This window comes from Rhododendron vialii, chromosome 6a, assembly GCF_030253575.1.
Source record: "Rhododendron vialii isolate Sample 1 chromosome 6a, ASM3025357v1".
In the NCBI taxonomy this organism is placed as follows: Eukaryota; Viridiplantae; Streptophyta; class Magnoliopsida; order Ericales; family Ericaceae; genus Rhododendron; species Rhododendron vialii.
In genome coordinates this window covers 14,759,090-14,831,178 of record NC_080562.1, presented here as the reverse complement: position 1 = coordinate 14,831,178, position 72,089 = coordinate 14,759,090, and the positions used below count along the sequence as shown (strand labels likewise).

The window sequence follows — 72,089 nt, the reverse complement described above, 5'->3', positions numbered from 1 at the left end:
GCTGAGCTCAGTGGACCAGCCCAGGGGCAAAGGTCATCTCAAGGTCAGCCCAAACCAAAGAGCTCACGAGCATAGCCCTGAGGGCTCAAGCTAGAGTCCCAAGAACATGGAATCTAGCCTATAAGAGCTAGCCTCTATTAACCAGCCCAAGGACCGAGGCCAGCTCACGAGCGCAGCTCATAGAAGAATACTGAGCTCAGCTCACCGGGTGAACTCAGCAAATATGACAAACCTGCAGCCAGAGTTATAAAACACTCCATAGGAGAGGTTCGTATAGTTTAGGGGACTCAGAGAAGAGTCGAACTCTTATCCCCTTTCTAGAATAGCCACGGCCTTGTTTCATCCCAAGGGATGAGGCTGTGAATCCCAAGGGATAACCGTGAGAAACCCATGCACGAAGGGAACTCAAAGAGCAGCCACAAGCCTTATCTCCTTAGAAGAGATCAAGTTATGGTCCACAAAGGATAACCACAAAGATCTGTGTACCGCTAGGACTATTAACCTTGATGACAATCACAAAGTCCTAGGGTGAGGAGAACTCCTAAACCTAATAAGGACCAAAGAAGTCCTAGGTAAGGAGGACACTCCATACCAACCTATTCCCGTCAAGTACGGATGAGGCCAAGAGGTCCCAGCACCGTAAGGACTCTTAATTTTGATAACAATTGCAGAGTCCAAAGGGGAAGGGACTCCTCAAACCTGATAAGGGTCAGGCGAGTCCTAAGGTGAGGAGGACACTCCAACACCTATCTATACCCGCCACGAGCGGATGAGACTTAAGAGTCCCAATTCCCAAGGGATTCCTCCCAAGATGCCTACATAAAGATCACACCTCCACCTCACAAAGGTACGCAATACTAGACAACTCATACTCAGTCCATACTCTCTTCTAAAGCAGATCGACTGACTTAGGCATCGAAGGGGTGATGGCGACAGCCACATCGGTGCCCATAGTTTACCGTTTCTGTATTGCAAGTCGTTAATCGAGCTCGCCAGAAGCCGCTTCATTCGCTGGAGGATCAAGTGGACGGTTGAGGATCCCCTCCTCCGGAGGTGACCAAAAACCGCTTCATCAGTTGGTGCCGTCTGTGGGGAATCGAGATATCACTCTCAACCTTTCACAGTGAAAAGTTTCCATAATGGATACTCGATTAACGACTTTAAAGAGTCGCGTTCCATCGCCTCCAGAAGGACACCTCACCCACGGTGATTTGATCTAGTGGCGTTCGCTGCCTAACAAAAGCAAGATGATACTATGCAAGGAGTAATCGAAGCCTTGCAAGATCAATTGAAAGTTTTAACCCAAGGGTTAGCGGATGCGACACGAATGAATGGGGAGTTAAACGAACAACTTGCCATTCTGGATGAAAGTCCACTTGAAGAACAAAAAAGGGACGGTAACACCGATCCTGAAGAGAGGCGGTCGAGCCGCATCTAGAGAGTTCAAACAATCTCTCCCAAGAAGCCCTTTGATAAGTATGGTAGACCTAAAGGGGTCAGCACTACAAGAATCACAAACCTGGGGAATATAAACCAGCCTTATCTGGACCTCTTTGGGAAATCCTACCTGAAGGAAAATCAGAGCATGTCAGCTCCGCTCTTCAGGCAAAGCTGTCATGTGGTCCAACGACCAGCTTTGGACCTTAGCTATACAAGCAAGAATAATATTCATAATATTATCCTTGCAATATATTTGTTCTGATAAAGATACCCCAACGGGATAAGGAAAGACCCAAATCCTAAAGGATAAAGGACTCCACCAACGAGATAAGTACAAAACATCCCTGATATACATAATCAGGGGTAGATTAGGATTCCTAGCTAAGACGGAACCCTTAAAAACCTCAAAGAGGTAATCCGAAATCTACGAGATACAGTCCTACAAGGACTCAACCTCCTATCAGAGTGCCTATAAATACGACAGTAGAGCTCCAACAAGAGGACCAAGTCGGAGCTGACGACAAAGCTGATTCATCACCCTTCTATGGAGGCAAACCCAAATCGAGGGGCTGATTAAACAAGTTAAAGAGAAAGCTACCACTAACGTGAAAAAGTCAATCCAAGTCATCGACTCTCCCTTCACAGCCAAAATAATAAGGCTTCCGCTCCCAAGGGAGTTTGAGATGCCGCACATGCAGACATTCAATGGTTCCACGTACCCAGTGGATCATTTAGAGACGTATAAATCTCTAACACATCTCCAGACAATACCAGCCTTCGCTGTTATACTAAGGGGAAGTGCCTGGACGAGGTTTAACAAGCTCCAATAGAGTAGCATAAGCAACTTCAAAGAGCTTAATAAAAGCCTTGTAAGTTACTAATGGCCAACGTCACAGCAAACCAGCTACCCACCTCCTTACCATAAAGCAGGACAAGTGGAAATCATTGCATGACAACACCACTAGATGAATAACATGGACGACAATGTCTCCTTAAGCAGCTTGCATAACTAGGCAGAGCTCGGGTCAATTCTTATTCAGGAACCCAAGGTGATCTTAACCTCAAATGACCAGGGAGATTACGAATCGACCCGAACATAAAGTCAAGAGGAAAATATTATAGGTTCCAAGGGAACTTGGCCATACTATGGACGAATGCATAGACTTCAAGCAGCGGATATAAGACCTCACTCAAAGAGGTCAATTGCAGTATTTGATGACAAGAAAACTCCCTAGGGAGGTAAGATCTACTCAAAAGACCTATCTACGGAAGCTCGGCAAGTATCAACTTCCTTAAACACTTTTTAGTACTAAGCATTGCTATTAGGTGTCTTATTCACATACAAGAACTCCTTGTCCAATGTTGCACGAATTACGAGCTTTGCTGCAAGATAAGACCACAAAGTGGCAAGAAAAGCTTCCTTTTTAGGTTATCTGAATATTATTTCAATTATTGAAATTCATGCCAATGACTGCTCCACAAGCTATAAGCATGCAGCGAAAACTAAGTGGCTTCTCGGTACTTGTAAGCAAGGCCATATGCATTAAAAGTTCCGCACTTCTATGCCTCCAAATATTAAATGCCTTGCTAAAACCTCTTAGCACTAGCTGTGATTTTTCTTGAATCGAATGCAATGCCAAGGCTCATGCACACTCAATATTAGCAGGCATAAATGCCCCATCAACATTAATCCGACTACAGGCCAAATTGCACTTTACAAAACTCAAGTGCCCAACGGGCATCTTTTAGGAAGAGCGGAGCTTGCCACCTACATGACCTCCGCGGTTTGAAGCATCCGTATAGGCCAGCAATAATGAAATTCGACCAGTAAGATTGCACATATTATCAGCTCTACTCCTCCAAAAGAAAAGTCTCCAACGGAGCAAAATATGCTATCAGCAAGGCTCCGGCCTAATTTCTAATAAAAACCTTATTAGTACTAAACATTGACAAGGTTGATCAGATTGTTAATCAATCACGTCCCAACGAGCAACGAGTCGTAGGGCCAATGACCCGCATGAAGCAATGACACAATCTACAAGTGTCAAACCATTTTCCTAACACCTTAATACTTGGGGGAGTAGGGAAGTATGGCTAAAGCTCAAAGAACTTTGGAAGCAAGCCTGAGCTCTAAGCAAAGCTTACCCAACCATAAAAGCTTATGGCGCTTGGACAACCAATGGGTAAAGCCCAGCCCCAAGGGAATTAAATCCTGAAAAAATTGGGCACGGCCCGCACATCTCAGCTAGAAGTCAAAAGCAACATAAGTGTTAGAAACTTAAGCATGACTAGCAAGCCTACTCGGTCACAGCTCAATGCCCCAAAATTAGACTAAGCAAAAAGTTTAGCATTGAGTAATCAAGGTCTGCTCAAAAAAACATAGTTGATAAGGATGTGATGTTCTCCATAAAGTACGTGCAAGTGCAAAATTGTCATGACAATAGCAGTGAATGAGTAACTCACCTCTACAGAAACATGAAAATTTCTACGGAAATACACGGATAAGAGCTCAGGCTCGTTCAGAGAGCTGAGCATGAAAGGCAACATCCTTTGATCATCTTCAAGGATTGACATGGCGCCATCACCAGCCTGACTATGTGGACCGCCAAGTTACTCCAACAAAGGATCTTGATCGTCTAAGGGGTCTAAGGTGGCTGAAACACCTCCTACGGGAGGTGACAAACATAAATTATTCTAAGGGATAACCCAGGAGAATACCTCAAAACGAGTACCCCAACTGGATAATAGGGCCAACCCTGTCAGCTCCCCGTTCGGGTGTAGCCCAAAGGCCAACCCGCCTTAAAGGATCAGTTCGGTCATCCATCCATCGAATCTACGGATGATGGGAAAAACCTAACCTCTTAAGGCCAGCCAACTTAGAAGACCTCACCGCTCCAACAAGAGCTAACCTCAACCCACGGGTTGAAATCTATAAAATCCAACCTACTAGGAAGGATACCCCAACTTGGCCCAGCACAGAAGTAATGACCAACCTAATAGAATTCCTATGAAAAAACAGGAATGTCCAAACATGATCCCATATGGACAAACTAAGGGTTAAACCAAGGGTCATACTCCACAAGCTTGGCATAAACTCTAATTTTGCACCCCACTAATTAAGTAGTAGAAAAGGGTGTATGCCTTAGAACGAAACAAGGCCACAAATGAAGACCATGGGCCTACTAAGGCTGCCCGACACGAAAATCCAAGCCCAGTTTTGAGCTCGGTAGATCCGCGGACAAGATAAATGAACTCAACCTAACCCAATGAGGTCACTCTAGCACACCTTAATAGCTCACTAGCTGTCAGGCCCAAAGGGAATGCTAAGGCAATTAAAGTAAGTCTCATGCTAAGGCGTGAGCAAACCTCATGCTAAGGCATGAAATGTTATTCAAAATCTCATGCTAAGCCATGAGCAAACCTCATGCTAAGGCATGAGCAAGCCTCATGTTAAGGCATGAGAAGTTTAAAGTCTCATGCGCGCTAAGGCGTGAGCAAACCTCATGCTAAGGCATGAGCAAGCCTCATGTTAAGGCATGAGATGTTTAAAGTCTCATGCGCGCTAAGGCGTGAGCAAACCTCATGCTAAGGCATGAGATGTTATTCTAAGTCTCATGCTAAGGAGTGAGCAAATCTCATGCTAAGGCATGAGATGTTGTTTAAAGTCTCATGCTATGTTTAAAGTCTCATGCTAAAGCGTGAGCAAACCTCATGCTAAGGCATGTGATGTGTTTTAGGCTTAATATGTGAGTTATTGGACTTAATTTGCTAGCTAAATGAAATTGGAACATAAGTTGGTAAATAACACACACACACTCAATAATTTTTCCTAAGCCTAACAAAACAAAAACAGGGCCTCTACATTTTTTTCTTTGTTCTTATCAAAACATAGAGAGAGAGAGAGAGAGAGAGAGAGAGAGAGAGAGAGAGAGAGAGAGAGAGAGTGAGAGAGAGAAAGAATCCGGGGAAAAGAGGAAGAAGAAGAGAAAGAAAAAAAATGGGGAAAAATCTTGCTTGGCTTGGAATTGAAGATTTAACTTGGTAATACATGTTTCTTTTACTTGATTCCATGATTTGTATGTTAAATTTCATATCTTAGGGTTTGAATTCATGCTTTAAATGTTTGATTTAAGTAGAATTTGAGTTTTAGGGTTGAATTCTTAAGGAACTCAAGAGCCTAACTTGAAATCCCTTGGATTGAGTGTTTAAAACTTGTTTTGATGCATGAAATTGATGTTCTTGGAGTAGCTCTTCTATATCTATGAGGTTGAGCATGATTAGTGAGGTTTTGATGTGAGTTAGAAGTAGTTTGGATGGGTTTAAGAGTTGAAAATCGCAGGAAGAACGAGAGCTAATTTTCTGAAAATCTGTAGAGTAGAAATTTCATATCTGCCCTGATTTTGTGGATTTTTTTTGAGTCAGTTCCTAAGCTCAAATATTTATGAGATTTTTATTGAGAGTTCCTCTATGAGTCTTCTATCTATGGTAAAATTTCGGGATCAGAATCAAAGTATTGAATTCTGTAAAAATTCGTGACCTTGCAGCGCGCAGTTTCGGACTGTGCTGACTGCACAAACACATGTTAGGAAAACGGTCATATTTTTTAGCTCGAGCAATGAAATTGCGATCCGATTTCTGATTTTGAAACTAGATTCATAAACCTTAAAAAGTATGTGGAGTTTGTACATTAGTTATTTCTGTGCAAAGTCACATTTTAAGTTGAAGTTGATGAAATTGCAGATTCTGAAATTATTTCTTGAGATTGGTTGTTTAACTTCATATGTCTACCTTAAGACCTTATGTTCATAAAAATTGGCTTGTTTAGCATCTTCTAATCAAGTTTTTATTGCCTAATTGTTTTAGGAAGCTCGGGTGGTTCGTAGAGCCGAGGTGAGTGATTTAATACCTAAACACATGGTTTTGAACTTGTTTTCTCTATCGAGCTTAATTGAACATGTTTTCTAAATTATGTACTCCATGGATAACTATGAAAGGTGGACCTATTTGTGCAATATTTGCGAATCTATTTAATGTCATTCCCAACGTCCAGTCTTGCTAGGGGACGGCTTAATGGCTAGCAAGGGTGTTTGAGGTTGGTGTGTGTTTGGGATAATGCATAGACGTCTGGCTTATCCACTACTGGGGACACCCAGTAGCTTTTGAATTTTAAATAGCGGAATGTGCATTATATTTGGTTTATGATTTTGAGTTCTTTGTTTTGAAATATTATCAAATTATTTTGCATTATCTATGGAAGGCATGTGAGTTAAGTATTAATCATTCACACGAGCTTTGGCTTATGGATTTTCTTTTCCACCTTTCAGGAAGCAACGCGTAGTGTGGTGGTGTGTTTACTTTTGGGACGTGTTGTATTTTTTGTTGGAAACTTGTAGAAAGGAAGTTTTGCTTGTAGACACTTAGCTTTGTATATGGTTTGCTAGCTTTTGGGTTTGTAAGTAAGCACAACTCTGAGAGGTTTACCTTCTGGTTTGTAAAACCTAAGTAAGACTTTGGTTCGTTATCAATAAAAGTCATTTTTTGCTTCCACTGTTATGTTTAGTCCCTTTTGATTATTGCTTACTTAGATGATATTTGATTTGTGATTTGGCCTTAGTGAGAAATCACTAGCATTTGTCATGATTAAGACCTCAAGGGGGGGGGGGGGGGGGGGGGGGGGGGGGGGGGGGGCGGGGGTCAGGGTCGTGACAAAGTTTTTGGTATCAAAGCATGAGCAATACGTTAGGGCAATGAGATGCACGGTTAGCAATGACTCACACACAAACCCTCAGAGCTTTAGGACAAGTAAAGTCTATGTGCTAAGTGAGCAATCTTGGATGCTATGCTATGAAATTATTAAAGTGATTGTTGCATGACTATATGCGCAAAATTTATGTGAGCATGATATAAATTGTACAATGTGAAATTTTGTCTCTTTTGATTTAGCAAATGGAGCGTCGGGATATTCCAGAGGGGGCACAACCTCCACCTCCAAATCCACCTCCAGATAGGTTGGAGAGAATGGAGCGGATACTTGAGGGATTACTTGGGGTAATGGCCCAGCAAAATCAGCCATGGCCTCTTGTGATGGTAGAACCTGCTAGAGTTGAGCCGATTAGTATCAATGATTTTCAAAAAATGAAACCTCCGGCCTGTGAAGGGGGAATTGATGGGCTAAAGACTTACAATTGGGTTCAGGGTATGGAGAAGATATTTACGATTATTCAGGGCCAGTGTCCAGAAACACACAAGCTGGTTCTTGCTACCTACAACTTTGAAGGAGAAGCTCATAGATGGTGGTTACAACAAAGAGAAAGGGAACAAAACGTGAATTGGGCTCGGTTTAAGGAGATATTTTATGGGAAGTACTTTCCACAAACTTTGAAGGACAACAAATGTACTGAGTTCATTAATTTGAAGCAAGGAAACAATATGACAGTGTTCGAATACGATAAAGCTTTTACCGACTTGAGTCAATTCGCACCACACATGATTTCAATGGAAAATCTTAAAGCAAGGAGATTTGAGGAAGGTATGAAGGATAGTCTTCGCAAGCCAATCAAGATGCTTAGGCTACCAACATATACAGATGTACTGAATGTGGCTTTAATGTCAGAAACCGATAACGAGAAACCGAACACTTCTGGTAATGAACAAAGGAGACCAGTCGGTTATGTACCACCAAGGAATCAGGGAGGCAACAATCCATATAAAAAGCAGAATACCGGAACATCTGGGTGGAGTCAAGGTAGTAGTAGTGGAGGGAATCAGAACCGGCCATGTGGGAAGTGTGGTAAGGTACATGCTGGGCAATGCTATCGAGATGTAGGAGCGTGTTATAAATGAGGACAGGTGGGACATTTGATGAGAAATTGTACAAATGCACCAAGGCCGGGATTTGTGGATAGACGTGCAACTTCAATGGGTTCGGGGTCTGCGCCAAGACCAACAGCCACTACTAGTTTAACGCAGAGTTCAGGAGCGAGGTTAGATCGGGAAAGAGGCAGGGCAGGATGTTTGCAATGACGCCAGGGGACTCTCAAAACACAAATTCGGTGGTGTCAGGACCCTCCATATTTGTGGTCATTTAGCTCATGCACTTATCGATTTAGGATCTACGCATTCATTTGTTTCTGCACAGTTTGCTATTAAATTGACTAGACCACTTGAATCACTTGGCTACGAATTGCATGTGTCACAACCTATGGGTAGTGGTGTTATATGTTCTATAGTCTATAAGGCGTGTGATATATTAATTGGAAGTGTGCATTTGCTAGTAGATTTAATTCCTTTGAACATGGGTCATTTTGATGCTATCTTAGGAATGGATTGGTTATCTTCCAATTTTGCTACGATAGATTGTATTGCCAAAAGGGTTATGATTCAAATACCAGATAAGGGGAATATTACTTTTGAGGGAAAAGTAGTGGTTTCACCGCCTTATTTGATATCTGCCATGCATGCTCGTAGATTGATAAATAAAGGGTGTCAGGATTATCTGTGTTCAATTCTTACTACTGAATCTGGAGTAACTACCTTGCAAGATATTCTTGTTGTGAATGAGTTTCCTGATGTATTTCCAGAAGATTTGCCTGGTTCATTGGTTGACAGGGAGATAGAATTTGTTATTGACCTTGTTCCAGGGACTCAACCGATTTCTAAGACACCATATCGAATGGCACCGTTGGAGTTGAAGAAACTGAAAGTTCAATTGCAGGAATTACTCAACAAGGGGTTTATCAAACCAAGTATCTCGCCTTGGGGAGCACCGGTCTTATTTGTGAAGAAGAAAGACGGTACAATGAGGCTTTGCATTGATTACCGGGAGTTGAATAAGGTGACTATCAAGAACAGGTATCCACTTCCGAGGATTGATGATTTATTCGATCAACTGCAGGGAGCGAGAGTATTTTCTAAAATTGATCTTCGGTCGGGCTACCATCAGTTAAAGGTAAAAGCAGAGGACGTTGAGAAAACAGCTTTCACAACGAGGTATGGACATTATGAATTTTTAGTCATGCCTTTTGGGGTTACTAATGCACCGGCGGCTTTTATGGATTTAATGAATAGAGTGTTCAAGTATTATCGAGATGAATTTGTTGTTGTATTCATCGATGATATACTAGTGTACTCTAAGACTCCGGAACAGCATGCCAAGCACTTGAGGATGGTTCTACAAACACTACGGGATAATAAGTTATTTGGCAAACTGAAGAAATGTGAGTTTTGGCTATCTAGTGTTGCATTTCTTGGACATGTGATTAGTGGGGATGGTATTACCGTTGATCCACAGAAGATTGAGGCAATAATGAGTTGGCCAAGACCGACTACAGTGACGGAAGTTCGCAGCTTCTTAGGATTGGCTGGATACTATCGAAAATTTGTGAAAGACTTTTCTAAAATTGCAGGGCCGTTGACCGAATTGACATGGAAAGAAGTTCCATATGTGTGGACTGAGGAGAGAGAAAGTTGTTTCTTAGACTTGAAAGAGCGGCTAGTTACAGTACCCATTTTGACTTTGCCATCAGGAACAGAGGGATTTGTGATTTTTAGCGATGCTTCATATCGTGGTTTGGGTTGTGTTCTGATGCAGCACGGAAAGGTGATCGCTTATGCTTCGCGCCAACTGAAATTGCATGAAAAGAATTATCCCACGCATGATTTGGAGTTAGCGGCAGTGATTTTTGCTTTGAAATTGTGGCGACACTATTTGTATGGGGCATCATGTGAGATTTATACGGACCACAAGAGCTTGAAATATCTCTTCACGCAAAAAGAGTTGAACTTGAGGCAAAGAAGGTGGCTTGAGTTGATAAAGGACTATGATTTGACGATTCAATATCATCCGGGCAAAGCAAATGTGGTTGCAGATGCTTTGAGCCGAAAATCTTCTGGTGAGTTGTGTTATTTACTTACCTCTCAGCGAGAATTGATTAGAGAAATGGAAAAGTTGGAACTAGAGGTTTCTATTCATGGCACTGATGCTATATTAGCTGCTTTTACTGTTCAACCTATGTTATATGAAACTGTTATACAAAGACAGCTGGATGATGAATTTTTGAAGAACATTATCGAGGCATGGGAAACTAAGCCTAAGGAGGATTTCTCTTTTAGAGATGGTGTGCTGTGATTTCAAAATAGGGTTTGTGTACCTGATGTACCAGAAATTCGAAGATAAATCTTGGAGGAGGCTCACAAATCCATATTTGCAGTGCATCCTGGAAGCATCAAAATGTACCGAGATCTTAGGGAAGTGTATTGGTGGCAAGGTATGAAAAGAGAGGTAGCTAAATTTGTTTCGCAATGTCTGACGTGTCAATGAGTTAAAGCTGAGCATAAGAATCCAGCGGGGTTGCTTCAATCCTTGCCTATACCAGAATGGAAATGGGAGCATATCACGATGGACTTTGTTGTGGGATTGCCGCGTACACAGAAAGGAAACAATGCGATATGGGTAATTGTGGATCGCTTAACAAAATCTGCTCACTTTTTACCTGTAAATGTTTCATTTAGTTTGGAACAGTTGGCTGAACTGTATATTAAGGAAATTATACGATTACATGATACGCCAGTGTCTATTGTGTCAGATAGGGATTCGAGGTTCACTTCTAATTTCTGGAGGAGTTTGCAAAAGGCTATGGGCACAGAATTGAAATTCAGTACAACATTCCATCCACAAACCAACGGTCAATCTGAGAGGGTTATACAGGTTTTGGAGGATATGTTACGGGCTTGTGTTTTGGATTTTCAGGGGAGCAGGGAGAAACATTTGTCCCTAGCAGAATTTGCATATAACAATAGTTATCAGGCGAGTATAGGTGTGGCACTGTACGAGGCACTATACGAGAGGAAATGTTGATCGCCGATATGTTGGACTGAAGTGGGGGAGAGGAGACTAGAAGGACCGGCTATTGCTGACGAAACTACCGAGAGGATTCAAGTAATTCAAGAAAGATTGAAAGCAGCATAGAGTCGGCAAAAGAGTTATGCAGATTTGAAAAGGAGACCGTTGAATTTTGAAGTTGGGGACTTCGTATTTTTGAAAGCGTCGCCAATGAAGGGGAAAAGGCGGTTTGGAAAGGCGGGAAAGCTACAACCGAGGTATGTTGGACCATTTGAAGTTCTAAATAAGGTTGGTGAGGTGAGTTATTGGTTAGCATTACCGCCAGAGTTATCCTATGTTCACGACGTTTTCCATGTGTCCATGTTACGTCGATGTTTGCCTAACTCCGATGAAAGGTTGCTTGTGACAACACCTACTGAACTTCAGGGAGACTTGAGATACGAGGTAACACCGGAAAAGATCATCGGCTAAAAGGACAAAGTCCTTAGGAACAAAGTGATACCGTTAGTTAAAGTGTGGTGGACTAATCAACGTGGGGGAGAAGCGACATGGGAAATGGAGGAGGACATGCGAAAGAAGTATCCGTATCTCTTCCCAATACAAGGTAACTTAAGTTTGAGGACAAACTTCTATAAGTGGGGGAGGGTGTAATACCCCTAGTCTTTAATTATGTTTTAAGTTAATTAAGTGATGTGTTTTAGGCTTAATATGTGAGTTATTGGACTTAATTTGCTAGCTAAATGAAATTGGAACATAAGTTGGTAAATAGCACACACACACTCAATAATTTTTCCTAAGCCTAGCAAAACAAAAACAGGGCCTCTACGTTTTTTTCTTTGTTCTTATCAAAACATAGAGTGAGAGAGAGAGAGAGAGAGAGAGAGAGAGAGTGAGTGAGAGAGAGAGAGAAAGAATCGGTGGAAAAGAGGAAGAAGAAGAGAAAGAAAAAAATTGGGGAAAAATCTTGCTTGGCATGGAATTGAAAATTTAACTTGGTAATACATGTTTCTTTTACTTGATTCCATGATTTGTATGTTAAATTTCATATCTTAGGGTTTCAATTCAAGCTTTAAATGTTTGATTTATGTAGAATTTGAGTTTTAGCGTTGAATTCTTAAGGAACTCAAGAGCCTAACTTGAAATCCCTTGGATTGAGTGTTTAAAACTTGTTTTGATGCATGAAATTGATGTTCTTGGAGTAGCTCTTCTATATCTATGAGGTTGAGCATGATTAGTGAGGTTTTGATGTGAGTTAGAAGTAGTTTGGATGGGTTTAAGAGTTGAAAATCGCAGGAAGACCAAGAGGTAATTTTCTAAAAATCTGCAGAGTAGAAATTTCATATCTGCCCTGATTTTGTGGATTTTTTTAGGCAGTTCCTAAGCTCGAAAAATTATGAGATTTTTACTGAGAGTTCCTCTATGAGTCTTCTATCTATGGTAAAAATTTCGGGATCAGAATCAAAGTATTGAATTCTGTAAAAATTCGTGACCTTGCAGCGCGCAGTTTCGGACTGTGCTGACTGCACAGACACATGTTAGGAAAACGGTCATAGTTTTTAGCTCGAGCGATGAAATTGCGATCCGATTTCTGATTTTGAAACTAGATTCATAAACCTTAAAAAGTATGTGGAGTTTGTACCTTAGTTATTTCTGTGCAAAGTCAGATTTTAAGTTGAAGTTGATGAAATTGCAGATTCTGAAATTATTTCTTGAGATTGGTTGTTTAAATTCATATGTCTACCTTAAGACCTTATGTTCATAAAAATAGGCTTGTTTAGCATCTTCTAATCAAGTTTTTATTGCCTAATTATTTTAGGAAGCTCGGGTGGTTCGTAGAGCTGAGGTGAGTGATTTAATACCTAAACACATGGTTTTGAACTTGTTTTCTCTATCGAGCTTAATTGAACATGTTTTCTAAATTATGTACTCCATGTAGGGCTGCAAACGAACCGAGCCGCTCGCGAGCAGCTCGCAACTCGACTCGTTAGTGGCTCGTTCGAACTCGACTCGAAAGATAAACGAACAAACTCGAGCTGAATTATTTAGCTCGATTTATAAACGAGCCGAGCTCGAGCTTGCCAAAGCTCGGCTCGAGCTGGCTCGCGAGCCGAATATAATATATATATATATATATATATATATATATAATATTTTTAATACTTAATATTTTGGTAAATATGATTGCTATCAACATGGGAGCTCAACGTTTTCCACGCATGGGAGCACGTGTAACCATGTAGCCCACCAGTTAGATTTATAGACCCAAAGAAGGCCTCTCAAGCATGTTTTCCCGATGTGGGAGAAATGAAGAACAAAGCCAAAGTGTTTTCTCCCTTCTCTTCTAGTCCCACATCGGACACTTTACACAAGGGAGCAACGGAGACCACACTATAAATAGAGGGAGGGCCACAGCAGATTTCTTCGTTGCTGGGCTGGGCTCTACCTAATGCCTTACGAGCCATTTCGAGCCGAGCTCGAGCCTAGAAATTAATTTTCGAGCCGAGCTCGAGCCTAGCAAATCGAGCTCGTCACGAGCTCGAGCCGAGCTCGAGCTCATTGTTTTTGAGGCGAGCCGAGCCCAAACATGCCGAAACTCGGCTCGGCTCGGCTCGATTGCAGCCCTAACTCCATGGATAACTATGAAAGGTGGACCTATTTGTGAAATATTTGCGAATCTACTTAATGGCATTCCCAACGTCCGGTCTTGCTAGGGGACGGCTTAATGGCTAGCAAGGGTGTTTGAGGTTGGTGTGTGTTTGGGATAATGCATAGACGTCTGGCTTATCCACTATTGGGGACACCCGGTAGCTTTTGAATTTTTAATAGCGGAATGTGCATTATATTTGGTTTATGGTTTTGAGTTCTTTGTTTTGAAATATTATCAAATTATTTTGCATTATCCATGGAAGGCATGTGAGTTAAGTATTAATCATTCACACGAGCTTTGGCTTATGGATTTTCTTTTCCACCTTTCAGGAAGCGATCCGTAGTGTGGTGGCGTGTTTACTTTTGGGACGTGTTGTATTTTTTGTTGGAAACTTGTAGAAAGGAAGTTTTGCTTGTAGACACTGAGCTTTGTATATGGTTTGCTAGCTTTTGGGTTTGTAAGTAAGCACAACTCTGAGAGGTTTACCTTTTGGTTTGTAAAACGACCTAAGTAAGACTTTGGTTCGTTATCAATAAAAGTCGTCTTTTGCTTCCGCTGTTATGTTTAGTCCCTTTTGATTATCGCTTGCTTAGATGATATTTGATTTGTGATTTGGCCTTAGTGAGAAATCACTGGGATTTGTCATGATTAAGACCTCAAGGGGCGGGTCAAGGTCGTGACAAAACCTCATGCTAAAGGCATGAGCAAACCTCATGCTAAGGCAAGAAATGTTATTCCAAGTGTCATGCTAAGGCATGAGATGTTATTCCAAGTCTCATGCTAAGGCGTGAGCAAGCCTCATGCTAAAGGCATGAGGTGCTATTCCAAGCTTCATCCTAAGGCATGAGCAAACCTTATGCTAAGGCATAGAATAACCATGCTAAGATAAGCATTGACGCTTAGCAATCCGTGAGCCGCTTGCCCCAAGGCTTATCGAATGAACCTTGAAGAGTCAGAGCTCAAAGAGTTCCAGACCATAAAACCGAAGAAGTGGCTAGGAAGTCGCCTGCTCCAGGGCTTATCAAATCAGCCTTAAAGAGTAAGAGCCCAAAGAGCTCCAAACTATAATATTAAAAAAGTGGCCCATGAGCTGCTCGCACCATTGCTTATTAAATAAGCATAAAGAGTCCTAAGGGGCTAAAAGTCCGATGGACGTGGCCTATAAGCCCACTCAGCCAGGGCTCGGTGAGCTCTGAAACGCAAGTCCAAGGGAATTGGCCTACAAGCCCACTCGGCCGAAAAGCTATTGATGTGCCAAGCTTGAAGGCAAAATATCAACACAAGATCAGTCCTAAGAGGACACAAACTCACAAGTACCAAGTTGTTTTTCAACAACTCCACACTCAAGGGATTGGGGGAGTACCAAAAATAAGTAAGTACCCCCACGTCTAAGCTATCCCAACGTATTCCTAAGGGAACTTACGAAGAACAGAGCTCATGTAAAGCTCTAGAATAAGAGCAGGCTTTACTAAAGCTTGTCTCCCTCAAACATCAAAAAACAAATGTATTTTTCTTTGCTCTACTACAAGCATTGCTACTCAATAAGGCTAAGGCCAGATACCCCAAGGTTGAAACCACTACTATAGATGGGTGTAGATCAAAGTAAAAAGGTGCGCTTTGTTTAGCACCCTGAACATTCTCATCGCTTTGCTATTTAGCAAGGCCGGCCAGAGAAGCAGTTCAATAAAGTCAAACATGACAGCATGATCGTAGGACTAAGGGTCCACAAAAATTCCCCTGAACCAAGCAATGACTATGTACACCGCAACTTGATGAACATCACACTTGATGCACATGACAAGCAGGCATAGTGGTCGATTCCAGAGCAAATAGTGTTTCCAAATCTTCACTTCTGTTCTTACTTGGAAATAGGGGAGTAGCTGATAAGTATAAATAACCTCCCAAGGTCAGCCCAGACCAGGAAGCCCAACATAACACGAAAGGCCATGTAAGGAACCTAGTGACGCGGAGCTTAGCTTGAAGAGCTGAGCTCAGTGGACCAGCCCAGGGGCAAAGGTCATCCCAAGGTCAGCCCAAACCAAAGAGCTCACGAGCATATAGCCCTAAAGGCTCAAGCTAGAGTCCCAAGAACATGGAATCTAGCCTATAAGAGCTAGCCTCTATTAACCAGCCCAAGGACGGAGGCCAGCTCACGAGCGCAGCTCATAGAAGAATACTTAGCTTAGCTCACCTGGTGAGCTCAGCAAATATGACAAATCTGCAGCCAAACTTATAAAACACTCCATAGGAGAGGTTCGTACAATCTAGGGGACTTAGAGAAGAGTCGGACTTTTATCCCCTTTCTAGATAAGCCACGGCCTTATCTCATCCCAAGGAATGAAGCTGCGAATCCCAAGGGATAACCGTGAGAAACCCATGCACGAAGGGAGCTCAGAGAGCAACCACAAGCCTTATCTCCTCAGAAGAGATCAAGTTACAGTCCACAAAGGATAACCGCAAAGATCTATGTACCGCTAGGACTCCTAACCTTGATTACAATCACAGAGTCCTAAGGTGAAGAGAACTCCTAAACCTAATAAGGACCAAAGAAGTCCTAGGTAAGGAGGACACTCTATCACCAACCTATTCCCGTCAAGTACGGATGAGCCCAAGAGGTCCCAGCACCGTAAGGACTCTTAATCTTGATAACAATTGCAGAGTCCAAAGGTAAAGGGACTCCTCAAACCTGATAAGGGTCAGGGGAGTCCAAAGGTGAGGAGAACACTCAAACCCCTATCTATACCCGCCACAAGCGGATGAGACTTAAGAGTCCCAATCCTAAGGGATTCCACCCAAGATGCCTACATAAAGATCACACCTCCACCTCACAAAGGTACGCAATATTAGACAACTCATACTCAGTTCATACTCTCTTCTAAAGCAGATCGACTGACTTAGGCATTGGAGGGGTGATGGCGACAGTCACGCCGATGCCCATAGTTTACCATTTCTGTATTGCAAGTTGTTAATCAAGCTCGCCGGAAGCTGCTTCATCTGCTGGAGGATTAGGTGGACAGTTGAGGATCTCCTCCTCCGAAGGTGACCAAAAACCGCTTCATCACTGACTATACTATAACTAATGATGGAGATAATTTATTTATTTTGGGTATCAGGGTCGAAGTCAATATTTAATTGTACATTCACACGGAACTTATGCTGCCGCTTTAACCATAAGCAATTGATCAAATTTCCTATGAGTGTAAATACTTAATGAAAAAAAAAAATTTCTACGAGCTAGAGATATTATACCATCAAATTTATTTATTTATTTATTTATGTTTTGGTAAGTAAAGTAAGTTTCTTTCACCAAAAAGCGTAAAGTGCTACAAAATCTATGGAGGCATACCTCTGGCTACCCAAAACAAAAGAAAGATTAGCAACAAAAAAAACCCAAACCCTTCCACACTACAGAATTCTATCTACCTCTATTAACTAGATAAAAAAAATTAAAAAATTGTCAATCATGGACTGTTAGATATTTGTAATTAGTTCTATACTAATTTGGAAAAAACTCATATTAGGTAAAACTATGATGGTGTCCTAAATATCTAACTTTTCATGCATATGTGTGAAATAAAATTAATGGGGATACAAGAAGGATGTAAAAATAAAAAAGAGCTCTTACGTACGTACCTTATTATACATGCGCGAAACCAATTCTTAAAAAATAAAACTGTTAATTCGTTGATGAATCAGCTTTGGATATGGCCCCGACCTATTCCTGCAAATACAATGTAAGAGCTTACGTCACCGGTGTGGTGGCTTGCCAACCACCCTCCGATGCCTAAGTCAGTAGTATACTTCAGAGTAATTTTGTTCTCTGTTTAGGATTGCGTACCTTTTATTGGAGTTCTACCGTCATATTTATAGGCATCTTGTTTGGGAGGTAGAGTCCTTGTAGGACTGTATTCCAGATCACCCGCTTGGGGTGAGGAGGAGTCCTGCCTTAGCTAGGAGTCCATGTACATCTGGGATGGCTAGTGCTTATATCATCTTATAGCATTCCTTATCCTGTAGGGTTTCAGTTGTAGTTTATCCCATCCGGGCATCTTTGGCTAGGATAAGTAATATCCAAAGAATACTATTTATCCCGTTCTAACCAAGTGCCAAAGCTGGTCCTTGGACCTCATGTCAGCTCCTTCCTATAGGCGGAGCCGGCATCCCCTGACCTTGTCATGGGCTATGCCTCCTTGGAAATTGTGGGCGAAGCTGGTCGCTATCTCCCAGGTCCGTATATCATATAGTGCTGACCTTGTCAAGTTTTTCCTTACTCATTAGGTACTCCCCTGTTTCCATGCTCCAGTTTATTCTCTGGAGGTTGGGAACATTGGTAAGACCTAATTGGCGGTTATCGCCTTTTTTCTTTTCCTGGAAGTTTTAAATGCGTGGATCATATCATGGGGACAGGTGGCGAGATCTCGATTCTCCCGGTGCTGGGTGTTGGCTGACGTGTATCGAGAAACCGTTCTTGAGATTGATGCTCATCACTTTACCCTCTCCCTTGTTTTGATCGGTTTCAAGCCAGAGAAGTACCCGAGTCTACCCAGGCATTCTTCTTTGTGAGACTTCCCTTGTGATTTCTCCTTCGTCGTTGTGCTTAGAGCCCGTCCCTCTTAGGTACGTTCTCCTTCCTTTGCTGTTCTTTCTTTGTTTTTCATGCTGGATTCTCCTCCTAGTGTAGAGTTTTCAGACCCGAAGTGGGTCGTTCCAGGTGAGTTTATTTTGTCTCGGTTAATAGAAGACTTTGCCCCCTACTCTCTTTCCTTCCAAAATAGGGTTTTTCGCGACCTCTTCTACCTGTCAGTTCGCTTATATCCCAAGTTTTCTGTTGGAACCCTAATGTCAGAGGGTTTTATCAATTTCTCCTCGATCCTTCAAGCCGAGGAATCGATCGCTGAGGAAGAAGTCTCGATGCGTCATAGCAGCGGTATGAGGGCGTCGTCCGATATTGGATAGCCGAGTGACGTTAGAGCTTCCTCGCCTCCTGTGTCTTCGTCGAGGGATTCCCGTAGGGTTCCTACTTTTTCTGCCTCCAACATCCCATCCACAATCATGAACGAGGAGTTGGCTGTTCTTAGGGTTAGGTATTCGATCCCATCCTCAGTTTCCCTTAGGCAGCCTTCAGGATCCGAGCGAGCTTGTGACCCTATTAAAAATGAGATTTGTATTTACATTGGTGCTTTAGAAGGGGGTTTGCGCCTACCCTTGCCCACCGTAGTGAGGGATGTTTTGAGTTTTCTTGGTCTGGCACCTGGCCAAATTGTGCCAAACTCTTGGCGTCTGTTAATAGGTTGTGCGGCGCTTTGGGGCACGATGTCAGATGGGGAGATTTCTTTGTCAAAGGGCCCTTTTTTCAACCACTTTTCTGTGAAGGAAGCCCCATGAGAGGTTGGCTGGTATTACTTTACCAAAAGGCCTGGTGAGGGGGAGCTAGTAACAGAGCTCCCTATTGTGAGTAAAAATTGGAAAGATAAGTTTTTCTTTGTTGGTGGTGATGGTTGGGAATTCCCTAACTAGGAAGTTGGAATGTATGCCCCCAAGATTCCCCGTAGGTGGGGGGTCCCTATCACAAGTTGTAAGCTAACTGAACTTTTCTCTATCCTTGCAATTTTATGAATCATTCCCTTAGGAATTCTGTTTTGTCTGTATAGTTATGATTCTAGGATTATTCCCTTAGGAATTTAATTATGTTTGTGCAGCTTGAGCTCCTTATCCTTCGAGTCCCGCTATTGAGGCCGAGCTTAAACAAGCCAGGAATTACACAGTACATAGCTGGGAGTTGCTTGTAACTCCAGATTCTTTAGCCGCTTATTTGCTTGGTCTAGAAACTTCTCATGAGGCCTTAGCTCTCTCTCTCGGTATCTTTCTGTTTTTATTTAGTGTTTTAGTGTTAGCTAATTCCCTCATTTGTTTTATCTCTCTTCAGAGGAAGAAAGTAAGAGTCAGGAAATGGCACCAAAAATGGATAAAGCCTTGCTGACCAGACTTAAAGCTGAGAGGGCAAAGCAACCGTCCGGGACCGTAGCAGGAAAAAGGAAGAGCTCGCGTCTCCAAAAAGAGCTAAATATGGACAGCTTCCTAGATGCTGATCTTTTTAATAACCCCACACTTGACTTAGTGGTTGAGCCGCTGGTTGAGGGGGAAGTTGAAAAATCAAGGAAAAAGCCAAAAGGTGTAGCTGGGGAGGGTACCCCTCCTGCGAAGAAGATGAAACTTCCTGGCGGCCCTTCGGTGTTGGGCAATTACAACGATGCTCTTGAGCATGTTTCTAGGTTGCTTCATGCAGTCGATAAAGAGTTGATGGCTGAAATGTCTCTTCAGGCAGTAGGAGAGCAAATGTTGGTAGAGTTGGCCATGGTATGCTCTTCCATTTTCTGAAATTTAATCATTGCTTTGTTGTTCCTTTGGTTAACTTCTTGCTTCTATCTTGGCAGGTTGCGGCTCTTGGTCGATACCTTACTTCCCAAAGCCATAGTTTGGGGAAACAAGTGGTCACGCTGACAGAGGCCAATCTGAATCTCACAAAGCAGGGTGCCTCCATGTCTGCTGAGCTTCGGAAGGTGACCAGCGAGAGGGATGCTGCTCTTAATTCACAGAGAGGTTTGGAGGAGGAGAGAGACATGGCTGTAGCTACTGCTCGTAGTTTGGAGCAGAAACTTTCTGAATGGGGTAAGGAGATGGAGAAGTACAAGGCCATGAGTATGGGGATGCTTGAGAAGGTGAAGAATGCTCGCAAAGAAGCTATTGAACTCTTCCTTCAGTCCCCTGATTACCGTCAAGACATCACCCAACAGTACTTTGATGGGTTTGAAGCCATGAGGAGCCAAGCAGCCTTAGCTTTTCCAACTTTTGGATTTTTCCAAATTTGAAGTTGATGACGAAGAAGGGCCCTCATGTTTTGATGGGGGGCAGAAGGAAAAAGATGAAGCTGATGACGCAATTTCTAAAGATACATCTGCCCCGAGCTCTTCCCTTGCATCTCTTCTCCAAACTCCAGAAAAGGTTTCTCTGCCTCTTGAAGCTTCAATCCCGACCGTAACACCTCCTGTCCTTTCATCTGGTGATGGGCAGGCTATTGATGGTTCTACCCTGGGCCCCTGAGTGGCCTTTCAAAAACTTTTGATTCATTTTGGGTCTGTAACTAAATACTTTTCCATATTTTCGTACTTTTTTAACCGTGTTGGGGTGGCCTTAATCTTGGCCCTTGGATGGTTTGGAAACATTATTTTCTTGGTTGCTGAGAATGATCTCATTGAGATCATATTTTGGGAATCTTGTAAATGTTTTTTGACGATCATGACAAGTGCAGATGAAAGCGTGCTTTCAGTTTGAGCCGAGTTCTGTGGCAACTTCCATCTGTCTTTGTGCTCAATATAGCTTTGTATGCTGTCTTTCATAGATTTATCTCTTGTCTTTATCTCAGTTTTGTCAAACATTTATGCTTGGTCTTGTTCTTGTTTTTGTTTCAAAGCTAGATATTTTTATTCTAAGCTTTGTGCACTTTGTGGTTTATTACCACGTCCTACTCCCCTAAGTGTGTGAATTGTTTGGATGCAAACAATTGAGACACTTTTGTTTTTGATTTTCCCTTGGGACCTTCTTTTGGGTAAGTTATGACTTTTGGAGCGCATAGCTGTGCTACGTCTGTTGAGCTAGGAAATCTTTTCGAAGCAGCTTAGTTATGCATAGCCTTGGCTACGTTTCACGAGCTTGGAAATTTTTCCAAAGCTGCTTAATTATGCATAGCCTTGGCTACGTTTCACGAGCTTGGAAATTTTTCCAAAGCTGCTTAATTATGCATAGCCTTGGCTACGTTTATCTTATAATCCTACTCCCCTAAGCGTAAAAACTTTCTTTGGCATATATTTAATTAATACACTTTTATAGGTTCTGGTAGGATATGCCATAAGTCTTTTCAACTGCCCGAGGTAATCGCTAGTGCAACTTCCCATTATTCTAAGCGGTTGAGGTGGCGGCTTTAATTGTGTCTTGATTATGATCATGCTGATTGGTTTAGCAAGCGGTTAATGAACCGTCAAATATGTGCTATAAGAACCAGTAGTTGTGTTGGATTACTTCCCATTCCATAAGCTTTTCTCAAATCGTAATGGCAAACAACGAGCGTGTCTCAAAGCTGTGCCAAGAGTTGCAAGATTTGAAGGCAGCCATTAATGGGCTGTCTGTGAAGATGGATGCCATGGCGGACTCACTGTCTGTCATGGAGAAGACTGTTCGCATGGTGCTGATCGCTAACTGGGATCAGCTTGAAGCTTTCCGTGGGCAACCGGCGCCCCCAATTCCTTCCCCTCCGAGGGAGGGAGGTAGCGTTTAGGTTGCAACTTTGTGGGTTTTTCCCGCAAAGTACTTTATGTAATAACTGTCCGCACCTCCTTAGAGGTGTGGATTATAATAAATAAAATTTTAAGAATTTTATTATTGTTGCTTGTTCTTCCTTATCATCTAAATAGGAAAAATAGACCATATCATGCTCCACAGAAAGTTTGAACAATCGTCCCGCGTGGGGAGTTTTATTGACCACTTGGGCTAACAGAAAGAACTCGTGGTGCTCATGAAAGCAACTTTATTGCCAATCATTTAATTGAAAATAACAATTTCCTAAAAACAGAAATAAACTTCCAAAAAATATAAACAAATTTCCATTACAAGTACCTACTTGTAATATTTTTTGAGATGTTCTGCATTCCATGAATTCGATAGCTGCTTTCCCCTTAGGGTTGCGAGTCTGTATGCACTAGCTTTGATGTGATTCAAAACCTGATATGGTCCTTCCCAGTTTGGGCCAAGTTTGCCCACCTTCTTTCCAGTTGGATCAACTTTCCTTAGGACTAGGTCACCAGCCCGGAAATCTCTTGGCCTAACCTGTGCTTCATGGTATTTGACCATTCTTTGTTGGTATACAGCCACCTTGGCCATTGCTGTTTCCCTTTTTTCTTCCAAGAGACCTAGCTCAGCCCTAAGATCCTCCTAGTTCTCTTGGTGGTCCATGCTTGCAATTCTATAGTTGAGGAGTTCAATTTCAATTGGGACTACAGCTTCAGCTCCAAACGCGAGAGAGTATGGGGTTTCTCCAGTTGCAGTCCGGGGTGTCGTACGATATGCCCATAGCACATTATAAAGCTCGTCTGGCCAAACTCCTTTGGCCTCTCGCAGCCTTTTCTTGATTCCCTTCTTGATAGTTCGGTTCGTGACCTCTACTTGTCCGTTGGCTTTTGGATGAACCTTGGATGCATAGTGTACATGTATTCCCTTGGAAACGCAATAATCTTTAAACTGAGCATTGTCAAATTGTTTTCCTCGATCTGTGACTATCACTTGTGGTAGACCAAAATGACTAATGATGAATTTCAATAAGAAGTCGATTGTTACTTCCGTTGTGATTGTGGCCAATGCCTTGGCCTCGACCCACTTTGTGAAGTAATCTACAGCTATAATGGCATACTAGACCTGGCCTGTTGCCATAGGAAGTGGGCCAATCAGGTCTATTCCCCAATGGGCATACGGCCAGGGTCCCCTCATTGGGGTTAAGACTATGGGTGATCCGTGCATGATGTTGGCAAACCGTTGACACTTCTCACACCTTTGGACCATTGCTTTGCAGTCCTTTTGCATGCTGGGCCAGTAGTATCCCATCCTGAGGAGCTTGTAGGCTAACATGCGGCCCCCTTGGTGGTCCCCACATACTCCTTGGTGGACCTCCTCCATGGCTCGTGTAGATTCTGTCGTGGTTAGACATCTGAGGCATGGAAGTGAGAAGCTCCTTCTGTATAATACGTCGCCCACCATAAAGTACTTCGCAGCTCTGATCCAAAGCTGCCTAGCCTGGATCTTATTATTTGGTAGCGCCCCATTCCTAATGTATTCAACGATGGGACTCATCCAGGAATTGCTATAGTCGATAGCTTGGACTCATATGCCTGGGGCAAAGATGCTTGGCATCTCCAAATATCGTATTGGTGCATTCCATGGAATGGCATCTTCCTTGGCCGTGGCCAATTTTGATAGATAGTCAGCTTCAGTATTTTCCTCCCTTGGGATTATGATGATATTAAAGCTTTGAAGCCTTGCAATTTGGGACTTGACTTTATCCAAATACTTTTGCATTACTTCTTCCTTTATAGCGTATTCTCCTAGGACTTGTCCTACGACCAATTGTGAATCACTTTTGGCCAACACGTGGTTAGCATCTACGGCCTTAGCCAGCTCCAAACCTACAACGAGGGCTTCATATTCAGCCTCGTTGTTGGTTGCTTGAAACTCAAACCTAAGCGCGTAGCTCAGGCATTGTCCTTTTGGGGACGTTAGGATCAGACCAGCTCCACTTGCATCTCTAGTTATTTGCATCTCTAGTTATTGATCCATCAACCTGAAGGACCCAAGGTTTAGGTTCTTCCTTGGGGAGTTCTTCCGGTTCTGGATACGTGTATTCTGCGAGGAAGTCGACAAGCACTTATGCTTTGACAGCAATCCGAGGCTTGTATTCTATATCGAACTCGCCAAGCTCTATCGACCATTGAATTAATCGTCCTGATGTCTTTGGACAATGGAGGATTCTTTGAAGTGGTTGGTCTGTTAATACTTTGATTGAGTGAGCTTGGAAGTATGGCCGTAGCCTTCTAGCTGCTATTACCATTGCAAAAGCTATCTTCTCAGCCCTAGGATATCTCTGCTCAGCTCCTCGTAACGCTCTACTGGTATAATATATTGGGAGTTGTGTCCCCTGCTCTTCTTGTATCAAAACTGCACTGACGGCGTGAGTGGAGACAGCAAGGTATAAATATAGGTCCTCTCCGTCTTGGGTCCTACTCAGCAAGGGTGGGGACGTTAGATATCCCTTCAGTTGGTTGAAAGCTGCTTCCTCCATGGCAGTCCATTCAAAGGCCTTTTTCAAAACTTTGAAGAACGTTTGACATTTATCAGTTGCTCGTGAGATAAACCTGCTCAGTGCTGCGACACGTCCTGTTAGTTTCTGGACTTCCTTTATGTTCTGGGGTGAGCGCATGGTGAGGATAGCCTGGATTTTTTCAGGGTTTGCTTCAATGCCTCTTTGAGAAACCATAAAGCCTAAGAACATTCCTGAGGAGATCCCGAAAGCACATTTCATCGAGTTAAGTCTCATTTGGTATTTCCTCAGGACTTGAAAGATTTCTTTCAAGTCTGTCACATGATCTCGTGCTTTGGCACTCTTGACAAGCATGTCGTCCACGTATACTTCTACATTGCGTCCTATTTGCTGCTTGAACATTTTGTTGACCAACCTTTGGTATGTTGCCCCAGCGTTCTTAAGACCGAAGGGCATTACTTTGTAGCAATATAATCCCCTATCAGTTATGAACGAGGTTTTCTCTTGGTCTTCTTCATGCATTTGGATTTGATTATATCCTGAGAATGCATCCATGAAGCTCAGGAGCTCATGCCCAGCTGTGGAATCGACCAAGGAATCAATTCGTGGCAAAGGAAAGGTGTCTTTTGGACACGCTTTATTGAGGTCGGTGAAGTCCACACACATTCTCCATTTGCTGTTGGCTTTCTTCACCATAACCACGTTGGCCAACCAATCGGGATAGAGAACTTCGCGGATGGATCCGGCTACTACTAGTTTAGCTCCTTGGCTGCAGCTTTGTTCCTTTCTGAAGCAAAAGTCCTTTTCTTTTGCTTAACAGGTCGCATTGTGGGGTCCACGTTTAATTTGCGAGATATGACCCTTGGGTCAATTCCTGGGATATCCTCATGGGACCATGCAAAGACGTCTTTGTTATCCCTTAGGAATTGTAACAGTTCTGCCTTTGCCTCTGTGCTCGATCCAATCCTCACAGTCCTCCCTTGTAGACCCGGCTCCAAAAGTTCTTCTAGGAGCTCTTCCACTGGTTCTCCATGCTGGAGTTTTTCTTCGTCCTGTGTGTCAAGGCTTTCTATGCTCATCATTATGTTTGCCCCTTTAAGTGAGGAGACGTAACATTCTCGGGCTGCCTTCTGATCTCCCTTGATGCAACCAATTCCTTCCGGCGTTGGGAATTTCATCATCAGATGAAACATGGAGATTATTGCCCCAATTTTATTTAGGGTCGTCCTCCCCAGTATCGCGTTATATGCTGAAGGACAATCGACTACTATGAAATCTATCATTCGCGTAATCTGACTTCCTTCGTCCCCCATCGTAACTGGTAGGGCTATTTGACCAGCTGGATAGACGGGCGTACCTGCAAATCCAACCAGTGGCGATATCAAAGGTCTTAGTCTTTCTCGTCCAACTTTTAGTTGATCATATGCATGGAGGTAGAGAATATCGGCCGAGCTTCCGCTGTCTATTAATACTCTTCTTGTGAGGTAGTTGGCCACCACAATGGTTATAACCAGGGGGTCATCATGAGGAACTTGAGTTCCCTTGATGTCTTCTTCTAAGAAAATGATGGGTATTTCCTCTTTCTTTTGGATTTTGCTTGGGCGGCTAACAGTGTTGACCTCCAAGTATTCCTCCGTTCTCAGTTTCCTGAGGTGAGCTTTCCTGGCATTGCCAGATTCTCCATCTCCGGCAAGCCCTCCATGGATGACTTTGATCTCTCCAATAGGACCTGATCGGGGAGCCGTGGCATCTTTTCTTTCCTTGCTTGTATCATCCCTCATGGATATCTTCTGATACTTCTTCGTTACGAAACGTTGAAGTCTGCCTCTTTGGATCAGTTCCTCAATCTGCTGTTTTAAGTCAATGCAGTCATCCGTGTTGTGACCATGGTCTCTGTGGAACCTGCAGTATTTGTCTTTAGCTCTCTTGTTAGGATCAGTCCTTAGCTTTCCAGGCCATTTGAGGTTCGGATCATTTTGTAAGTTGCTGAGGATTTGTTCTGTCGTGGCTATGAGTGGTGTAAACTGCTTGTATTTGCCTTGGGGCGGTCCTCCTCCTCGTTTTGGGGAGGATCTGGAGTCCATCTTCTTATTTTTTGGCTCCCCTCCCGTCTTGCGGGTGGATTCCCTTCTTTTCCAATCGGATGGGGGAAATTCGCCAACCTGTGATGGCCCTGCATGGGGATCAAAACTGTCATGGGAACGCCTTGCGTAGATGGCTTCCTCTGCGTTCATGTGTTTCTGTGCCCCAAGCATTAGTTTTGCCAGGGTCTTGGGTGGTTCTTGAGATAGAAGATATAAAAACTGTCCTGAATACAGTCCAGCAATATACGCAGTTATGCTCACGCTGTCATCAGCTTCCTCTATCTGAACCACCTCTTTGTTAAACCTGGTAGTATACTCCCTTAGCGACTCCCACCTTCCCTGTTTTACTGTCAAGAGGTGCATTGCTGGGTTGCCGTAGCGTTGGCCAGCAATAAAGTAGCTCACAAAGCTAGTGCTAAGCTCTTTAAAACTATGTATGCTTCCTGGGGGGAGGTTGTTAAACCATGCCCGAGCACTTCCTTTGAGGGTGACAGGGAATGCACGACACATTACCTCATCTGGTACTGCTTGTAGGTGCATTAGGGATTTGTATGTTTCTAGATGATCCAATGGGTCCGTGGAACCATTGAATGTCTCTAGCTGAGGCATTTTGAACTTCCTGGGGAGTGGCAGTCCCATGACCTTAGATGTGAAGGGTGAATTCGTATTCTGCACCATCTCTTCTACCGTGGCAGGAGTTTGTGCTTTGATGTGTTTCATCAACCCATCGATCTAGTCCTGCATCTTGAGCAACGCTTCCTGTTCGTGGGGTTGCTTTTCTAGGAGTGGTTTGCCGTGCTTCCTTCTGTTCTGGCTTTCCTTTTCACTGGATTTGGCATCCTCCCTGTCATCTTCTTCTGGTCTTTCGCTGTGTCGTTGGTTTAAGATGCTTGGCTTTGAGATTTGCTTTCACAGATCTGCGTTCTCCTGCATCGCTGCTTGTAGCCCTTGGGTTAGCGTTTTAATTTGCTCTTGCATTTGGGCGAATGCTTCTGGGGTCATCTAGTCGCCTCCTGGTTTGCTCATTGCAGTAGCTCTGGCCGCCTCTGCCGTCTTAGCGGCTTTTGCGGCAGCGGCCTTGGTAGCCTTCGTAGCCTTGGCTATTTCGGCAGCCTTAGCCGCCTTGGCTGCATCTGCGGCCTTCGTGGCGTTGTCGGCACCCATTTGTGGGGGGTCTGAAGCCATCATTGTTCTGCTTGATCGGGTGTCCACCACGCAAAACTATTCACCGTAAGGAAGAAGTCGTTTCCCACAGACGGCGCTAGCTGATGAATCAGCTTTGGATCTAGCCCCGTCCTGTTCCTGCAAATACAACGCAAGAGCTTACGTCACCGGTGTGGTGGCTTGCCAACCACCCTCCGATGCCTAAGTCAGTAGTATACTTTAGAGTAATTTTGTTCTCTGTTTAGGATTGCGTACCTTTTATTGGAGTTCTACTGTCATATTTATAGGCATCTTGTTTGGGAGGTAGAGTCCTTGTAGGACTGTATTCCGGATCACCCGCTTGGGGTGAGGAGGAGTCCTGCCTTAGCTAGGAGTCCATGTACATCTGGGATGGCTAGTGCTTATCTCATCTTATAGCATTCCTTATCCTGTAGGGTTTCAGTTGTAGTTTATCCCATCCGGGCATCTTTGGCTAGGATAAGTAATATCCAAAGAATACTATTTATCCCGTTCTAACCAAGTGCCAAAAGCTGGTCCTTGGACCTCATGTCAGCTCCGTCCTATAGGTGGAGCCGGCATCCCCTGACCTTGTCACGGGCTATGTCTCCTTGGAAATTGTGGGCAAAGCTGGCCGCTATCTCCCAGGTCCGTATATCGTATAGTGTTGACCTTGTCAGGTTTTTCCTTACTCATCATTCGTATATCTTCTTTTTCCTAGAACATGCAGTTGCTTGAAAATAAATGCAAATATTTTCATTGAAAGTCAATGATACGCATTGAAAGGTAGCTCGAATATGGAACATATAAATCTATCTAAAGTGTGGGGACCACACAAACACAAGTTGTTAGATGGACTGAGATTCATTTGATCCAAGGGCTGATATGTGCTCTCTAACTTTCTTAAGAAAACACCCACACTCTTACGAATATATTACAAAAATGTCATCGGTTCTTTTTGCTCACTGCTCGGCTTCTAGCGTTGGCATAAAAAAACAAAAATATACTACAAAAATGCCCGTGCCTACGGCACTACCGGGATGCGTAGTGTCGTAGGCACGGACAAACACTAGTCCTTATATGAAACCACTGTGTGTCTCGGTTGGTCTGAAAATAGATGTCTTCGACTCTTATTGCTTGTGCAAGTACCAGGTTCGAGCACGAGGCCCATTGCACTCACAGCAACCTCTCCGGGATGAAAACTTATTAAGTTTTAATTGCTGAAGCAAAGTCAAGTGGTATTCTATGGTCCTTCTTCACCACATTTTAATGTGTAGTCCATTATAAAGTATGCAGGCCTCGCATAAATATCTTGTGGTGAAAGAGAGCTGGCGGTGCTCCAAGAACGCTTGATAATTTTTCAACCGGGTGATTAATTATTAATTGCAGGATTAGCCAATCATTTCTTTCACGTTTTAATGCTTGGAACAATAATAAGTAATCCAGAAGAGTACTTCTTCGCTTTGAGAGTTAGGTAAGCACGCGCCTGACCAATCACCAATCTATTTCCTTTGTCACATCCCAGAATCTTTTCTTTACCAATTGAGTTTGTTAAGGTGCAACATGTGGGCGTGGCCCTTATCAATACCACACCCATATTGGAAAGTCTTTGGTAAATCGCATTCGTAAACACCAAGGCTGGTAGGCAGTGGAGAGTGGAGACATAAGCGGGAAGCTTACACAAAATAATGTCACTCCATAAAAAACAACAAATCCATCATCAAGTAATGTCAAGAATTAAAAAAAAATAGTTGTAGCAAATTGTAGGATATATGGGGTTTTGAAGAGAGTAGCCTACGTGTGAATTCGTTTGAACTGAAGAGGTGCAATTGGTTAATGATTGAAAAATGAAGTGATCTGAAAGGGTGGAGGAAGAAGCAAGGGGATAGAAAAGACCAAGGCAACGTGTCCTTTAATCTCTCTGCGCGGGGAATAGACAGGATTCCCTAGATGGATCGGATGAGGTTGTTCCTTGGAAGAATGTTCTCCTTCCTTAGAATTAGCGCTCACCAACTTTCTCTCTCTCTCGGAAAAATCTCTCCTTGAAATATGAGAAAATGTTTGATATTTATAGGCACTTGGGCCTAGGTCAAGCCCAGAGTAATCTAATAAAATCATGACACGTGTCCCTTCTGTGGAGGCTTCGGTAATGACCTCGGTAATCTAACCGGACCACCATTAACCGAGGCCTCATATCAGCACGGGCCTGTGTATATCCTTCTGTTTACTCGGTTAGTATCGAGTCTCCTGTTTATGCTTCGGTTAAATACCGAAGCATGCATTCCGTTAAAGCCACTTGGAAGAATGTTGCATAGCAAGAGGGGACCAAGAGTGACACGTGGCGGAAGGAATCATCTAGGCCAGGTCTGGCCATGTGCTTCGTAACCGTCTTATCCGGTGCGTCATCTATGACATCACCCGAGGCGGTTACCTAAGCGTGACCTCCACGCACTAGCTTGGAGCCCAAGTTAACCTAGGTCTATAAATACAAAGGGATACTCATCTTTGAGAGGTATGCCATCTTTCCCTAACCCTAGACCTAAAAACAACTCTCCTTACATCTAACTTGATCGTCGGAGGGTCACTAGGCTATTCCAGCCTTAGTGACTTGTTGCAGGTTCAGCGGCAGAAGAACAGAGCAGCGGAAGAGAAGTACTAGTTCAGGCCAAGGTCCCTCCTCCTAAATCGAACCCCTACAATTGGTGACTCCGCTGGGGACTTAGCCATCCTTTCAACTTTCACCTTCCCCTTTCTGCTCCGTTCAAACGTCCAGAATCAAACATGGTTGAGATCGACGAAGCCCATCACGGTGGTGCCGCTCACGGGCTCGGTTCCCTCGTGGACCATAGCCTAGCTTCCGGTGGGGCAACCGCCCTTGGAAAGACCCACATATCCATCGGAGTTGGCGCCGGAGCGTCAGCTCCAGACGCAGGCCCATCCTCCGAGCTCCACTCCTACATCCGCCATCTCGAGCGAAAAATCGACGACCTCACGACGGTCGTGGACCGCGACAGACACGTCCGAGACGAGTTGGCGGAGATCAAACACCTCCTCATCTCCCCATCTCACTCCTCCGGGAGCCGCGGCGGAAGGACAAACCGTCACGCCCCCCCACGCAGTCACGAAGCCGGTCACCTGCTAGAGCACAGACCCCGCCCCTCAGTCAAGGATCATCTTGAGTCACCGAGAGCGGCGGACACTCGAGCCCCAAAAGACGCATCGCACAGGGTCCGTTCTCGTTCCCCTGTGCAACTTCGAAGGAGACCATCGGCCTTTGACAGACTCGGTGGTGCGAGCGTCTCTGCCTCCTCCACCCACTCGGTCCTCGTGGGCAAGACAGGCCAGGAATCTACCCCTAGCCTCACAAGGGCATCCAGGGGAGATGACGCCCTTGTCGAGATCCAGACTAGAGGATACCGAGAGTGCCTGAAGGGCCCTCGAGCCAGAAGTCCCATTGTCTCGCACCCCGGCGGCGCACACAGCAGGAGCCCGGTCACCGAGCGCCTCGAGCCTTTCGCTCGGGATAGCTACCGACATCACCGCCAAGAGCGTTTTCCCAGGAAATCGGTTAGTATCGACCCAAAGAGAAAGGAGCATGAACGATTGGACAAACTCGTCCCCAAGAAGCGTATAGCGACCGAGCGTCTAGACGGCCCCGACCGTTCGATCCGACCTCATCGCGATGCACGACTTGCACGACTCACGACCTCTCCCTTCACAAGAGAGATCGACTCGGTTACCCCCCCCAAGGGATTCTCCTAGCCCAAGTTTGCCAAATATGACGGCAAGACCGAGGCGTACACTCATCTGGTTCAGTATAAAACTATCATGTCTCTGTTTCTTCGGAATGAACCCTCGGACGACGCCTTCCTGTGCAAAGTGTTTCCTGCAAGCCTCGGCAACCTGGGCCTCACCTAGTTCTGTCAACTCCCGGCTCGGTCAATCTCCTCGTTCGATTCCCTCTGTGATGCCTTCATGGCCCGGTTCGTAACAAGCAACAAGCACGAGAAGGAGATCGACTCCCTCTTAGCCCTTCGGAAGAGGAACGACGAAACGCTTCGCCAGTACGCCGGCCGTTATTGGGAGCTGTTCAATGAAATAAAGGGTTGCGACGGCGTCATCTCTGCCCGAGGATTCAAGCTCGGTCTCACCTCCCAAGACGAGCAAGTCTACGACGACCTCTGTAACGACCCTGAATTTTGGTCTATAAAAATTTCGTTAAATATTTGAATTTTATTTGAATTACTTATTTATTCTCTTGTGTGACTATATGATTGCTTATTAAATTCCATCGTAGTTAGATTTCGGTCGTTGGTTAAACTTTCGACTAAAAACCCTACGTGACCAATTTAGTTAATTTCCAACCGACTGCTTGGAGGAACCGAGCAACCGACTTACTTAGTTACTAGATGAACCTTTTGGACTTTTTTTGAACCTTTTGCCTTTGCCCATTGGTCCATAATGGTTAGGGTAATTATTGTCCATTGGATAATAAACATTTTTATTTTAAAAGTACATGTAGTCTTTCAAAATCTTATTTTAAAATAAAAGGTACTTGTACTCTTTTGTTCAATGGTTATTAACCGCAAGGGAAACTATTATCTATTGGGTAATAACCGTTAGAGAAGTTAGTGACCATTGGATAATAGAAGACTTTTGACCAAATAAAGTCCCGATGTGACAAGGGAACCTTCCAATAAAGTTGATTTGACTTGTACTTTATTATTATTTAAATGGGGAGAATCCTAGCCTTTTTATTTAATTGGGGTACTTGGTACCACACCTATATTTAATATAGGGCTTTTGTCACATGCTTAAAAGTACTCCTTGATTATTTTACTATAAAAGTTTCCTAGTTATTATTGTCCATTGGATAATAAAAGTTAGGGTATTTATTATCCATTGGGTAATAGAGTTATTCTTTCACCAAGTACATGGGTTTATTAAACTAGTCATTTTTCCTTATTGCCCATGTGATGAAGTACACATATTTTTATTAAAGTACTTATTAGCCTTAGTAGCCTTTAAAGCCTAAGATTTTCCAAAGTACTCCTTTATTATTTTGTATTGGGGTTTTGTACCCAATTGGATTTCTTTATTGGGTATTTAATTTTAGAAATCTTGTACTTTGTACCTTTCTTATTCTTTCTTGCATTTGTGTATATATATATATATATATATATATATATGTGTGTGTGTGTGTGTGTGTGTACTTGAGAGAGAGAGAGAGAGAGAGAGAGAGAGAGAGAGAGAATGCCGAGAGAGAGAGAGAGAGAGAGAGAGACCCGAGAGAGAGAGAGAGGAGGAAGGAGAGAGGAAGGTTGGTTGTACCATGCTTGAGCTTTCCTTGATCTTTCTTCACCCTTGGAGAATCTTTCTCCTAACCAAACTTAACTCCCCATTTGTACCTCCATGCTTTGTTTAGTACCCAAATCTTGTACCATTATCTCCTATCCTTGCAACAAATCTCCCATAGTCCAATCCAAGGACTAAACTAGCCTTGCAAGCTACCTTATTAGGCCTTAGTCTATTTTAAGCCTAATGACAACCTATGATGGACCTTTATGACATAATCTTAGCCTTTATTAGCCTTAGACCTTGACTATAAGCTAAACCTAGGTTATGACTACCTAAAAAGCCTAAGATCTTAGTTGATTACATAGCCTTACACCTAAGATTTGGATTGGACAAGCTATGACTTGGTTGAAAGGTTGATTTGATGACTTAATGGAGCAAATCCATGGAGGATTTAGAGAGAGAGAGGGCCGGCCTTGTGAGAGGGGAGAGGGCCAAGAGTTTTGCCTATAAATAGCACCCCATGCTTCTCATTCAACTCACACCTTCACCTAGCAACTTCTCTCTCTAGAAAAATTATGTTCTTTCTTTGTTCTTTCTTTTGTTCTTCATGTTCTTGAGTAGTTCTTGAGTTCTTCAAGAAACTCAACCTAAGCCACCACTAAACCGCCACTCGACCACCCCCTCGATCCATAAAGTAGAGTAGTGTTAGTCAAGTAGAAGTTTTGAGAGAAACCTTTCTCTTTCGAAGCTACCGGAAGCATACCGTAGGAAGTTACTCCGCCCGACAACCGACGTACTTTCCGTAGCCGACTACCGCCAAGAAGTAAGGTAGAACCCCTTGACCCTAACTCTACGTATAGAACCGTATGTTAGAACGGTATGGAAATCCTTACTTACTCCCTATGTATTTACTTACTCAAATACAAAGTAGGTTATCTTTATTTACGTACTTATCGTTTGATTAGAAGTATTCGTATTTTGATCTTTAAGATAGTTATGAATATGCGTATATGAGTTGCTTGTATTACTTGTGGTATGTGATAAAGCATAAGTGATTTCACTCCAAAGACGTCCGTACATGTGGCATTGTGCTTTGAATAAAGCATAAGTGATACACTCCAAAGGCGTCCGTACATGTGGCGTTATGCTATAAGTAGTGATTGAGCGTGTTAAAGTAATATAGAATTGGATGATCTTGTTAGAAAGATTCGTGTCCTACCGCGGAGTCTTGTATGTAAACGAGACACGAAAATCGAGAAAGTAGAAACATGACACCTAGGGTGTGATTAATGAAAGGAAACGTTTTCCGAGGAAGGAAATATTTTGAAACAACATAATGACCGGTTTTGGGTGGCATTATGTGAGTTGTGTGCGTATGTAAAAGAAACGTTTGAAAAGGTTGAACTGTTTTGAAAACCGCAACGTGGCCGGACTTGGTAGCTCATTGCATGGATTGTGAAAACCACAATGTGGCCGGACGTGGTAGCCCATTGTGTGGTGTGTGTTTTGTGTGTGTTCCAATGGGATCCGGGAAAAACGGAACCATTGTGAGGTTGTGTGCCAATGGGAACCCGGCGCGGCGGAACCATTGTGAGGATACTTGGGAACCCGGCGCGGCGGAACCAAGGTTGGGTGTGTATGCTTGGTCATCCGCGGTACGGAGCCAATGCAAATATTTTTGTGTGCCAATGGGAACCCGGCGCGGCAGAACCATTGTGAGGATACTTGGGAACCCGGCGCGGCGGAACCAAGGTTGGGTGTGTATGCTTGGTCATCCGCGGTACGGAGCCAATGCAAATATTTTTGTGTGCCAATGGGAACCCGGCGCGGCGGAACCATTGTGAGGATGCTTGGGAACCCGGCGCGGCGGAACCAAGGTTGGGTGTGTATACTTGGTCATCCGCGGTACGGAGCCAATGCAAATATTTTTGTGTGCCAATGGGAGCCCGGCACGGCGGAACCATTGTGAGGATACTTGGGAACCCGGCGCGGCGGAACCAAGGTTGGGTGTGTAGCTTGGTTATCCGCGGTACGGAGCCAATGCAAATGATTTTAAAAGGTTGGGTGTGTAGCTTGGTTATCCGCGGTACGGAGCCAATGCAAATGTTTTTGTGTTAAACAAATGGTTTTTGAAAGGTTGTTTTGTAAATGAAAATGTTGACACGGTCTACGATGAGTCGCGTAGGAGAAACTCTGAAATCTTGGACACCAACGATAGTTAATTAACGAATGTGGATGTGTCATTGTTAAGCTGCGTATATATGTATCATGTGGAAATCGATGTGTTATTATTTCCAGTTGTTTTAAGTTATGGGTTAGCGGGTATGGGATTACTCTGCTGAGCTTTGTAGCTCACGGTGTTGCCTTTTGGTAACCCTGGCATATTATATCGGTGGCGACGCTGGTATAATGTGTCAGACTTTGTAGATGATCAAGGTAAGCAGATCACCATGGAGGCTTTGGAGCTGAGGAGCTGGCAAGAATGGAGGAGCTGAGGAGCTGTAGTTAGGAACCCTAGAATCCCCCTCCGTTTATGTAAATATCGAACTATTGTAGGAGTTTTGTTGTAATAAGAGCCAGACTCCATTTGATTTTATGAATAAAATGTCCTTTTAACGTACCCAAAATTCAGGGCGTTACAGATTTTATCAATAAAATTGTCTTCTTAACGTACCCAAAATTTGGGGCGTTACAACCTCGCTCGCCATAAGCCAAACTCCATGAAGGACTTTATGACTCAAATTGAGGGCTGGTGTCAGCTCATCGAATCCAAGGCAGAGAGAGGCATTGGGAAGCCCACGAGTTCAAAGACATTAAACACCTCGGTGTCCATACCGGCTCCCGCACTTGTCCCAACATCGAAGAAACAGGTCAACACAATCAAGCAGTCGCCGAGGAGGGGACCGAAGCCAAGTGACTTCAACGCCGAAAAGACCGTCTTCACTATTCCTATCTACCGGATCATCGATCAAGTAAAGGATCAGCCCTTTTTTTCCTTCCCAAATCAAAAGCTAGGAACCGAGAATGGGAAAATCAAGAATCCTATCGTTCGATGCAACTACCACAGCGAACAAGGTCACTTCACCACAGCTTGCAAGCCCTTCAAAGCCTACTTGGAGCAGCTTGTCGCGGGAGGCCACCTCGGCAACTTCATCGATCACGAAAAGACGACGGCTCGGGCGCAACGGACCGAAACAAATATGGAGGAAGAGGTTCAGACAATCCACGTCATACACGATCCCTTGAACCCCGAGGCCGCTCGAGTCATCCGAGCAGAGTTGAATGAAGCCTCCTCCTCCAAGCAGGTCATGATAGTCGGCCCCGAACCAAAGCGCCCTAGAATCGATGACGGCTCCAAATGGACGATAACGTTTACCGAGAAGGATCTCGACCGCGTCCAGCTTCCCCACAACGACGCTCTCGTGGTCACGCTACGCATCGGAAATTTCAATGTCCGTCGCGTCCTCGTAGACCAGGGTAGCTCGGCCGAAGTCATGTATTACTCTCTTTTCAAGGATCTAAAGATTCCCGAGACCGACCTCCGTCCCTCCGAAGTTCCCCTTATCGGCTTCAACGGAGCTCCTGTCTGGCCCATCGGTATGATCACTCTTCCTGTCCATGCCGGCTCGGTAACTCTTGAAATGGAATTTGTGGTGGTCGACGTCCCTGGCCCTTACAACGCCATTGTCGGTCGAACCTGGCTACATAGGCTTAAAGCGATTGCCTCCACTTATCACCAAGTGGTACGTTTCATTGGCACCCACGGGCACCAGGAAGACTTGTACGGAGACCAGACCGTGGCCAAGCAATGCTACGTCAACGCCGTCCGAAGCACCAAACAGACCTCCCAGGTGAATCTCATCGAAGCCCCCGAAGCCCCAGTTTTGGAGGACATCGGTAGATCCCCCGAGGACAAAACCGTTGAAGACGTGGCCACCATCCCAATCACCGAGGACGGCTCCCGCTTCTTCCTTGTCAGTTCCTCACTTAGTGATACTGATCGGAATGAGACGGTAGCTTTTCTCAACAGAAACATTGAAGTGTTCGCCTGGACCCCCTATGAGATGCCGGGTCTGGACCCCTCTTTCATCTGCCACGAGCTCAACATCGACAAAGTCAAACGACCGGTCGTACAGAAGGCACGACGGTCCTCTCCTATTCACTCCGAGGCCGTCATTGAAGAAGTCAACCGACTCCTAAACGCTGGGGCAATCAGAGAGGTCCAGTACCCCAAGTGGTTGGCTAACACCGTCGTAGTCAAGAAGAAGAATGGCAAATGGCGTGTTTGCGTCGACTACTCAAACCTCAACGACGCTTGCCCGAAAGACTTCTTTCCTCTTCCCCGTATCGACAAGCTCGTCGACGCCACCTCTGGACACGAGCGACTCAGCTTCTTGGATGCGTACCGGGGCTATCACCAGATTGCCATGAGCGAAGGCAATATCGAGAACACCGCCTTCATTACCCCTCACGGGATCTTCGGTTACCTCGTCATGCCCTTCGGTTTAAAAAATGCCGGAGCAACTTTCCAGCGAATGATAACCAAGATGTTCGAGCGATTACTAGGCGACACTATGCTAGTGTACATTGACGACATGGTGGTTAAAAGTCTTCGCGCCGGTGATCATCTAACTCACCTCGCCGAAGTCTTCGAGATACTCAAGAACCACAAGCTCCGCCTCAATGCCGAGAAATGCGTCTTCGGTGTTAGCTCCGGCAAATTTCTTGGCCACCTCATCTCCCGACGCGGTATTGAGGCCGATCCTTCCCAGATTCGCGCTATTGATCAGCTCTCGGCTCCCCACAACAAGCGCGATGTTCAGCGTCTAACCGGTATGGCCGCTGCTCTGAATCGGTTTATAAGTCGCTCCTCGGACAAATGTCAGCCATTCTTCGCACTACTAAAGGGCAGCCGACGAAGCTTCAACTGGACAGAAAACTGTGACCGAGCCCTGCAACGACTAAAGGAGTATCTTTCCACAGCTCCACTCCTCGTCACCCCTCAGAACCAGGAGGACTTGTTCCTCTACTTAGCTGTCTCTCCGCACGCCGTAAGCTCGGTGCTCGTCCGACAGGAGGGCCGGGAGCACCAGCCAATCTATTACTCCAGCAAAACCATGACTCCCGCCGAGACGCGTTACCTCCCCCTGGAGAAGCTTCGTCCAGGAGGCTCACCGACTCCGAAACAAAGCCGCTCTCTTCTGGCTCAATCCCAACGGCAAGCTTTACCGAAGATCATTTACCGGGCCATACTTATTGGTTGCGCACTCACATCAAGTTCCGGGCATCATCGAAGAGCTTCACGCCGGCGACAGCGGTTGTCACTCCGGTGGACGGTCACTCGCCCACCGAGCCATCACTCAGGGGTATTGGTGGCCGACAATGAAGAAGGATTCTGAGGAGTTCGTCAAGCGTTGCAAGAAGTGTCAGATGTTCGCTCCCATTATCCATCAGCCGGCCCGGGACCTTAGCCCTCTCACCAGCCCCTGGCCCTTCTCCCAATGGGGCATGGATATCGTTGGAAAGCTCCCAGTCGCTCCAGGTGGATTCAAGTTCCTCCTAACCGCCACCGATTATTTCTCAAAATGGGTCGAGGCTGAGCCCCTGGTCACCATTGAAGAAACAGACGTCATCTGCTTCGTATGGCGAAACATCATCTCTCGCTTCGCTGTGCCGTTCGCCATAATTACAGACAATGGAAGGCAGTTTACAGGGCAGAAGTACCGGGCCCTGCTTGACGAATACGGTATCAAATGGGACACATCCACTCCGGCTTACCCCCAGGGCAACGGACAGGCCGAGGCTGCAAACAAGGCAAATTCATCTGGACTTAAGCGCCGACTCGAGTCACGACGGGGAAAGTGGGCCGAAACTCAATAACCAAACCCAATAACCAAATTCAAAACTAAAAAATTAAAAAACACCTCACATTAGAATCGTCTCATCGAGATGAATAATTTGGTGTGGTCGGGTGCGTGATTGGAACTCGTTTGCAATTGGACATAAATGCATTGCGTATTGTGGGGGGGTTTTTAATAGGGATACAAAAATAACCAATGTGGAGGTCAAGTTTGTTAAGTTTGATTATGAACTAAATGGATAATCAAATGCTGACGTGGCACATTTTGGTTATCGATTTTGATTATTCCCATTGCGGATGCTCTAAGTTGTTAAGTTTGGTTATGGAATGGGTGGAATTTGGTTATTTGCTAAAAGACTTGTAACTTTGCTTATTACAATGTGAGGTGTTTTTTTAGCATTGTTGTTAAGTTTGCTTATCCATACTAATTTGCTTATTACAACGTAGATGCTCTAAGGCGAGATGAGTAATGTTCACGGAATATACTTATCTCACTAAGAGATATCTCAATAAAAAACCTTAAGTCCTAATGGATAAAGGAAAGACGTCGATTGGATAAGCATAAAGCTCTAGTGATATGCATAATCAAAGACGAATAAGGATTCCTCGCTAAGGCGGGACGCACATTCGTTCCTAGCTAAGGCAGAACTCAACATTCCTCAAAGAGGTAACCCGGAATCTACAAGATATAGTCCCACAAGGACTCAACCTCTTATCAAAATGCCTATAAATACAACAATAGAACTCGAACAAAAGGTACACAACCCCTAATCGCGAATCTCAATTCTCTCACCATATAGCAAATATTCTACTGACTTAGGCATCGGAGGGTGGTTGGCACGCCACCACACCGGTGACTCGAGTTCTTGCTGTGTATTGCAGGACCAGGTTGGAGCTAAAGACAAAACTGATTCATCAGTTGGCGCCGTCTGTGGGAAAGACAAAGTTTCTCTTACGGTGAACAATTTTGTATGGTAGAAACCCAGTCAAGCAGAACAACGACGGCTTCAAACCCCCCACAATTGGGTGTCAATGACGCCACAAAGGCCGCCGCTGCAACTAAGGCCGCTAAAGCGGCAGAAGCGGCAGAAGCGGCTAAGGTAGCAAAAGTAGCCAAGGCTGCTGTCGCTGTAGAAAAAGCTGCGAAGGCGGCAGAAGCGGCCAAGGCCGCCACAGTAAACAAAATAGGAAGTGATCAAATGACCCCAGAAGCTCAGATGCAGGAGCAGATAAAAATACTAACCCAAGGTTACAAACAGCAATGCAGGAGAACACAAATTTGCGAATGTAAATCTCCGAGCCAAGCATCCTAAACTTACGACACAGTCGACATGAAGAGGAGGACGGCAGGGAAGAAGGTGAATCCAGCGAGAAGGAAAGCCAAAATCGAAGGAAGTATGGCAAACCACCCCTAGAAAGGTCATCTCATAAGCAAGAGACATTGCTCAAGATGCAAACCAGATTGAAGGGCTAATGAAGCATATCAAAGCACAAACTCCCGCCACCGTAGAAGAATTGGTGCAGAATACGGATTCACCTTTCACAACCGGAGTCATGGGGCTACCTCTTCCAAGGAAGTTTAAGATGCCCGAGCTAGAGACTTTTAATGGCTTCACGGATCCATTAGATCATTTGGAAACATACAAGTCGCTGATGCATATCCAAGCAGTACCAGATGAAGTGATGTGTCGGGCATTCCCAGTTACCCTCAAAGGAAGTGTCTGAGCATGGTTCAATAAACTCCCACTGGGAAGCATAGGTAGTTTCAAAGAGCTTAGCACAAACTTTGTAAGCTACTTTATTGCTGGACAACGATACGGCAAGCCAGAAACACATCTCCTGACTGTGAAACAGGGGAGATGAGAGTCATTAAGAGATTATACCACAAGGTTCAACAAGGAGGTGGTTCAGATAGACGAAGTAGACGATAATGTATGCATAACTGCGTACATAGCAGGACTATATTTAGGACAATTCATGTATCTCATATCTCAAGAACCACCCAAGACTATGGCAGAGCTTATGCTTAGAGCCCAGAAACATATGAACGCCGAAGAAGCTATTTATGCATGGCATTCGCTTGATGGTTTTGATCCTCAAGCAGGGCCATCACAAGTTGGTGAATTCTCTCCACCAAACAGAAAAAGAAGGGAATCCACCCGTAAGATGGGAGGCAAACCAAAGAACAAAAAGGTGGACTCAAGGTCTTCCCCTAAGCGGGGAGGAGCTGGAGGTCTACGCCAAGGCAAGTACAAGCAGTTTACACCGCTCATAGCTATGGCAGAGCAAATCCTTAGCAACCTATAAGATGACCCGGACCTCAAGTGGCCCGGGAAGCTAAGAACCGACCCTAATAGGAGAGCTAAGGACAAATACTGCAGGTTCCACAGAGACCATGGTCATAACACAGAGACCATGGTCATAACACAGATGACTGCATTGATCTCAAACAACAGATCGAGGATCTAATCCAAAGAGGGAGACTGCAACGTTTCGTAACGAAGAAGTATCAGAAACAATCCAGAAAGGAAGATACAAACAAGGAAGGCAGGGATGCCACTGCACCCCACTTAGGTCCCATTGGAGAGATCAAGGTCATCCATGGAGGATTTGCTGGAGGAAGAGAGTGTAGCAATGCTAGAAAAGCTCACCTAAGAAAGCTAAGAACAGAGGAATACTTGAAAGTCAACACGGTTGGACATCCAAGCAAATTCCAGAAGGAGGAGGAAATATCCATTATTTTCTCAGATGAAGACATCAAGGGAGTTCAAATCCCTCACGATGACCCCCTGGTTATAACCATTGTCGTGGCAAACTACCTCACAAGAAGGGTATTGATAGACACTGGAAGCTCAGCCGACATCCTCTACCTCCACGCATACGATCAACTAAAAGTTGGACGAGAAAGGCTAAAACCCATGACCTCACCACTAGTTGGGTTTGCAGGTACGCCTGTTAACCCGGTTGGTCAAATAGCCCTGCCAATCATAGTGGGGGAAGAAGGAGCTCAGATTACACGCATGATAGACTTCATAGTAGTGGATTGTCCTTCAGCATATAATGCAATACTGGGGAGAACAACTCTTATTAAAATCAGGGCAATAATCTCCACGTATCATTTGATAATAAAGTTCCCAACACCAGAAGGAATCATGCGCATAAGAGGAGACCAAAAAGCAGCACGGGATTGTTATGTTACCTCGCTCAGAGGGGCAAACATTACGATGAACATAGAAAGTCTTGACACGCGAGATGAAGAGAAGCTCCAACACGGAGAACCAGTGGAAAAGCTCGTAGAAGAGCTCCTGGAGCCAGGGCAACAGGGAAAGACAGTAAGGATTGGAACAGGATTGAGCACAGCAGCAAAAGCAGAGCTGCTGCAATTCCTAAGAAAAAACAAAGATGTCTTTGCATGGTCCCACGAGGACATCCCGGGAATTGACCCAATGGTCATATCCCATAAACTAAACGTAGATCCCACAGCTCGCCCTGTTAAATAGAAGAAAAGAACCTTTGCTCCAGAACGAAACGAAGCTGCAGCCAAAGAGGTGGACAAACTCATGCAAGCGGAATCCATCCGTGAAATTCTCTACCCTGATTGGTTAGCTAATGTGGTGATGGTAAAGAAAGCCAATGGCAAATGGAGAATGTGTGTCGATTTCACTGACCTAAATAAAGCATGTCCTAAGGATAGCTTTCCTCTATCAAGGATTGATTCTACTGCAAGCCACGAACTCCTCAGCTTCATGGATGCATTCTCAGGGTATAACCAAATCCGAATGCATGGAGGAGATCAAGAGAAAACCTCGTTCATAGCCGATAGGGGATTATATTGCTACAAAGTAATGTCCTTTGGTTTTAAGAACACAGGGGCTACATACCAAAGGCTGGTCAACAAAATGTTCAAGCAACAGATTGGGCGCAACGTAGAAGTATATGTGGATGATATGCTAGTTAAAAGTGCCAAGGCACAAAACCATGTAGCAGATTTGGGAGAAACCTTTCAAGTCCTCAGAATGTATCGAATGAAGCTCAACTCAACAAAGTGTGCTTTCAAGATCTCCTCAGGCAAATTTCTAGGCTTCATGATATCTCAAAGAGGTATTGAAGCAAACCCAGAAAAAATCCAGGCTATACTCACCATGTGCTCACCCGAAAATATCAAGGAGGTCCAAAAATAAACAGGGCGTGTCGCAGCATTAAGCAAGTTCATCTCACGAGCAACCGATAAGTGCCAAACATTCTTCAAGGTTTTGAAAAAAGCCTTTGAATGGACTACCACGGAGGAAGCCACTTTCAACCAGCTCAAGGAGTATTTGACATCCCCGCCATTGCTTAGCCGGACTCAAGAAGGAGAAGCCCTATACTTGTACCTTGTTGTCTCCCCCCACGCTGTTAGTGCAGTTCTAATCAGGGAGGAGCAAGGGACACAGCTACCGGTGTATTATACAAGCAGGGCATTGTGAGGAGCTGAGTTGAGATATCCCAGAGCTGAAAAAGTAGCCTTTGCAATGGTAATAGCAGCTAGACGGCAACGACCGTATTTTCAAGCTCATTCGATAAAGGTGCTAACAGATCAACCTCTTCGGAAGATTCTCCATTGTCCAGAAACTTCGGGCCACTTGATTCAATGGTCAATAGAGCTTGGCGAGTTTGATATAGAGTACAAACCGAGGATTGCCATCAAAGCACAAGTCCTTGCAGATTTCCTTGCAGAATACACTTATCCAAAACCAGATGAGTTACCCAAAGAGGAACCAAAACCTTGGGTCCTTCAGGTTGATGGATCAACAACCAGAGAAGCAAGCGGAGCTGGTCTGATCTTAACATCCCCAAAAGGACAACGCATGAGCTACGCACTTAGGTTCGAGTTCAAAGCAACTAGCAATGAGGCAGAATACAAAGCTCTTGTCGTTGGATTGGAACTGGCTAAGGTCGTTGGTGCCAACCATGTGTTAGCCAAAAGTGATTCACAGTTGGTTATAGGACAAGTCCTAGGAGAATACACTGTGAAAGAAGAGGTAATGCAAAAGTACTTGGATAAAGTAAAGGCCCAAGTTGCAAAGCTACAAAGCTTCAGTATTGTCAGGATCCCAAGGGAGGAGAACATTGAAGCTGATTATTTGGCAAAATTGGCCACGGCTAAGGAGGATGCTATTCCACGGAATACCCTCGTACGATACTTGGAATTACTAAGTATCTTTGCCCCAAACGTACAAGTTCAAGCTATTGACTGCAGCAGTTCATGGACAGGCCCCATAGTTGAGTACATAACAAATGGGACCTTACCAGATGACACGGACAAAGCTAGGCAGCTCAAGATCAGGGCTGCAAAATACCTAATGATGGGAGATGTGTTGTATAGAATGAGCTTCTCATTACCATACCTTAGATGTCTGACCACGGCAGAATCTATACGGGCTATGGAAGAGGTCCACTAAGGGGTATGTGGGGACCACCAAGGTAGCCACATGTTAGCCTACAAAGTCCTTAGGTTGGAATACAACTGGCCAAGCATGCAAAAGGAGTGCAACTCTATGGTCCAAAAATGTGAGAAATGCCAATGCTTTGCAAACATCATTCATGGATCCCCCATGGCCTTAACTCCAATGAAGGGACCTTGGCCGTTTTCCCAATGGAGAGTAGACCTAATTGGCCCACTTCCTAAGGCAGCAGGCCAGGTCCAGCATGCCATTATAGCTGTGGATTATTTTACAAAGTGGGTCGAAGCTAAGGCACTGGCCACAATCACAGCAGAGGCTACAATTGACTTTCTATGGAAGTTAATTATCAGTCGATTTGGGTCACCACGAGTCATAGTCACAGACCAAGGAAAGCAGTTTGACAATGCTCAATTCAAAACCTACTGTATTTCCAAAGGAATACACGTACACTATGCATCCAAAGCTCACCCAAAAGCTAATGGACAAGTGGAAGTCACTAATCGAACCATCAAAAAGGGGATTAAGAAGAGACTGCGAGTGGCCAAAGGAGCGTGGCCAGACGAGCTTTATAATGTGCTATGGGCATATCGAACAACACCTCGAACTGCAACTGGAGAAACTCCATACTCCCTTGCATTTGGGGCTGAAGCAGTAGTCCCCATTGAAATTGAATTCCTCCATTACAGGACCGCAAGCATTGACCACCAAGAAAACCAAGAAGATCTCAGGGCTGGGCTAGACCTCTTAGAAGAAACAAGGGAAACAACAATGGCCAAATTGGCCATTTACCAGCAAAGAATGGTCAAGTACCATGAAGCACAGATTAGGCCAAGAGATTTTCGAGCTGGTGATCTAGTTCTAAGGAAAGTAGATCCCACTAGAAAGAAGGTGGGCAAGCTTGGACCAAATTGGGAAGGACCCTATCAGGTCTTACACTGCGTCAAGGCTGGTGCATATAGGCTTGTAACCCTAAGGGGAAAAGAATTGCCAAATTCATGGAATGCGAAGCACCTCAAGAAGTATTACAAGTAGGTGCTTGCAGTGAAAGTTTATTTTCGTCTTTAGGAAATTTACTTTTGTTTTTAGGAAGCTTTTTGTTTTTCAATAAAACTCTAGCATCAAAGTTATTAGGACCACGTGTTCCCGTTGTTAGCCCCTCTGGCCAATAAAACTCCCCATGAGGGATGATCGTGTAGTTTTCCTGTATGCATGATATGGAAAAGACAAACAAAAGAATAAAATTATTCCAATTTTATTAATAAATTCACACCCTAAGGGGTGTGGACAACTTTTTACATAAAAACTTTGTGGGCAGAACTCACAAAGTTGCAACCTAACTACTACCTCCCTCCCTCGGAGGGGAAGGAATTGGCGGAGCCGGTTGCCCTCGGAAAGCCTCCAACTGGTCCCAGTTGGCTATTAGCACCATGCGGACTGTCTTCTCCATGACAGAAAGAGATTCTGCCATGGCCTCCATCTTCGAAGACAGCCCATCAATGGCTGCCTTCAGATGCTGCAGCTCTTGGCACAATTCTGAGATCCGCTCGTTGTTCACCAATTCTGAGATCCGCTCATTGCTCACCATCACAATATGAGAATTGATTATGGAATGGGGAGTAATCTCTAAAAACTATTGGTATTTATAGCACAAATTAGACGATTCACTAACCGCTTGCTGAGCCAATTAGCATAATCACAATCAAAGCTGTAGTTAAAACCACCACCCCAACTGCTTAGATTAATGGGAAGTTACTTACCCACGTACCTCGAGCAGTTGAAACGATTGTTTTACTTAATGCCAAAGATTTGAACCCTTCGGTTAAAACTTGCATATTTTGAAAAACAAAGGCACAATTCTATGGAATCATAACTCATAGATATCCCAAGGGAAAATTTAATAAGTGTCTCCAACTTTCAAGCTCACAGACGTAGCACAACTATGCATTTAAAAATGAAGCTTTGAAAAAATTTCCAAGCTCACAGACGTAGCACAGCTATGCATTTAAAATGGAGCTTAGGAAAAACATTCAAGCTCACAGACGTAGCACAGCTATACACTAACTGAAGTAGGAAAAACTTCCAAGCTCACAGACATAGCATAGCTATGCACTAAATGAAGTTGAGGAAAAATTTCCAAGCTCACAGACATAGCACAGCAATGCATTTAAAATGAAGCTTTGCAAAAATTTCTGAGCTCATAGACGTAGCACCACTATGCATTTAAAAAGGAGCTTAGAAAAAATATCCAGGCTCACAGATGTAGCACAACTACGTAATCTACAAAAGTATAACTCACCTAATAGATATCCCAAGGGAGAATCAAATAAGTGTCCCCTTTGTTTGCACGCAAGCAAAGTACACACTTAGGGGAGTAAGACGTAGTATAACTATGCAATAAAAAAGAACAAGAAGCTCTAGATAGAATTCCTAGCTTCCAAACTTGGTACCATAAAGAAGGACATGAAATGGCAAAAGTTTATATGCATAAGAAAACTGCCATAGCATAAAGTGAAAGCATCATTCCATTTGAAATGGCACCTGTACCTGTCATGTTATCCAAAAAGAGACAGCCTTAAAAAGGCCCCAAAACATGATCTCATTGAGATCATCCACATCAACTATCAAGAAAAGTTTTGAAGTCACCTAACCAAGCAGGAGTCAAGGCCAAACCAAACGGCCACTCCCAAAGAAACACAATTAAAAGTGCGAAAGTACTAAAACGTGTTTAGTTACAGACCCGAATTGAGTTAAAAGTTTCTAAAAAGGCCACCTAAAGGCCAAGAGTTGGAACTTCAGTTGCCTGCCCATCACCAGATGATGGGCCAGGAGGTGTTGCAGGTGGACTAGGAGTTTCGAGAGAAAAGGAGACTTTTTCCGGAGTTTGGAGAATGGATGCTATTGAAGAGCTCGGGACAGATATGTCTTTGGACACCGCATCATTGCCTTCTTCCTCCTATTTCTGTCCCCCGTCAAGACCAGAGGGCCCCTCTTCATCATCAACTTCAAATTTGGAAAAATCCAAATTCGGAAAAGCTAAGGCTGCCCGGCTCCTCATAGCTTCAAACCCATCAAAATACTGTTGGGTGATGTACTGACGATACTCAGGGGACTGTAGGAAGAGCCCAATGGCTTCCTTGCAAGCATTCCTCACATTTTCCAACATCCCCAGGTTCATGGTCCTATACTTCTCCATGCCATCTCCACATCCCATTCGGAAATCTTCTGCTCCAAACTTCGAGCAATGGCCACGGCAACGTCCCTCTCCTCCTCCAAGCCTCTCTTCGATTTAAGGGCAGCATCTCTTTCTTCAGTCACCTTCTTGAGTTCCTCATTCATAAGAGCACCCTGCTTTGTGAGTCTCATGTGCATCAGTGAGAGTGATTATCTGCTTCCCCAGGCTATGGCTTTGGGAGGCAAGATAACGGCCACGAGCCACGGTCAACAAAAAGAGAAGGAAAAGTCAACAAAGGAGGCACAAAAATCATCAATCAACAAATTGATAAAAAGGGTATACTATGGCCAACTCGACCAACATTTGCTCCCCAACGACCTGGAGAGACATCTCCGCCATCAAATCCTTATCAGCTGCACTTAGTAGCCCGGAAGCACGCTTAAGAGCCTCTTGATAGTCACCCAACACGCAGGGGGCCAACAGAAGCCTTCATCTTCTTGGCAGGAGGGGTACCCCCCACAATTGCACTCCTCGCCTTCCTTTTTGATTTCTCAGCTTCCTCCTCAACAAACGGCTCAACCACTAAGTCCGCAGAAGGGGCGACAAAAAGGTCAACATCTAGGAAGCTATCAACACTCAGCTCCTTCTGAAGACAGCAGCTCTTCCTTTTGGGAGCTACGGCCCCAGATGATTGCTTTGCTCTCGCAGCTTTCAATTGGGCCAACAAGGTTTTGTCCATTTTTGGTGCCCTAACTTTGTCCTCACTTTCCTCCTCTGAAAAGGAAAGAAATGAAAGCAATATAAAAGTCAGCTAAAAAGCATAATGCCAAATAAAAAATAGAAACTACCTCTAGAGAGTGCTTAGGCCTCACGAGTGGTCTCTGGGCCCAACAAATAGGTGGCCAACGACTTTGGAGTTACAAGTAACTCCCAGCTTTGAACTACGTAGCTTCTGGCTTGATGAAGCTCTGCTTCCAAAGCAGGACTGAGAGGAAAAGGAGCTCTAGCTACAAAAATAAGGGAAGATCCATAAATATATGAATCGGTTCATAAAGTTACAAAATTGAAAGAAAAGTAGCTTACAATTTGTGATGGGGACCCCCCACCTACTTGGGATCCGAGGAAAATATGTCCCAACCTCCCAATCAGGAAGCTCCCAACCTCCCAATCAGGAAGCTCCCAACCATCACCACCAACAAAGAAGAACATATCTTTCTAATTTTTATTCAATGTAGGGAGCTCTGTGACTAGCTTCTCCTCACCAAGCCTCTTTGAGAAGTAATACCACCCAACACCACCTGGGGCTTCCTTAACAGAAAATTGGTTCAAGAAAGGCCTCTTCGTCAATGTAACAACTCCGATTTTTCATTCAATAAAAATCTCGTTGTTATTCGAAATTTCTTAATTTCTCTTAATTGCTCGATGGTTTTCTTATTGATTCCTAGTAGTTTGTATTCAAGCAATTGAAACGGCTTATCGCCGTATTCCTCGACTAGAAACCCTAATTGCCATGCGTAGTCAATTTCCAACCAAATAGTTGGTATAACCAAACTAGTTAACCATTTAGTTACCTTTCAACCATTAACCATTGGACAATAATTGTTAGGGTAATCTTTACCCATTGGACAATAGCTTTCCCATTATTATATCTTGTTAGTACATATATATATACACATGTGTATTTGCCACATGCAAAAGGACATGTAGTCTTTTTATAAGGCTTAATTTATTAATTAAGGAACCAGTCCTTTATTACCCATTGGTCAATAGGTTAGTCTTGCCGACCAAGTACTAGGCCTATTAAACTAATCTTTTATTAAGATTCCCGAGAGTACAAAGTACACTATTATATTAATTAAGTACTAGTACCTTTTGTATTAGTTTTATGGGAGAATCTTGACCTTTTCAACCCTAGAATCTTGTACTTAGGTACTTACTTATATATTTTTAGTATTAGTCTTTCTTAGTACATATATATGTGGGTGAGAGAGAGAGAGAGAGGAGAGGAGAGAGGCCGAGAGAGAGAGGGAGGAAGAGGGAGAGAGAGAGAGGGAAGGAGGAAGGAAGAAGAAGAAGATGGGACTTGTACCTTGTTGTTCTTTCACCTTTTCAACTTTTGGGTTGAATATCTTCCAAATCCATCACCTTTTATCCTTCAATTATTCTTTAAACACCAAATCTTGTACCATTGTCTCCTTTCCGTCCAACAAATCTTCCAAAAACTCATCCTTGGTACTAAACTAGCCATGCAAGCCTAAAACTAGGTGGTTAGTGTGCAAGCAAGCCTTAACTTCACCCATCAACCTTTCAATCAACCATGACAAGTCAAAGAAAAGTGAGAGAGATAGAGAGAGAAAGAGAGAGAATCGGCTAGAGAGAGAGAGAGGGGAGTCTTGACCTATAAATAGAAGCTCACTCCAAGCTTTGAACTCACACCTTCAACCATTGCTCCAACTTCTCTCTAGAAATTCTAAGTGTTCTTAGTTCTAAAGTTCTTATTTTCTTGTGTTCTTGAGAGTTCTTGAGAGAAACTACCAAACCACTTCCAAAACCACCACTAGATCTTTAAAGAAGGTTAGTTTAGTTAGCAAGTTGTTTCTAGGAAAAGAAAGTACATCTCTTTTCCTTTCGAAGCAAACCGAAGCCGTTACGCCGCCAAATTCCAAAACCGAAGACCAAATTCTTCGTAGCCGACTACCGCCAAGAAGTAAGGTAGGAATCCTAGCCCATTCACTCTATGTATAGTATAGAATCGTATGATGGAGATTAGGATGTCATTAATTCAAGTAGGAGTAACTTTGATCGTTATTTCCATAATAAATAAGGTTATCTATGTTTGGAATGTTTGAAATGCATGAAGATTTGTAAACTTATTTCGCTAATGGAAGTTTGAGCATGTTGGAATAATCAACTTTTAACTTCGAATAAACATATGTTGTTTTGAACTTCCCACAAAAGAACAAAGAACGGTTTTTGAAAGGTAGAAACTAATCGCTTGTTTAGAAGTATTCGTATTTTGATCTTTAGGTTGGTTACGAGTATGCATACATGAATTGCTTGTGGTATAATATTGAGTTGGATGATCTTGTTAGATTAAAGATTACAATGAATGATGTCGTATGTGAAAAGTCCTACCGTAGAGTCAATGCATGAAAACGAGACACGAAAATCAAGAAAGTAGAAACATGACACCTAGGGTGTGGTTTATGAAAAGGTGTGTTTTGAAAAGGTTGAAATGTTTTGGAAACCGCAATGTGGCCGGACGTGGTAGCCCATTGTGTGGTGTGTGTTTTGTGTGCCAATGGGAACCTGGGACGGCGGAACCATTGTGAGGATACTCGGGAGACCGAAATGGCGGAACCGAGGTTGGGTGTGTGCTTGGTTATCCACGGAGAGGAGCCAATGGAATGTGTGCCAATGGGAACCCGGGACAGCGGAACCATTGTGAGGATACTCGGGAACCCGGAACGGCGGAACCGAGGTTGGGTGTGTTAAAAACAATTTTTGCAAAGGTGATACGGTTATGAAATGTGGAAAATGTTGACATGGTCTACGAGGAGTCGCGTAGGAGAAACTCACAAATCTTGGACACCAACGTTGATTGATTTTCGAATATGGATGTGTCATGGTTAGTTAATTTGACTTGATAAGCATGCACTATGTGGAAATTATTGACTATATGATGTATTGTTGTAAGTTAAGGGTTAGAGGGTTTGGATTATTCTATTGAGCGTTGTAGCTCACGGTGTTGCCTTTTTGGTGACCCTGACCTATTATATTGGTGGCGACGCCGGTATAATATGTCAGACCTCATAAATGAACAGGGTGAACTTTACACCTTGGAGGCCTTTGGAGCCAAAGAGCTAGCCCGGATGGAGGAACAAGCGGAGCAGTAGTTAGGAACGTTAGTTCCCTTCCGTTTGTAATAAAAGTACTACTTTTAAGCTTTGTTGTAATAAAGAGCCCGACTCAGTTTATTTTTCAATAAAATTTCTTATTTAACGTACCCAAAATTCGGGGCGTTACAACTTGGTATCAAAGCTTTAGGTTCAAAACCTCGGCCATGGGTAGAATGGGTTGAACCACGAGATAAGTGTGACCGTTGCACAAACGTGAATTGAGTTTAAGTTTACCGTCCCAAATTGGGTGGAATTCTGTCAAAACAATCTTCGGATTGAAGCAAGGCACGAAAATTGGCAGTATGGCCGAGCTGGGAATTCCCGAGCAATTGGATGATGACTTAAATCAAGAATCGAATGTGGAACGTAGAAACCTGAAAAGTTTTCTCTAAGTTTTACTAAAACTTCCTTTCAAAACTTGACTAATAGAACTCTTTCCTTGTAGATGAATCACTTAAGCCCCTACCAAGTCAACCTGCTAGCCGAAGCACACCATCTTGCAAGTACCTTAAGGTCAATGACGAACCAACTAATATGAGATTCTTACTTTCCATATGCCTTTCCCTACACCAATGACTACTATCAAGAACATGGCACTATCATACTTTCCGAGGAAGAGGATGATGCCGAAGCAGCACCCGTCCTAGTCCAAATAGCACCGCCCAATGATGTGGAATTCCTAATTGAGGGAAATGAAGAGAACGATGCTGAAGCAGCCCTCGCCCAAATTTCAATGATACCACCCATCAACATGATCGCGGGAGAACCCGAAGAGGAACCCGAGGAAGATCCGGAAGAAGATCTTGAGGAAGAACCTGAAGAGGACCCCGAGGAGTTCAACGACCCCCCAATAAACGAAGCAGATTGGCAGCACTTGATGCAAGGACCAGATCTCGATGCGTCGTCCGACGACGAAGACTTGGAGAATTGGGAAGATGAGGATGGAGAGTCTGACGAGGAGGAAATGGCATTCCTAGGAGCAGAGCCCGAGGTCATGGATATAATTTCTGACTCCGGAGATGTGCCACCACCACCTTTCAAGACCGACATAGGCGCATATCGGGTGAAATTTCCTAGTATTTTCTAGAATAGTTAAGAAGGCTTAAGTAGTAGTCGGACCCCTTCGATGTAATCAATTCTAGTAGGAAGCTGTGGCTAGTAAGCCTTCTATGTTGTACTTGTTATTTAAGTAATGAAAGACTTGTGTTCTCTATTAGACATGATCACTGTTAATGTATAATTATATGCGTGCGATTACCTTCTGCCATCTTAAGTCTAATATATAACTTTCCTTATTGTAGATATGGATTGCCGTACCTTTGCCACCTCAATCACTATAGCAGACCTGCTGTACTACAAGACCTTGCTAGCACCCGAGAGCCCCATTTTCATCCCACACTTGGGAGTCCGCGACCCCGAGACCGGTGAACAGTTATACAAGATAGTTGTGATGACACCCTTCACCAGTGAGGAGCAGTACTTGACACTCGATCCTCAGGACTCACCGCTTAGGGAGCTTGCTGAGAAGATTCGCCGAGAAGGAGAGTGTTGGCTCGAGATCAGAGAGAAGGAGTGGATGGAGCAGCTAAGAGAGTTATTCGGACTCATTCCACCTCGTTAGTAGAATAGTAGTATTAGAATAAGATTCTGATAGCTTGAGTTGCCCTTGAAGCACTAAGGCTAGAAGGACCATATAGTAGGATCGTCTCAACTTGTATTAGGAATCTTGTTTTCAGTCTACTTGTTTTATAGTAGAACTCTATGCTTATGATTGTAATTTCTTGCTTATCTATGAAAAGCTTACTTCTGTTTTAAAAATACTGTTGCATATTATTCGATAAATTGTGAAAATTTTTAAGTAGACTAAACCGCCCCTTTACAATTTTTACTCGTAGATGGTGAACCGACGCAGTGGACTAGGATACGAGAATGGTGAATCCTCTAACACTAACACCGACCTAGCTCAAATCATGCAAGCACTTGTAACTGCCTTGAATGCTAACCGCCATAACCAAAATCGCGATGATGGACCAATGACCCGAACCCGGGCAATGAATGAATTTTGTAAGCGCCGACCCCCGACCTTCAACGGAGATCCTAACCCTACCATGGCTGAAGCCTGGCTGAAAGAAACCAAGGTGATCCTGGACACCTTGGAGATCACCCGGAACGGAGACCGTGTGGCCTTAGCCACTTACCAGCTGAAGGGAGAAGCTCGTTACTGGTGGGAGTTAATGGAGACCACCCATGCCATAGCCACCATGACATTTGCCGAGTTTGAAACCCTATTCCTCGACAAATACTTCCCTACACCCCATTCGCCTAGCCAAGGAGCAAGAATTTATGAACCTGAAACAAGGGACGATGACCGTAACCCAGTACGCGGCCAAATTTGAAGAGCTATCCCGTTACGCCCCGACCGCTATGGCAACCGAAGACAAGAAGGTAAGAAGATTCGAGTGGGGGCTGACTACCGCTTGAAGGGCCGTAGTGGCACAAGCCTTTACCACCTATAATGGTGTGGTTCAATGTGCTCTCCGCCTGGAAAGCGAGGAGGCTGATTTCAAAACTCGATGGAGGAAGACAATGGGCAACACTGGCAGGCCAATCCGAACCCAGCCACCCAACAACAACTGCGGACCCTACCCAACCAAGCCTTTCACCCCAGTGCAAAACAACCAACCCTGGAGGACTGCTGCATCCTGGCATGGTGAACCACAAAGGGGCAGCCAGAACAGAGCAATGGTTCAGTGCTTCAACAGCCAGGCTATGGGTCACTACAAGCGTGAGTGCCCCCAGCCCTAGAAAGAGAGGAATGGGAGCTTTGGGAATCAAAAGACTCAACAGCCCGAGCAGGCCAGCTTTGTGAGGCAGAACCCTGGAGGTCCAACACAGCAGCTGAACAGACAGAACAAGGGGAAGCAGCCCTTGGGAACCCAGCAGAACACTGGAGGGCGCATCTTCACACTACGAACTGAGGAGCAAGAACAGGAATAGGATCCCTCGGTGATCCAAGGTACGCTACTATTGTACAGCACCTGTGTACAAGCTTTATTTGATTCTGGAGCATCGTATTCGTTTATATCTACTACTTGTGTAACTACCCTAGCACAAGAAACGGAACCCTGAGCAAAAGTATGAAAGTAGTATCACCAATGGGAGGGAGCATAACTGTTAATCTAGTATGTAGAGGGTGCGAGTTAGAAGTAGCCAACCTGCGCCTGACTTGAGATCTTAGAATGATCGACATGGTGGATTTCGACGTAATTTTGGGCATGGACTGGCTATCAGCTCACCGAGCAGTCATAGACTGTCATCAGAAGACAGTGACGGCCTACACTCCGGAGGGAACTCCTTTCCGTTTTAAGGCGGATATAGAAGCAGCGAGTTCGACAACGAAAAGATCTAGGTGGCAGAATCAACTATTTGGATGGCTAGCTAGCCTCCAAATGGAAGAAACTGACAGGATGGAGTTAGGATTACCTCACATCGTGTGCAAATACGCCGATGTTTTCCCTGAGGAACTTCTTGGCTTACCACCTCCAAGAGAGATAGAATTCTCCATAGAACTTCAACCAGGAACGGCCCCAATCTCGATGGCGCCATACCGAATGGCCCCGACCGAACTAAAGGAGCTCAAGACCCAGTTACAGGAGCTGTTGGACAAGGGATTTATCAGGCCGAGTACTTCATCGTGGGGAGCGCCTGCTCTGTTCGTGAAAAAGAAGGAAGGGACGCTGCGATTATGTATCGACTATAGGAAGTTGAATCAAGTCACAGTCAAGAATCGGTATCCGTTGCCTAGGATCGATGACCTTTTTGATCAATTAAGGGGAGCAACCTGTTTCTCAAAAATCGATCTCCGATCAGGCTATCATCAATTACGGATTCAAGACGAGGATATTGCCAAGACAGCTTTTCGTACCAGATACAGCCACTACGAGTTTGTAGTGATGCCATTCGGGCTGACCAATGCTCCGGCAGTATTCATGTGTCTCATGAACAAGATCTTTCAACCATACTTAGACAAGTTTGTAGTGGTGTTCATTGATGATATATTGATATACTCTGCCAACAAGGAGGAGCACGAAGAGCACCTTCGGATAGCGCTACAAGTACTTTGAGATAACCAACTCTATGCCAAGGCAAGTAAATGCGACTTTTGGCTAGAAGTGGTTAAGTTCTTGAGACATGTAGTATCCAAGGAAGGGATTGCAGTGGACGAAAGTAAGGTCGAAGCAGTGCTGAACTGGAAACAACCGACCTCAATGTTCGAAATCAAGAGTTTCCTAGGATTGGCTGGGTATTACCGAAGATTCATCCCGGACTTCTCAACCTTGGCCAAGCCAATGACCAAGTTGACTCAGAAAGGAGTGAAGTTGGATTGGAATGAAGCCTATGAGAAATCCTTCCAAGAATTGAAAAAGAGACTGACCAACGCACCGGTACTTATCATCCCTGAACGAGGGGTAGATTATACTGCTTATTGCGACACTTCGAGAGATGGCTTGGGATGCGTGCTGATGCAGAATGGGAAGGTCGTAGCCTACAGATCTCGACAACTTCGACCGCACGAGAAGAATTATCCTACCCATGACCTAGAATTGGCCGCAGTAGTGTTCGCCCTCAAATCCTGGTGATACTACGGGTGGGGAGAAAATTTCAAAGTTTTCACCGACCATAAGAGCCTCAAATACTTGTTCACTCAGAAGGAGTTGAACCTGAGGCAGTGCCAATGGATGGAATACTTGGAGGACTACAAGTTTACGCTCCAGTATCACCCCGGCAAGGCCAACGTGGTAGCTGATGCTCTGAGTCGAAAGGACAGAGCACAGAAGGTCAAGACTGCCATCAAGGAATGGGAGATGGTGGACACCCTTAATGAGTTCAACCTACGATCATCATCGGAGAACGGAAACGCTCGACTGTACGCTCTAGTGACGGAGCCAGCACTTCTTCAGGAAATCTTACTAGCCCAAACCTTCGAGCAGAATTGTGAGTTCGTTCGGCATCGAATCCGAGAAGGAAAGGCGGTGCCAAGATGGACTATCGAAGAGAATAACAGCCTGAGATTCAAAGGAAAAGTATTCGTGCCTAATGTTGGAACCCTTCGAGAAGACGTACTCCCAGTAGCTCACCATTCGAACTTCGCAGTTCACCCTGGCGGTACAAAAATGTATCACGACTTGCAAAGAACGTATTGGTAGGAAGGAATGAAGAAGGATGTAGCACGGTTCGTATCTACCTGTTTGGTGTGTCAACAAGTCAAGGCCGAGCATCAGAAACCTGGAGGAAATCTCTAACTCTTACCAATACCGACCTGGAAGTGGGAGCACATCTCAATGGATTTCATGACGGGACTGCCACGTCCAACACAGCCATCTGGGTGATCGTAGATCGACTCACCAAGTCTGCACATTTTCTGCCTGTCAAGATGACAGAAAACGTGGAGCAACTGAGCCTGTTGTACATTCGAGAAATCGTACGCCTCCATGGAGTACCAATCTCGATAGTATCTGACAGAGACCCATGTTTTGTATCACACTTTTGGAAAGGATTACAGAAAGCATTGGGGACGGACGTAAGGCTTAACACGGCTTTCACCCATAAACAAATGGACAAACGGTGAGGACTATTTAGACCCTGGAAGATATGCTGAGAGCCTACGCCTTAGATTTCTCTGGGAACTGGGAGCAGCATTTACCGTTGGTGGAGTTCGCCTACAACAACAGTTATCAAGCAAGCATCGGGATGGCACCATACGAAGCTCTATACGATCGACCCTGCCGATCTCTAGTCTGTTGGACCGATGCTGGGGAAACAGGATTGATCGGGCCTGACATAGTACGAGATACCACGGAGAAGGTCAAGACTATCAGACAGAGGATCCAGACCGCTCAAAGCCGACAGAAGAGTTATGCGGATAAAAGGAGCCGACCTTTGTCTTTTGCAGTAGGAGACCATGTATTCCTGAAGATCAGACCAAAGAAGGGAGTTATCAGATTTGGGAAGAAGGGGAAATTGTCTCCACGCTACATCGGACCATTTGACATCGTGGAAAAGATCGGGAAGGTTGCATACCGCCTGGCACTGCCACCCCAGCTGGACCGAGTGCATAACGTGTTTCACGTTTCCATGCTTCGCAAGTATCTAGCCTTACCCACCCATGTTCTCAATTGGGAAGACATCACCATCGAAGAAGACGCGACATACGAAGAGGAACCGATAGAGATTCAAGACCGAAGTGAGAAGACTATCCGAAACAAGACGATTAAGTTGGTACGTATTTTGTGGAAGCAACGCGGTTCTAGAGAAACCACATGGGAAAGAGAAGAAACCATGAAGGCAAAATACCCTCATTTGTCTGAATCTTAGCATCCACCTAATTTCGAGGACGAAATTGTTTAAGGGGGATAGGTTGTAACAACTCCGATTTTTCATTCAATAAAAATCTCGTTGTTATTCGAAATTTCTTAATTTCTCTTAATTGCTCGATGGTTTTCTTATTGATTCCTAGTAGTTTGTATTCAAGCAATTGAAACGCCTTATCGCTGTATTCCTCGACTAGAAACCCTAATTGCCATGCGTAGTCAATTTTCAACCAAATAGTTGGTATAACCAAACTAGTTAACCATTTAGTTACCTTTCAACCATTACCCATTGGACAATAATTGTTAGGGTAATCTTTACCTATTGGACAATAGCTTTCCCATTATTATATCTTGTTAGTACATATATATATACACATGTGTATTTGCCACATGCAAAAGGACATGTAGTCTTTTTATAAGGCTTAATTTATTAATTAAGGTACCCGTCCTTTATTACCCATTGGTCAATAGGTTAGTCTTGCCAACTAAGTACTAGGCCTATTAAACTAATCTTTTATTAAGATTCCCGAGAGTACAAAGTACACTATTATATTAATTAAGTACTAGTACCTTTTGTATTAGTTTTATGGGAGAATCTTGACCTTTTCAACCCTAGAATCTTGTACTTAGGTACTTACTTATATATTATTACTATTAGTCTTTCTTAGTACATATATATATACATATATATGTGGGTGAGAGAGAGAGAGAGGAGAGAGAGGCCGAGAGAGAGGAGAGGAGAAAGAGGCCGAGAGAGAGGGAGGAAGAAGGAGAGAGAGAGAGAGGGAAGGAGGAAGGAAGAAGAAGAAGATGGGACTTGTACCTTGTTGTTCTTTCACCTTTTCAACTTTTGGGTTGAATATCTTCCAAATCCATCACCTTTTGTCCTTCAATTATTCTTTAAACACCAAATCTTGTACCATTGTCTCCTTTCCTTCCAACAAATCTTCCAAATACTCATTCTTGGTACTAAACTAACCATGCAAGCCTAAAACTAGGTGGTTAGTGTGCAAGCAAGCCTTAACTTCACCCATCAACCATGACAAGTGAAAAAAAAGTGAGAGAGAGAGAGAGAGAGAGAATCGGCTAGAGAGAGAGAGAGGGGAGTCTTGGCCTATAAATAGAAGCTCACTCCAAGCTTTGAACTCACACCTTCAACCATTGCTCCAACTTCTCTCTAGAAATTCTAAGTGTTCTTAGTTCTAAAGTTCTTATTTTCTTGTGTTCTTGAGAGTTCTTGAGAGAAACCACCAAACCACTTCCAAAACCACCACTAGATCTTTAAAGAAGCTTAGTTTAGTTTGCAAGTTGTTCCTAGGAGAAGAAAGTACATCTCTTTTCCTTTCGAAGCAAACCGAAGCCGTTACGCCGCCAAATTCCAAAATCGACGACCAAATTCTTCGTAGCCGACTACCGCCAAGAAGTAAGGTAGGAATCCTAGCCCATTCACTCTATGTATAGTATAGAATCGTATGATGGAGATTAGGATGTCATTAATTCAAGTAGGAGTAACTTTTATCATTATTTCCATAATAAATAAGGTTATCTATGTTTGGAATGTTTGAAATGCATGATGATTTGTAAATTTTTTTCGCTGATGGAAGTTTGAGCTTGTTGGAATAATCAACTTTTAACTTCGAATAAACATATGTTGTTTTGAACTTCCCACAAAAGAAGAAAGAACGGTTTTTGAAAGGTAGAAACTTATCGCTTGTTCAGAAGTATTTGTATTTTGATCTTTAGGTTGGTCACGAGCATGCATACATGAATTGCTTGTGGTATAGTATTGAGTTGGATGATCTTGTTAGATTAAAGATTACAATGAATGATGTCGTATGTGAAAAGTCCTACCGCGGAGTCAATGCATGAAAACGAGACACGAAAATCAAGAAAGTAGAAACATGACACCTAGGGTGTGGTTTATGAAAAGGCGTGTTTTGAAAAGGTTGAAATGTTTTGGAAACCGCAATGTGGCCTGACGTGGTAGCCCATTGTGTGGTGTGTGTTTTGTGTGCCAATGGGAACCCGGGACGGCGGAACCATTGTGAAGATACTTGGGAGACCGGAACGGCGGAACCGAGGTTGGGTGTGTGCTTGGTTATCTGCGGAGAGGAGCCAATGCAATGTGTGCCAATGGGAACCCGGGACGGCGGAACCATTGTGAGGAATACTCGGGAACCCAGAACGGCGGAACCGAGGTTGGGTGTGTTAAAAACGATTTTTGAAAAGGTGATACGGTTATGAAATGTGGAAAATGTTGACATGGTCTACGAGGAGTCGCGTAGGAGAAACTCACAAATCTTGGACACCAACGTTGATTGATTTTCGAATACGGATGTGTCATTGTTAGTTAATTTGGCTAGATAAGCATGCACTATGTGGAAATTATTGACTATATTGTTGTAAGTTAAGGGTTAGAGGGTTTGGATTATTCTATTGAGCGTTGTACCTCACGGTGTTGCCTTTTTGGTGACCTTGACCTATTATATTGGTGGCGACGCCGGTATAATATGTTAGACCTCGTAGATGAACAGGGTGAACTTTACACCTTGGAGGCCTTTGGAGCCGAAGAGCTAGCCCGGATGGAGGAACAAACGGAGCAGTAGTTAGGAACCTTAGTTCCTTTCCATTTGTAATAAAAGTACTACTTTTAAGCTTTGTTGTAATAAAGAGCCCGACTAAGTTTATTTTTCAATAAAATTTCTTATTTAACGTACCCAAAATTCGGGGCATTACAGTCAAAGAAGTCTGCCCATCTGACATCGCCCCCCATAATGTTGCACAACCTATTAAGAGACGCCAAGAATTGGGTACAATTTGGCCAGGTGCCAGACCAAGAAAACTCAAGATATCCCTCACCATGGTGGGGAAGGGTAGGCGCAAGCCTCCTTCTAGGGCACCAACATAGAGACAAGTCCCATTTTCAACAGTAGAACAAGCCCTCTCAGACTCAAAAGGTTTCCTAAGGGAAACTGATGATGGAATAGAATATCTAACTCTAAGAATGGCCAGTTCTTCATTCGTGATCATAGAAGGGATGTTGGAAGCAGAAAACACGGGATCTCTACGGGAATCCCTCGATGAAGAAACAGGAGGCGACGAGTGTTTAACTTTACTCGACTGGCCTTTGTTGGCCGAAACCCTAACATCTCTCCTACGGCGTAGAGAAATTTCCTCCTCCTCAATTGACTCCTCTGTGTGCAAAATGGAGGAAAAATTTACGAAACCCTCCAACATTAAGGTAACAACGAAGAATCTAGGGTATAAACAGACGGAAAAATAGAAGAGGTCCCAAAAAATCTTGTTTTGAAGAACAAGGGAATATGAGCGAAGTCTTCTATAATGGGGGAATGGAGGTTGATGCAAACGAAACCGATCAACCTAGCACAGATGAACTCCCCTGGAACAACCCACCTAGGGCTTGAAACCTCTACATTAGAAGGAGAATCCAGTTTAAAAAGGTAAAAACAACAGCCGAGGAAGAAGAACGTACCTAAAAGGGACGGGCTCTAAACCAGACGACGAAGAAAGATCGTACGAAAGGAATCACCTGGAGAAATTCGAGTGCTTCTCTGCAATGAATCAATTAGAATGAGGGGAAGCCTAAACGCTGAGCACTAATCCCGAGAAACACTCCCCAGTCCTCATCACACTGGGTTAGCAAGAATTTCGACGCCTGTCCCACGAAGTCACCCTCACATTTAAAACTCTCACAAAAAAAAAAAAACAAGAGCGGTAACCACCATTTAGGTTTTACCAATGATCCCGACTTCCAGGAAAAAGTTGGAGCTTGGGAACATGGGAGTTCTGATAAATATGGAAGACCTAAGTAGGTCAGCACTACAAGAAACACAGACCTGGGGAATGGAAGTTAGCTTTGGCTATACTACCCTAGGAGGTATTCCCAGTAAAATCCCAGGTATGCCAGCTCCGCTATTCAAAAAGGAGCTGGCACAAGGACTAAGGATCAGCTCTACTCCCAAGCTAAGGCGAGATGAGTAATGTTCACGGAATATACTTATCTCACTAAAAGATATCTCAATAAAAAACCTAAGTCCTAAGGGATAAAGGAAAGACGTCGATTGGATAAGCATAAAGCTCTAGTGATATGCATAATCAAAGATAGATAAGGATTCCTAGCTAAGGTGGGACGCACGTTCATTCCTAGCTAAGGCAGGACTCAACATTACTCAAAGAGGTAACCCGGAATCTACAAGATACAGTCCCACAAGGACTCAACCTCCTATCAAAATGCCTATAAATACAATGGTAGAACTCGAACAAAAGGTACACAACCCCTAATCGAGAGTCTCAATTCTCTCACCATATAGCAAATATTCTACTGATTTAGGCATCGGAAGGTGGTTGGCACGCCACCACACCAGTGACTCGAGTTCTTGCTGTGTATTGCAGGACCAGGTCGAAGCTGAAGACAAAACTAATTCATCATATGGGATTTCTGCAAGTAAAACAAAAATGTAAAAGAAATAGTATTGAAAAGGAAGGGAAATTTTCATATAAAACAAGAAAACAAATAGAGAGGCAAGAAAGTTTGCCTAGAACATCCAACGAAGAAGGATTCAATCACATGAATGATTAATATTGAAGAGGTATTTTCCCAAACGTCACTACAAGAAAAAACACCATTCCCGGCTAACGGTTTAGTCGGCAATTGTTAGGATTTTAGTCGGCAAAAGCCTTCCCCGACTAAAAATTTTGATCGGCACATTAGTCGGTGGAAGAGGGTCGGCAAAGGTTGTTGCCGACTAAAAAAAGTTTAGTCGGTAAATATTGGACCATTTGCCGACTAACTGTTTAGTCGGCGAATGTATTACTATTGGTCGACTAATTGTTTAGTCGGGGATCTATAAACTATTTGACGACTAATGGATTAGTCGGGAAATGTTTAATCTATTGGCCGACTAATTAATTAGTCGGGGAATGTGTTATCTATTGGCCGACTAATTATTTAGTCGGGGAATGTGTTTTAATTATCACCGACTAATAGTTTAGTCGGCAAATGTCTTTTCGAATCAACTAATTGTGGCCTATTGGCGACTAAACTTTAGTCGGGAAATGTTCCATACCATTTGGTCATTTCAGTATTTTCTACAAATTTTTTCCACATTATTATTCCCTGTAAATTTCAACCAACAATCATTACATCCATAAAATTGCCAATCTAATGCAATGAATACAAAATAAAAATTCCAAAAAATAAATACAAACTTTCATAAATAGAAGTGTCCACCAAATAGTTAAAAAACAACTTGTATCCAAATTCCTAAAGTGCAAAATAACAACACGCCCACCATGGGAGGAAAATAAAAAAAATCCAAGCTTAGTAACAAAATGTATCCAAACCCCGTGGACCGCAAAATACAAGCACATGCTCCTTCATGTCCATAACCAAAATCCAACTTCGATCTTCATAGTCAATAACCAACATCCTGCGCGATACTCCATTAAAACGCCGTTCCTGTAAAAAACCAAAAAAAAATATTTATGAACTAATGTATCCCATTGCACAAAGCATGAACATGGTAAATACTTACTAATTAGAAGCCATAACGAAAAATTATCTTGACATAAATTATGCATAAAGAAATAACTATAAGATTAGAGCTACACAACCTACAACACGTATAATGCAGCAGTAAAAAAGATGTAGTCACTACAAGAGAAAAGGCCTTTTTCGTCAACCCATTTGCATCAGCAAAGGCACCATTTGCGATGGGAATAGTTTGTGTGTCGGCAAAGCGACGGCAAATGGGGGGTCGCTTTTGGTGGGGTCTCAAAAAGTTTTTTGCATTGGCAAGCACCCGTGGCAAATGGGGGGTCGCTTTTGGTGGGGTCCTAAAGTTTCCTTAGCTAAACATCCACAAGTAACAAATTCCACCAAACAAGAACCACCATAGAAGCACTTTAACCCTAAGTTTCCTTGGCTAAACATCCACACATAACAAATTCCACCAAACAAGAACCACCACAGAAGCACTTTTCACACGTAGAAAATTTTAATAATCTCTATAGCCGATATAACATACAAGACTACTCGCATGCAAGACAATAAATGAAGAGCAAAGAAAAAATGAAGAATTTTCAGTGCCTTTTCATATAGGCATTTGGTCCATAGCTCATGCTCTAATATCTGTAACAAAAACAAATATATTGAAAACAAGAACCTTAAATTGAAAGTTGGTGCATGGTTATCAGTAATTACAAAGTGCATAAGATCAGATACAATGAACAGACCAAAACATGAGCTAGCAATGTGAAACACCAACAGGGACTACTCTAATCAGAACAAGATATGCCAATACCAAGACAAGTCCTTTAACTCCATTGTAAACATTGTACCTTTCAAATCCAGCACCTCATTATACAACTTCCTATTTTTAGCCAGGACATTATGATAATTCTCAGCAGCATCAATTAGTCCCTTAAGCTTCACCCCCGTCCATGTTAAAGGCTTAAAACATGAGGAATGTCATGCCCATAACAAATGCACAAGCTTAAGTAGTAGAAAAATCCAATTTTAAACTCAGTTAAGCACTCCTACCTAAAAGTGATTAAATTCTTCAGAGTAGACCTTTTGTGTCTTCAAAACTTTTTGCTTTATGATATAAGAGGCCACCCTTAGATCCTAAGAAGTTTAGTGGAATGACTTATAGTCACTAACTAAGCAAAGAGGCATTATTAAATAACAAAAGTGACAACTGATACAAACCTGAAAAACTCCAAACTAAGAATCTAAAAAGCTCTTGTAGCTGAGTTCTTTCTTTCTCCATTTGTGTTGTAGATTTTGAAAACACCTCAAGTTCTTTAACTTTATTCCTTGAATTAATGTTCACGTACTTTATTAATGGACAATCTGCCGGAGACCATGGAAGAAGAGTGGCTGCATCAGTTGCTGCACAATATATAAAACACAAGTTAACTACATCAAAGTTAGCCAAGCTAATACCACTCTAAACAAAAACATGCCATCTGTCCTCCAAACAATTTTTAGTTTCATTTCCGTACAGATAATAGGAAAACAATAATAAAAGAGTAGCTAACATTAGATCAATGGTATAAAAAGAAGTCGCAAGATTTTCAGTTTCATTTGTCTCCAGCGAACTCTACATGGAGAGAAGAACTCAAAGAGTAATGGAGTATCCATCTTAATGTAGTATTTAGTTTGTAGCAGAATAAATGGAATGGTCATTCTTACTTTGGACTCTCAATGGAATGGCCATTCACTTAAATTGGTGAATGATGATCACTTAAATGGCCTCAAAACCAACTCAAATAAGGGAAAACAAATGAGTCAGACCATCCAGGAAACAAAAAAACAAAAGGCATCTAGAATTTCCATCTAATTGGAAATGGTTTCCCCATTTTCGATATATGCAAGTAATGAAGATCATGGCAGAGAAAACAATGAAACAAGACCTATTGAGCCCTCATACTTGTTCTCGAATCTCAACTATGTTACCATGGCAGAGAAACGTCCTCATAGAAAATTCCAACAGGGGTCCTTTAGAGTTCCACTACATGCCAACAATGATGTGACGCTTAAACAATCAAACAATAACAAAAAATGTGGCCAATGAATATCCATTCTTTTTCTAAATTACTTAATCAAACCAAACACTCTTCCAAGTTTTGGTGATCATCTGCCCATGTCTTGATCAGTTAACGAACTTTAATCCCTCTCTAAAACAATGTTGGTGCAATAATTTTCACGAATAATAATTAAAGTGATGAATAATTATTGAACGGCCCTCGTACCAACTCAAATAGAGGAAACCAAATTACGAGTAATAAATCGAGTCATTAACCCTTAGTGACATCCCCTCAAAAATCTAAAGCAATCCTTCAATCTCTTCTTGTCCATCGACCATGCCAAACCTTCAATGCTAAAAGAAACAATCAATACACATGCTAACAAACAAACAATGTACTTGTTTGAGAAAGAGAAGGAGGAACCTGAAGAGTTCATACAAGCATATTATATGAACTTTTGGCAAGAACAGGGTGTGAGCAATAGAAATGACGATTTGATGTTGGGGAATGTGGGTGAGATGTGAGTACTCTTCTCACGCACATGGATTGTCAAACAATGGATGGTCAAAAAACAAACTAAAAGAGAACCAAAAAAACACCAAAGAAAAGGATAGAAATGCGTTCTCTGTTTCTCATGCACATGGATTACAAAACAAATTAAACCAAAACCCGTTCAAAGGAAATCAAACTTCAATTACATAAACTAGGACATTTTTTAATGCCCTTACTAGCACATATTTGTTCTTTACTCTAAAGACTCTTAAAGAAGTCTGACAATTGGTTCAAGGACAAATGAACACCACGTCAACACCCAAGAACATACTACATGAACATGACAAAATTCAACTATGCAATTTCAAGGACACTAGCTCTTCCACCCCATCAAAAGTCCTCCAGTTGTATTCCCCTTAAAATCTATGTGCTTGATTAGTATCAAACCAAAAGGCAGCAAAACCAATCATTTTTCCTTTTCTTCCCCATTACAGCCCCCTCCACGATAATAAACACAAAAAATCTATGTGCTCGATTAGTATTAGGCAGTATATTTTTCAAACACTAGTACTCGTCCTTAAAATAACAAACAAATACCAGTTAGATTCCTCTTAACAAGGATATGTCTTTTGGTAAATCCTTCAATCAATTTCAAACTTTTCTTAAAAAAATGAAGGCTGAAATTATTTAACACAAGAAAGGTTATGCCCTAAATTACCCAAATCAAAAAGTTATATGAAAGTAGCAAATCTAATCGCAAACAAGAATCTCCATGAATTGCCCAAAAATTTCGGTCAGTCATGAAAGACCTTTCGTCATAACTGTTCTTCCACATCTTATTTCAATCAAATCTGATAAAAACAGAATTAAGAAAGGGGAAAATCGATCACAAGCTAAAGGCAGAACCTTAAAAAATGGCGTCGAATTGCAATTGTGTGAAACCAAGCACAAGCATCCAACGAGGTTTGTTCTTCCCCTTCAATTCTTGAAATCGTTTCACTCTTTCCAGAAAGTCCCAAATTCCTAATTAAGGAATATGTAAAAAATGCAATATGGCCCTGTTTAGCATCCTAATTAAGGAATATGTAAAAAAAAAAAAAACACACACACACACACACACACACAATAAGCATTGACTCGGTGAACACGTCAAACGTATGGGGAAAAAAATGGCAAATGAACAGAGGACACAAACCACACAATTATCCACCAAGAAAATTCAAGAACTCAACTACTTCAACCAATAAAGAAGAAAAATTTAGCTTCACAAAACCCTAGTCTTACCTGTTCAAAACTCCATTGTCCAAACAAAAATCATTTACGAATTTTCGATAAATCCCGATGGTAAACAATTAGTAAAACAAAGCTTAGTTATTGGGATTTCTTACATGCATACTATAAATTTCTATTCGGCCGATTATAATATAGACATAGAAATCTTCTTAAGAAAACAACAGATTTCAATATCTCAAGCAATCCATTCCAAGACAGTCAAATAAACCCTAGACTACAGAATCATAGAGGATGATTTCCCTCACCTGAATGAGAAGAGGACGGAGGCGGAGGGCGGCGTCCGATAAGATTCGGTGGATGAAACTCGATTTCAAGGAGAAAGGCCGCTTGTTTCGATTGACGAAAAACAAGCATGAGAAGCTTGAGAACTAGGCAGAGGGCGGCGTAAATCAGAACCCATGGTGCAGAGAGAGAGAGAGAGAGTGTGTGTGTGTTTGCAGTAGGTTGCGTGAGCGGAAGTGACGAAGAGAAGAAAGAGGACCTGTACTTTGGGGATGGAGTTTAGATTAGGTGTACACTAGACGGTGTGAAAAAATACATTGCTGACTAAAACTTAGTCGGGAATTACAAAAATACCGCCTAGTTTTTCCCTCGAAAATTTCAATTGCCGCTTAAAAATTTATATTCCCCGACTAAATTTACATTTAGTTTAGTCGATGCATTTCTGATTTTAGATTTTGAGAAAAATATTTTGTGGGCTCTAATTGTTGGTTAATAAAATGATATTTTTCATCTGATCAAATGTCTAACAATACACGATTAACTTCATGTTGCTACAAATAATCTAATTCATATTGTGTAAAAGATAGACGGTTTGGATAGCAAAAAAAAAAGACCTCACTGTGGGTTCGGGTGATGCACCATAAGACTAGTGCCTCCGAACGTATTAATGTTTTTCGATAATGTGATTGTCGATATCCAATGATCTCCAAGTTTTGTAGAAATGAGGGAATAAGTTAAGCGCTGCATACTAATGGTTTAGATCGACCATTATAAAAATGGACTCGACAACCGCCTTTATAACATATACGTTCAACATAACTTGATATTAAACTTGTGCAGTAGTTGAATGTATTGTAGCCATACGATCGTGACACAATTATAATGATCGAGATCGTTGATTTCATTATGCTTGTTGGTTAAAGCATTCCGGTGAAATTTTGGCCCAATCGAGTTTATAAAGCACGTTCATCGGGATGCAATTGATGGTACACTAATGATGAGAACCAACTGGTCTGGGAATGAACATATTGATGTTTTCCCAGATTGTAGCGGGGAGAGAGAGAAAGAGTAACTAGCAGGAGCGAGAGAGAGAGAGACAGTGGCTCGACCACTGCTGGAGATGCAAAGTCAGAGGATAGGGGTTTTCGTCGGGGGGTTTGATTGAGAGGAACATGAGGATCTGAGACCACAATCGGTGGAGAGAGGGGAGGGGGATGGACTGATTGACGATGTGAGGGAGATGGAGGAAGTGTATAACTGGATGGGTTTGAAAAGGTGTAACGGTGCCGTTTTGTATTGTAAAAGGATTGCGGACTAAATAGTTAGTCGGAAATTACCTAAATCCCGTCATTTTTTTCATGAAAATTTTAGATTGGCGCAAAAAATTGTATCATTCCCGACCAAACATTAATTAGTCGGTGACTTTTTTTTCTTGGCCGGCTAAATATTTAGTCTGGAATAATTCTTTGAGTCGCAACACCTTTTACTACGTCCAAAAACATTAAAGTCTTATAACACACCACCCGAGCCCACTTGAGATTTTTTTGCATGATCCGAACCATTTATCTTCTCTAATATTATCAATTAGATCATTCTTACTAATATTATAGTTGATCGTTTTCCGTTAGACAATTGATCGAACAAAAAATATTATTTTTCTAATGAATTCACGTCTCGATAAAGGGATATTCTAAACTTGATCGAGCCGCAAATTTACAAGAACAAATAATTCAACAAGTGCAAGAAAATCAACGATCTTGATCGTCAAGATTGTCTCGCAATCTTGTGGCTACTGTAATAACAAGTACAACATAAGAATTAGTTAACTATCAAATACATCAAACATATATACAGTTAAGGTAACTGTCAAGTCATTTTTTACAATGATCGATCGGAATCGTTAGGGTTTCACGTCTTACTTATTATAGCATTGTCACTAAAATCGGAAATCATTTGGTATTGGCGACCACATTATTGAAAGACATTTAATGCATTTGCAGACGGTTAACTGTTATAGTGAACTAACTGAGACCCGCCTGAGGTATTTTTTCACGATCGAAATCATCTATTTTTGACGTAATACGAATTTAAACATTCATACAAAGAATGAAGGTAACCGCATATGGATAGGCACTTAATCGGCCAACAAAATTCTTTACATTTAAGAATTTCACTGCCAATAAAGGGGATTCCTTGGCCCGATTGAGCCAAAATTTTACAACAATCTTATGATTAAGAAGGAAAAAAAAATGAGCGGTAGTGATCGACAAGGTTGCATCGTGATCAATGTCGTTGGAACAAATATTTCATTTCTTTGAAATTTTTAAAAAGGGGAAAAAGTTGATATTCCATGACTAAATCTATTAGTTGGGAAATGTATTTGATTTCTTAATTCGGAGTAAATGATATTACCCTACTTAAATATATTTGGTCGGAAAATGTAATTTCGTTTTCTATTTTATTAAATTCGCAAAAATGATATTTCACGACTAAATTAAACTTTAGTCGGCAAAAAAGAAAATTACCAACTAAATTTGTTTAGTCGGAATTCGTTTTCTATTTTATTAAATTCGCAAAAATGATATTTCACGACTAAATTAAACTTTAGTCGGCAAAAAAGAAAATTACCGACTAAATTTGTTTAGTCGGAATTATTTTTCTATTTTATTAAATTCAAAAAAAAATATTTCATGACTAAATTGAGCTTTAGTCGGCAAAAAAGTAAATTACCGGCTAAATTTGTTTAGTTGGAATTAATTTTCTTGTTTATTAAATTCGAAAAAATGATATTTCACAACTAAATTGATCTTTAGTCGGCAAAAATGTAAATTACCGACTAAATGTTTTTAGTCGGAATTAATTTTCTAGTTTATTAAATTCGAAAAAATGATATTTCACGACTAAATTGACCTTTAGTCGGCAAAATATATGTTTTGGCCGACCAAAATAATTTAGTCGGCAATTGTTTTATATTTTACCGACTACAAAATATTTAGTCGGTGATTTGCTTATATTTTCCGACTAAACATTGTTTAGTCGGGAAATTTTAGTCAGGAATTGTGTATTTTGTTGTAGTGCATGAAGAATAAAGCGTGACACATGCTTAGGTCAACAGCACCATGAAAGGGTGCACGAGGCCAAATATGTTACCTGGTCGATAACATTATGAAAAGGTGCTCAACAGTTTAGCCGAGCAAAAGACACAAGTGCACGAAAAGGGCAAATCCTAGCACAAGCGCCCTATGGAGTAAGGTGGCTAGGCCATTCTGGAGTATTCTGGAAAGGACCTACGAGATATGAATGAATCTCGTGAATAAGGGAAAGAGATATATGTTGCCATAGAGAGCAACAATTTTATTGCATGCATGGAACGAATTCCATAAGGAGAATGATTCATAATGTGATAGGTTTCCTAACTAGTAAGGATGCTTGTAGAGCAAGTCAGGTCCACATCTATAAATAAGAGGTAACACCTACAGAAAAAGGTACACTATTATTCGTTATCGCATCACATACTTGAATTAGGGTTTCTCGGTTAGTATGTGGTTCTAACTTAGACATCGAAGGGCTTTTTCCATTGAGAGGCAAATATGTGCTCACGATGTCTTGTTTTGCAAAGACTAGGGTTTCGGCGATGTAGAAGTGTAGCTTGACGCCTTTTTTTTTTTTTTTTGCAAAATGATAGAAATGCATTGATGACGGGAATAAGGTTTACAGAATACAAGGGAAGAGAAAGCACAAAAGCACACTATATACAACCGAAAGGAAGCTACGGGAACAAAAGATGGCTATCAGCCGTAGCTCCGGTCCAAAACGGAATCCCCCTTGCAACTGGTGACGTGGAGGGAGACAGCAAACCCCGCTTAGCTAGACAGTGGGCGGAGTGCGTGTCCTTGCGATCAACCTTGGATAACCTGCAAAAATCTAGTTTGGAGAGTTCCCGACCAAGGTTGTGCAACAAAAATTTATCCGCATAGTGAGAATCAGACCGTCCTGCCAGCTGCATAATAGCATTTAAACAATCAGAATATATGAAAGCGACATTGAAATTAAACTGTAGGGCCCATGTGATAGTGACTAGAATAGCCAAGCCTTCTGGTGGAAAACGGGGGACCAAAAATCTCTATACTGGCTTTCTTGGGACAAGATTTCGGCTTATAAGTCTGACGGTGGTTTGGGTATTCGGGATTTTCGCCTTCTTAACCAGGCACTGCTTGCCAACCAGTGTTGGCGCCTCCTACACAACCCATCCCTTTTGATCTCCCAAATCCTTCTCCCAAAATATTGCTCTCGAACCGGCATACTTAAAGTCAAACCCAACCCCTCCTCATCTTGGGCATGGAAAAGCATCCTATTTGCCTTGATCTCAAAGGGTGTTAAACAACAATGCGTGGATTTATTCCACGCACAAATATTACCATGGTCGAAAACAAAATGATAAATTACAAAAACC

The 72,089-nt window shown here is 43.0% G+C and overlaps 3 protein-coding genes across 3 annotated transcripts; 2 read left to right on the top strand and 1 right to left on the bottom strand.

Moving 5' to 3' along the window:
• Positions 1 to 25,541: 25,541 nt before the first annotated feature.
• On the bottom strand, positions 25,542 to 27,551 carry LOC131328433 (uncharacterized). Its single transcript, XM_058361379.1, has one exon. It carries the CDS (start codon positions 27,549 to 27,551, stop codon positions 25,542 to 25,544), a length of 2,010 nt encoding a protein of 669 aa, XP_058217362.1.
• Positions 27,552 to 41,202: 13,651 nt separating this feature from the next.
• On the top strand, positions 41,203 to 42,692 carry LOC131328431 (uncharacterized). Its single transcript, XM_058361378.1, has 2 exons — positions 41,203 to 41,437; positions 41,623 to 42,692. The coding sequence occupies exons 1-2, from the start codon at positions 41,203 to 41,205 to the stop codon at positions 42,690 to 42,692; spliced, it is 1,305 nt and encodes a 434-aa protein (XP_058217361.1).
• Positions 42,693 to 55,318: 12,626 nt separating this feature from the next.
• Positions 55,319 to 56,914, top strand: LOC131328430 (uncharacterized). Its single transcript, XM_058361377.1, has 2 exons — positions 55,319 to 55,654; positions 56,417 to 56,914. The coding sequence occupies exons 1-2, from the start codon at positions 55,319 to 55,321 to the stop codon at positions 56,912 to 56,914; spliced, it is 834 nt and encodes a 277-aa protein (XP_058217360.1).
• The last annotated feature ends 15,175 nt before the right edge of the window (positions 56,915 to 72,089 follow it).

Coding starts and splice junctions, on each gene's coding strand:
- LOC131328430 (XM_058361377.1), top strand. CDS start 55,319: ATGGCCCCGACCGAACTAAAGGAGCTCAAGACCCAGTTACAGGAGCTG. Junction 55,655..56,416: donor GATACAGCCACTACGAGTTT/GTAGTGATGCCA, acceptor TTGTTCACTCAG/AAGGAGTTGAACCTGAGGCA.
- LOC131328431 (XM_058361378.1), top strand. CDS start 41,203: ATGGCAGAGCTTATGCTTAGAGCCCAGAAACATATGAACGCCGAAGAA. Junction 41,438..41,622: donor AGCTGGAGGTCTACGCCAAG/GCAAGTACAAGC, acceptor GTCATAACACAG/ATGACTGCATTGATCTCAAA.
- LOC131328433 (XM_058361379.1), bottom strand. CDS start 27,551: ATGGTGCAGAATACGAATTCACCCTTCACATCTAAGGTCATGGGACTG.